This window comes from Leucoraja erinacea, chromosome 1 (genome assembly GCF_028641065.1).
Source record: "Leucoraja erinacea ecotype New England chromosome 1, Leri_hhj_1, whole genome shotgun sequence".
In the NCBI taxonomy this organism is placed as follows: Eukaryota; Metazoa; Chordata; class Chondrichthyes; order Rajiformes; family Rajidae; genus Leucoraja; species Leucoraja erinaceus.
The window spans coordinates 2,256,437-2,327,726 of record NC_073377.1 but is presented as its reverse complement, the minus strand read 5'-3'; the positions used below and the strand labels follow the sequence as shown (position 1 = coordinate 2,327,726).

General features: G+C 44.9%; 2 protein-coding genes across 3 annotated transcripts; both read left to right on the top strand.

Annotated features, from left to right (window-relative positions):
* The first annotated feature begins 21,634 nt into the window (after positions 1-21,634).
* cdc25b (cell division cycle 25B) lies at positions 21,635-58,186 on the top strand. 2 transcript variants are annotated; one of them, XM_055643705.1, is made up of 16 exons: positions 21,635-22,172; positions 24,762-24,838; positions 29,208-29,259; positions 32,295-32,333; positions 33,051-33,081; positions 35,202-35,303; positions 37,260-37,361; positions 40,058-40,183; positions 41,311-41,397; positions 41,496-41,672; positions 43,065-43,166; positions 48,170-48,232; positions 50,206-50,304; positions 52,492-52,622; positions 53,611-53,728; positions 55,885-58,186. In XM_055643705.1, exons 1-16 carry the CDS (start codon positions 21,892-21,894, stop codon positions 56,023-56,025), a joined length of 1,728 nt encoding a protein of 575 aa, XP_055499680.1. In that variant the 5' UTR covers positions 21,635-21,891; the 3' UTR covers positions 56,026-58,186. The 2 variants fall into 2 exon arrangements, with proteins under 2 accessions (XP_055499680.1, XP_055499602.1); XM_055643627.1 differs by having other exon boundaries at positions 21,636-22,172; positions 33,048-33,081.
* Positions 58,187-63,677: 5,491 nt separating this feature from the next.
* On the top strand, positions 63,678-68,026 carry ap5s1 (adaptor related protein complex 5 subunit sigma 1). The gene is made up of 2 exons (XM_055643503.1): positions 63,678-63,958; positions 67,557-68,026. The coding sequence occupies exons 1-2, from the start codon at positions 63,711-63,713 to the stop codon at positions 67,981-67,983; spliced, it is 675 nt and encodes a 224-aa protein (XP_055499478.1). The 5' UTR covers positions 63,678-63,710; the 3' UTR covers positions 67,984-68,026.
* Positions 68,027-71,290: the final 3,264 nt, after the last annotated feature.

Below are 71,290 nucleotides of genomic sequence, written 5' to 3'. Positions count from 1 at the left end.
AATTTACAATTTTTACCGAAGCCAATTAACCTCCAAACCTGTGCATCTTTGGAGGGAAACGGGGCACCTGGAGTAAACCCACGTGGGTCACGGGGAGAAGGTACAAACTCCGTGCGGACATCACCTGCGGTCGGGATTGAACCCGGGTCTCTGGCGTGTAAGGCAGTAACTCTACCGCAACGCCACCCTTGTATAATTGTGGTGTTTAAGAGTGTTTTTAGATAGCGTCTGGGAAAAATACTAACACCAACTAGAGAGCGTTCCTCACCTCCCGTCTACCTCATTGGAGACCATTGGACAATCTTTAATCGTTGGCGGGAATGGGGATCTCTAAATGACAAGGGATTTGGAGCCTCTTGTCAGAAATAATAAAAAGAGGACATGGGCCAGACACAGAGCTGGGATCTAAAGCTGGGATCCCTGGAGCAGTGTATGGGCGGAAACCGCTTTTAGATCATGGAGGACACACAATGAGGCCTGACATCTAGGGCAGGGGTCGGCAACCCATGGCCCGCAGGCCAGATCCGGCCCTTAACCCAAAATCATCTGGCCCGCAGGCATATATTTTTTCAATTCGTTTTCGCGACCTGGAAACTGCAGCCAGACCTGTCAGCTAACCTGCGATCTACAGCCCGTCCTGGGGTTAGCAAGCCGACCTGGGAAGTACAGCCAGCCCTGGGGCACACAGGCGACTGGGAACTCGCTGTGGCCTAGGTCACAAAATATGGGGGGGGGATTGTGCCCCACCTCTCAAAACATGAGTGGTACAGGACCCCCATGTCGTCGTCCCCCCCACTGTGTTGGGGATGTAGGGACATTTTTAATGAAGAAAGAAGGGGGTTTAAGATACCTCTGGTAGATAAAAATCAGAGATTATAATGAGGGAGAAAGGGTAAACATAGAGAAAATAGGGTTCGTCAGACATCAGTGATCATCTATGTTTGGAGCCGCAGAAGGTGGGCAAGGTCCAGAATGAATATTTAGTTAGTTAGTTAGTTACGTTTATTGTCACGGGTTCCGAGGTACAGTGAAAAGCTTTTTGTTGCGTGTTAACCAGTCAGCAGAAAGACAATACAGGATTACAATCGATCCATCCACAGTGTACGGATACATGATAAAAGGAAAGATGTTTAGTACAAGATAAATTCCAGTAGTGCGAAATGCAGGTGTTGGCGTAGAAGATTTAAAGAGTGGAGCGATTGTAATGCGTGATTACAGATCCAATTTTTCAAAGCCAGAGTTGCCTGACTTTGGCGCTATCTTAGATGGATCGCTGTTTTTACCGTGGAGATCATGTATTGTCTTTCCGCTAACTGGTGAGCATGCGACAAAAGCTTTTCACTGTACCTCAGTACACATGACAATAAACTAAACTGAAACTGAGAAAGCGGTGAGGATGAGGTAACTTGGGACAGTTAATGGAGATGCCTTGAGGACAGTCCCTATTATGGTCGAAGGGATGCTGGACATCCTAAGATGCATGAATATAGATAAATCTCATGAACCTGATTCAAGCACCAGCTGTCATCTATGTTTAGACTTCTGGCTTTAGAGTTATAAAGAGGAAACAGGCCCTTCGGCCCACCGAGTCCGCGCCGACCAGCGATCACCCCATACAGAAACACCACCCGACACACTTGGGATAATTTACAGATGCCAATTAATCCACAAACCTGCACGTCTTTGACGTGTGGGAGCAAACCAGAGCACCAGGAGAAAACCCACGTGGTCACGGGGAGAATGTACAAACTCTGTACAGTAAGCGCCCGTAGTTTATGTTCATGGGTTATAGAAGCTGAATTAGGCCATTTGGCCCATCAAGTCTATTCTGCCATTCAATCGTGACTGATCTATCTTTCCCTTTCAATCCCATTCCCCTGCTTTCTTCCCATTACCCCCGACACCCGTACTAATCAAGTAGTCAGGATTGAACCCGGGTCTCTGGCGCGGTAAGGCAGCAACTCTACCGCTGTGCCACCGTGCCGCCCGATGTTCTTGATGTGCTTTGAGTTGAGAATGTTCGGCAAAGTTTCTCCAGAGACTCACCAAGAGGGAGCTTGTTCCAAGAATGCCTGCTAAATAAAGAGCTTGTACTTGTACAACCCCAGCCTCCGCGTGCCTTATCACAGTCATTACACCCGCTGTTAAAATAGCATCGCATTCCACCCTTGAAAATAAGACCTTGTCATTCTGGGACAATGGCATGCCTAAATCGAATGAGCAACTTGCTGAACTGACCAGGGGCTATCCCTGTGACACAAGGACCAAGCTAAAGACTCAGCAAGCCAGTGATACACTCATTCGTAGCATTCACAAGGGCCTGGTTTCAGCTCAGCTTGTGTGCAGGGCTGCCTCCAAAAGCATAAAATCTCTGATCCCAGGAAACACGAAGGACTTAGGTGATTTATTGACCTTAATAAAGTTTGCTTCATGAGGGCGGCATGGTGGCGCAGCGGCAGAGTTGCTGCCTTACAGAGACCCGTGTTCGATCCTGACTTCGGGTCCTTGGCTGTATGGAGTTCGCACATTCTCTGCCGTGACCTGCCTGGCTTTTCTCCGGTTTCCTCTCACACAATGAAGATGTACAGGTTTGTATGTAACGGGAATTGGCTTGGTAATGAATGCAAATTGTCCCCAGTGTGTGTAGGATAGTGTAAGTGTGCGGGGATCTCTTGTCAACGTGGACTCGGTGGGCAGGAGGGTATGTTTCTGCGCCGTATCTCTTAACTAAACTAAAGTTCAAGTTATAGGAACAGAATGAGCCCATTCAGCCCATCAAGTCTACCCCGCCATTCAATCATGACGGACCTATCTCTCCCTCCTCACCCCATTCTCCTGCCTTCTCCCCATAACCCCTGACACCCGTACTAATCAAGAATCTATCACTCTCCGCTTTGACCGAATCTCGATGAGGTGGTTTTGCTGCTTACAACAGCCTCTGTTGCTTTGTTTCATCATTGTTTAGATTAGTTTCTTATTGTCATGTGTACCTCGGTACAGAGGAAAGCTTTTTGTTGCGTGCTATGCAGTCAACGAAAAGACTACACGTGATTATAATCAGGCTGTCCACAGTGTACAAATACAGGATCTATTTGTGATCTATTCCTCTCATGATTTTGTACACCTCTATAAGACCACCACTCATCCTCCTGAGCTCCAGGGAATAGAGTCCTAGCCTACTCAACCTTTCCCTATAGTTCAGGCCCTCGAGTCCTGGCAACATCCTCGTAAATCATCTCTGCAACCTTTCCAGCTTGACAACATCTTTTCTATAACATGGTGTCCAGAACTGAATGCAACATTCTAAATGTCACCTCACCATGACTAATACAACTGCAACATGACCTCACAACTTATATACTCCGAGCAGACGAGGGCCGCAAACGCAGAGTTAACACTGACTGCTGCGTTGTCTTCTGACCTATTCTGGAACTGATGCACTACAATGCGCTGCAATGCTGAGAACTATATTCTGCACTCTGTATTTTTCCCTTTGCTCTATCTAAGTACGGCACAGAGGCACAGCTGTAGATTTGCTGCCTTCCGGCACCAGAGACCAGGGTTCAATCCTAACTACAGGTGCTGTCTGCGCAAAGTTTGCACGTTTCCCCCCGTCACCGAGTGGGTTTTCTCCAGATGCACAAGTTTCTTCCCACTTTCCAAAGATAATCCCAAGCGTGGAGGGTAGAACTAGTGTATGGGTGATAGCTGGTCGGCATGGACTCGTTGGGCAGAAGAGCCTGTTTCCACACTGTATCTCTGAACTAAACTAAACTAAAATAAACTATTAAACAAGTTTATTTATTTATTTATTTGTTTGTTTATTTGTTCCGAACAAGTAAAGACATAAATAGGAATAAATAACAACAACAAAATCGAAGTAGTCAAACAATTGGACATTCCAGGCAATATTTGCAAAGCAATGAAAAGCATAAAGCAAAATTTAAATGTCCAACACTTTTTCTTTACAAGCTCGAAAAGGAGTGAGAAGAAGAATAACTTATTTAATCTCACCCCTTCTCCCGAAACCCTTTTTCCATATTTAATAATTAATTCATTAATAATAATAATACCCTAGACAATTTTTAGAGATGCATACAGACATATATATATATATACATCCAACTGATATACACATACAAGTAACATGTATGAAGTAACCAAAAAACATAAATTAATAATAAATAAAATAATAAATAAACATTAACCCCTGTTTGTCAACCATCCCCTTCATCCCTGTACCTTGTGAAAAAAGTTTTTTAGTATGTCATTTTGAAATGGTTCATATTTGGACATTGCTTTAACTCCACATTCAAACTGTTCCACATTCCTACTCCACAGACCGAAATACAAAAAGTTTTTCTGGTCGTGTGGACTCTTTGTACCTTAAAATTAAATATTCTTCTTAAATTATAACCCCCCACTCGCTCATTGAATAATTTTTGTATATTTCCAGGTAAGTTTTTATTTTTGTCCCTAAACATTATCTGTGCTGTTTTAAATGCAACCAAATCTTCTAATTTTAATAATTTTGACTGTAAGAATAATGGATTAGTGTGACCCAGATACCTGACATTGTGAATAATACGTATTGTTCTTTTTTGTAGAATAGTTAATGAATGTAGTGAACTTTTATAGTTATTGCCCCAGACTTCTGGACAGTAATTTAAATAGTTACAACAACTAAGTTACAGAGATAGGTTGAATAAGTTAGGTCTTTATTCTCTGGAGCGCAGAAGGTTAAGGGGGGACCTGATAGAGGTCTTTAAAATGATGAGAGGGATAGACAGAGTTGATGTGGACAAGCTTTTCCCTTTGAGAATAGGGAAGATTCAAACAAGAGGACATGACTTCAGAATTAAGGGACAGAAGTTTAGGGGTAATATGAGGGGGAACTTCTTTACGCAGAGAGTGGTGGCGGTGTGGAATGAGCTCCCAGTGGAAGTGGTGGAGGCAGGTTCATTGGTATCATTTAAAAATAAATTGGATAGGCATATGGATGAGAAGGGAATGGAGGGTTATGGTACGAGTGCAGGCAGGTGGGACTAAGGGGAAAAAAATTTGTTCGGCATGGACTTGTAGGGCCGAGATGGCCGGTTTCCGTGCTGTAATTGTTATAAGGTTATATGGTTAAATAGGGTAAGATTAGTGAACAGTAGAGAATGTGGAGTGATTTGTGATCCAGAACCTGCTTAACTTTGTGTAATACAGAAATGCTTTTTGACAGTTTGGATTGTACATGTTTAATGTGTGATTTCCAGCTGATTCTATCATCCATTATAACCCCAAGAAATTTATTTTCATGAACTCGTTCAATTTCAACCCCATTTATCTTTATATTTGCTTGTGTAATTGATCTGCAATTACCAAATAACATTATTTTGGTTTTGCTCAAGTTTAAAGATATTTTGTTCCTGTCAAACCATGTTTTCAGTTTGCCCATTTCTTTTGTTATTTTGTCCAGTAGTTGTTTTAAATTCTCCCCAGAACAAAAAAATATTTGTGTCGTCTGCAAACAAGACCAGCCTCAAGGCATTGGACACATTACAAATGTCGTTTATATACATGATGAATAGTTTTGGACCCAACACTGACCCCTGGGGGACACCACAAGCAATGTCCAAACATGTAAAACTGCAGCTACCCAGCTTCACAAACTGTTGCCTTGGTTGTCTTGTATTTGACTTGGTTGTGTCTATGTATGGTATATCTGATCTGTTTGGATAGCAAGCATAATAATGCTTTTCACTGTACCTCGGTAAATGTAACAATAATATGTTATATTATTTATTATGATTACATATTCTGCTGTGCTGCAGCAGGTAAAATGTCATTGTTCTATCTGGGACATATGACAATAAAACACTCTTGATCCTTGAGCAAACCTAAACCTAAACACCATCCCGACATGGAAATGTATCGCTGATTGAAGAAATTCCATCTCATCTCCTTCCTATAGGAACGTCCTTTAATTCTGTGGCTATGACTTCTGGTCCTAGACTCTCCCACTCGTGAAAATATTCTCTCCACATCCACTCCTTTCACTATTCAGTAATTTTGAATGAGGTGTCCCCCCTCATTCTTCTAAACCCCAGTGAGTACAGGCCCAGTGCTGTCAAACACACTTCATATGTTAACCTCTAGGTTTGGGGCAGTTAAACGTGGCTCAGTCCATGAAGTCCACATCCCTTGACTGAATTTAAAAACAGAATAACGCTGAACTTCTGTGTCTTCTTGACAAAGACACTTGGGTATCTCAGTGCAATTCCACATATTTCTAGATAGGGGCGGCACAATGGCGCAGCGGTAGAGTTGCTGCCTTACGGCGCCAGAGACCCGGGTTCGAACCCGACTACGGGTGCTGTCTGTACGGAGTTTGTACGTTCTCCCCATGACCAGCATGGGTTTTCCCTGGGATCTCTGGGTTCCTCCCACACTCCAAAGACATAGAAACATAGAAAATAGGTGCAGGAGTAGGCCATTCGGCCCTTCAAGCCATTCAATATAATCATGGCTGATCTTCCAAAATCAGTACCCCATTCTGGCTTTTTCCCCATATCCCTTGATTCCCTTAGCCCTAATAGCTAAATCTAACTCTCTCTTGAAAGAGTGTGCAGGTAAATTGGCTTGGTATAATTGTAAATTGTCCCTAGTGTTGTAAGATAGTGTAATTATGCATGGATCGCTGGTCGGCGAGGACTCGGTGGGCCGAAGGGCCTGTTTCCCCATTGTATCTCTAAACTAAACAAAACTATGCGTAGGAAGGAACTGCAGATGCTGGTTTAAATCGAAGATAGTGACAAAAAGCTGGAGTAACTCAGCCGGACACGCTGCATCTCTGGAGAGAAGGAATGGGTGACGTTTTGGGCCTGAAGAAGGGTCTCGACCCAAATCGTCACCCTTTCCTTCTCTCCAGAGATGCTGCCTGTCCGGCTGAGTTACTCCAGCTTTTTTGTGTCTATCTAAACTAAACTATATCCCTTCTCCATTTTGAACTGTCATGGGCCTGGGATTTTCACAAGCCTGCAATAGAATTGCCTTTTTTCAAGGAGGCTTTTAGAGTGACCTTGAATTATTTTTTTTCGTGTCCTCTTGAAATTTTTCACAGCGATTGAGTCAAGCACAATGATTTATTTTGCCTGTCTGGTGTCAGACATATGCGCTAAGCAGCCTGCCAGCTGGAACTGGTCACGAGCGAACAGCTGTCTCAGTTATTATATCCCATAAAGTGTCCTTTATCTTCAGTGATTATCGTAAATGAAACAAGTGTGCCCATAGCAATGTCCCTTTAATGAACATCAGGCTAGATTCACTGAGAGACTAAAGGGCCAGTCTACGTGCATGAGTCAGGCTGTAGTTTAGCCTGAGAAAGGGTCTCGACCCGAAACGTCACCCATTCCTTCTCTCCAGAGATGCTGCCTGTCCCGCTGAGATACTACAGCATTTTGTGTCTATCTTTGGTATCTGCAGTTCCTTCCTACATATAAGTTTAGTTTTAGCTGAGCTCAGAGATACAGCCACGGAAACAGGCCCTTAGGCCCACAAAGTCCGCACCGCCCAGCGATCCCCGCACACTAACACTCTCCTACACACACTCGGAACAGTTTTACAAAGGACCCAATACCGATTCCTGAGGCACCCCACTTGTCACCTGCCTCCAACCCGACAAACAGCCATCCACCATTACCCTCTGGCTTCTCCCATTCAGCCACTGTTGAATCCATCTTGCTACTCCTGCATTTATACCCAACAGTTGAACCTTCTTAACCAACCTTCCATGAGGAACCTTGTCAAAGGCCTTACTAAAGTCCATATAGACAACATCCACTGCTTTACCCTCGTCAATTTCCCTAGTAACCTCTTCAAAAAATTCAAGAAGATTAGTCAAACATGACCTTCCAGGCACAAATCCATGCTGACTGTTCCTAATCAGACCCTGTTTATCCAGATGCTTATATATATTATCTCTAAGTATCTTTTCCATTAATTTGCCCACTACTGAAGTCAAACTAACAGGCCTATAATTGCTAGGTTTACTCTTAGAACCCTTTTTAAACAATGGAACAACATGCGCAGTACGCCAACCCTCGGGGATTATTCCCGTTTCTAATGACATTTGAAATATTTCTGTCATAGCCCCTGCTATTTCTACACTAACTTCCCTCAATGTCCTAGGGAATATCCTGTCAGGACCTGGAGACTTATCCACTTTTATATTTTTCAAAAGTGTCAGTACTTCTTTTACTTTGAAACTCATAGTATCCATAGCTACTCTACTAGTTTCCCTTACCTCACATAATTCAATATTCTTCTCCTTGGTGAATACCAAAGAAAATAAATTGTTCAATATCTCCCCCATCTCTTTTGGCTCTGCAGATAGCTGTCCACTCTGTCTCTCCAATGGACCAATTTTATCCCTTGTTATCCTTTTGCTATTAATATAGCTGTAGAAACCCTTTGGATTTACTTTCACCTTACTTGCCAAAGCAACCTCATGTCTTCTTTTAGCTTTTCTAATTTCTTTCTTAAGATTCTTTTTACATTCCTTATACTCCTCAAGCACCTCATTTAATTCATGCTGCCTATAATTATTGTAGATCTCCCTCTTTTTCCGAACAAGATGTCCAATTTCCCTTGAAAACCAGGGCTCTTTCCAATTTTTACTGTTTCCTTTCAACCGAACAGGAACATAAAGATTCTGTACTCTTAAAATTTCCCCTTTAAATGTCCTCCATTTCTCTTCTACATCCTTCCCATAAAACAAAATGTCCCAGTTCACTACTTTTAAATCATTTCGCATCTCATCAAAGTTAGCCTTTCTCCAATCAAAAATCTCAACCCTAGGTCCAGTTCTGACCCTCTCCATAATTATATTGAAACTAATGGTATTGTGATCACTGGACCCGAAGTGCTCCCCAACGCATACCTCCGCCACCTGTCCCGTCTCATTTCCTAACAGGAGGTCCAACACTGCCCCTCCTCTAGTAGGTACCTCTATGTATTGCTGCAAAAAACTATCCTGCACACATTTTACAAACTCCAAACCATCCAGCCCATTTACCGAATGTGTTTCCCAGTCTATGTGTGGAAAGTTGAAATCTCCCACAATCACTACTTTGTGCTTACTACTAATATCTGCAATCTCCTTACATATTTGCTCTTCCAATTCTCGATCCCCATTTGGCGGTCTATAATACACCCCTATAAGTGTTGCTACCCCTTTCCCACTTCTCAGTTCCACCCAAATAGTCTCCCTAGATGAGCCTTCCAATCTATCCTGCCAAAGCACTGCTGTAATATCTTCCCTGACTAGTAATGCAACACCTCCACCTCTTGCCCCTCCAATTCTATCACACCTGAAGCAACGAAATCCTGGAATATTTAGTTTCCAATCACAGCCCTCCTGCAACCATGTTTCACTGATCGCCACAACATCATACTTCCAGGTGTCTATCCAGACTCTAAGCTCATCCACCTTTCTTACAATGCTCCTAGCATTAAAATATGCACATTTAAGAAACCCCCCGCCTCTTATTCTCTGTTTATTTCCTTTTTTTTCTTTCTCCTCTTGTGCCCAAGTGCTTCCCTTTTCTGCTTCCTGCCACCCATTCTGTCTACTAGCTTTCTCTATTTGAGTCCCTCGCCCCAACCATTCTAGTTTAAAGTCTCCCCAGTAGCCTTTGCAAATTTCCCCGCTAGGATATTGGTCCCCCTCGGGTTCAAGTGCAACCCATCCTTTCTGTACAGGTCCCACCTTCCCCAAAAGAAGTCCCAATGGTCCAGAAACTTGAATCCCTGCCCTCTGCACCAGTCTTTCAGCCACGCATTTATCCTCCACCTCGCTCCATTCCTACTCTCACTGTCGCGTCAGTAATCCTGAGATTGTTACCTTTTTGGTCCTTTTTCTTAACTCTCCTCCCAACTCCCTAAATCCTTCCCTTTTTTTACCTATGTCATTGGTACCTATATGTACCACGACCTCAGGCTCCTCTCCCTCTGATTTCAGGATATCTTGAGACACGTCCGAGACCTTGGCACCAGGGAGGCAGACCACCATCCTGGTCTCCCGACTGCGTCCACAGAATCGCCTATCCGATCCCCTAACAATAGAGTCCCCAATTACTATTGCCCTCTTCTTTTTGTTTTTTTCCCTACCTTCAGGAGCAACAGGGCCGGTCTCTGTGCTGGAGGCCCATCCGCTGTCACTACCCCCGGGTAGGCTGTCACCCCCATCCGTACTCAAACAGGAGTACTTATTTCCAAGGTGTACCGACATTGGAGTACTCACTCGTCCCTGCCTCTGCCCCTTGCCCTTCCTTAGCGTGACCCACATGTCTCTCCACTGTGGTTTTGGAGTGACCACCTCCCTATAACTCCCCTCTATGATCTCCTCACTCTCCCTGATCAGACAGAGGTCATCGAGCTGCTGCTCCAGGATCCTAATACGGTCCCTTAGGAGCCCCATCTCGCTGCACCTGGTGCAGATGTGGATGTCTGGAGGGCCATCCGACACCATGACCTCCCACATCTGACATCCCGAACAGTACACTGCTCTGGCTGTCATTCTCCTGCCTTTCCCTGGATCTGATACAAGTATAATACAATAGAAACTGCTGGGAGAAATCAGCAGGTATCTGACTCACAACAGCTGCTCCCTCTTGATCTTTAAACTGCACCTTTATTAAATAAACCAAAAACACTGTACCCTTAGCTCACTGTACCCTTGGCTCACTGTACCTTTACTAAACCACTGTACCTTTAGCCCACTGTACCCTTGGCTCACTGTACCTTTACTAAAGCACTGCACCTTTAACCCACTGTACCTTTACTAAAGCACTGTACCTTTAACCCACTGTACCTTAACCCACTGTACCTTTACTAAAGCACTGTACCTTTAACCAGAAAGCAGAAATGCTAACCTGAGGTTGCACCCAATCAGCTGCTTCCTCTAGTCTGCTTCCACCAATCAGCGGCTTCCACCAGAACCCTCCCTATGGAGTGTGGAACGTTACAGATTTCTGTAAGCCCTGACCCTCCTCCACTGCTCTCCAACGATCCCGAGCCTCTGTGAAAGCAAGCCCCGCGCTCGATTTATATACTCACAGCCCTGACCCTCCTCCACTCGCTCCAACGATCCCGGGTCAGAGATACAGCCACGGAAACAGGCCCTTAGGCCCACAAAGTCCGCACCGCCCAGCGATCCCCGCACACTAACACTCTCCTACACACACTCGGAACAGTTTTACAATTATACCAAGCCAATTAGCCTACAAGCCTGTGCGTTTTTGGAGTGCGGGAAGAAACCCGAGCTCCCGGAGAAAACCCACGCAAGTCATGGGGAGAACGTATAAACTCCGTACAGACAGGTCATGAATTAAGGATGAGTCTCACCCCAATTCAAGGACGAACCTCACTCCCTCTTCTCCCCTCTCCCATCAGGCAAGAGGTAAGTAAGTTTGAAAACGCATACCTGCAGATTCAGGGACAGTTTCTTCCCAGCTGTTAACAGGCAACTGAACCATTCTATCAACAACTAGAGAGCAGTGCTGAGCTACTACCTACCACGTTGGAGATCTTCAGACTATCGTTTAATCGGACTATGCAGGGATTTACCTTGCACTAAACATTATTCCCTTTATCATGTATCTGTACACTGTGGATGGCTTGATGGTGATCATGCATAGTTTTTCCGTTGACTGGATAGCACACGACAAAAAGCGTTTCACTGTACCTCGGTACACATGACAATACTAAACTAAACTAAACTAAACTAAAATAGTTTGAGTGGATGTGGAGAGGATGTTTTCAGTAATGTAGTTTTCAGAGTGAGGACAAGAGGGCACAGCCTCAGAATAAAAGGTTCGACCTTTAGAATGGGGAAGAGGAGGAATTTCTTTAGCCCCAGCAAGGTGGTGTAACACTCTGTGGAATTCATTGCAGACAGCTGGAGAAAAACCCACGCAAGTTATGGAGGTTAAATCAATGGCCTGGAGGATTTCTCACCCCAATTCAAGGACGAACCTAGAATCAGGCCAAGATAAGAGGCATTGCAGATTCAGGGACAGTTTTTTCCCAGAAGGTGGTGTCTGTGGGAATTCATTTAGCCGATGGGAGATAGATCAAGCGTTTTATGACAATTAAAACCGGTGATTGATAGGTTTTGTGTTTTGTTTAGTAAGGCCATCAGAGGTAATGGGGAGAAAACCGGTGATTGATAGGTTTTTGTTTAGTAAGGCCATCAGAGGTAATGGGGAGAAGGCAGGTGAATGGGGTTGAGAGAGGGAAAAATAGATCAGCCTTGATTGGATGGCGAAGTAGACTTGATGGGCCAAATGGCCTAATTCTGCTCCTATGCCTCATGGTATTATGGAAGGAAGTAAGATAACTGGGGTTCTGATGGAGATTTTCTTTATCTTTGTAAGCCACGGGTGAGGTATCAGATGGCTGGAGGAGAGCTAATATCATCCCCTTATTTGAAAGGGCAGTATGGATGAGTGTGGAAACCAAAGGCTAGTGAGTCTATTATTCCTTTTATCCTGTATCTGTACACTGTGGGCAGTTTGATTGTAATCTTGTATAGTCTTTCGGCTGACTGGTTAGCATGCAACAAAAAGTTTTTCATTGTACTTCGGTACACATAGAGTCATAGAATCATAGAGTGATACAGTGTGGAAACAGGCCCTTTTCCTCAACTTACCCACACTGGCCAACTATGTCCCAGCTACACTAGTCCCACTTGCCTGCGCTTGGTCCATAACCCTCCAAACCTGTCCTATCCATGTGCCTGTCCAACTGTTCCTTAAACGATGGGATAGTCCCAGCCTCAACTACCTCCTCTGGCAGATTGTTCCATACACCCACCACCCTTTGTGTAAAAAGGTTACGCCTCGGATTCCTATTGAATCTTTTTCCTTCATCTTGAACCTATGTCCTCTGGTCCTCGATTCCCCTACTCTGGGTAAAAGACTCTGTGCATCTACCCGATCTATTCCTCTCATGATTTTGTACACCTCGATAAAATCTCCCCTCATCCTCCTATGCTCCATGGATTAGCGACCCAGCCTACTCAATCTCTCCCTATATCTCACACCCTCTACTCCTGGCAACATTCTCTGATCCTGGCACCATAATCATGATCATAAACTAAACTAAACTAAACTAAAGCATTTGGAAAGGTATTTAGATAGGAAAAGGCATAGAGGGATACAGGCCCCATACAGGCAAAGGGGATTGGTATACTTTGGCATCACATTTAGCCTGTTGTTTGCTGCCGATTCTATAATTTCTATGTAGACACAAGGAACTGCAGGTGCTAGTTTTCGAAAAAAGACACCAAGTGCTGGAGTAACTCAGCAGAGCAGGCAGCTTCTCTGAGGAAGACCAAAAGTGCCTGACCCACTAACTATCTCCAGCACTTTGTGTCTTTCTATGATTTTTATGTTTTTTTTTACATTAATCATTCTTAACAATTAGAAATAATCCTTAGAAAAACAGTTCAAACGATAAACTTTGAAAAAAGTGTCCTTGGTTTTCTCTTGTCCACTTGAGAAAATAATTGGTGCGATATTTTAACATCTCATCTAGTAGACAGCAGCTCGAACACAGCTCTGCTCCCTAGGTCTGCACTAAAATGTCTGAAGAAGGGTCTCGACCCAAAAAGTCACCCATTCCTTCTCTCCGGAGATGCTGTCTGTCCCGCAGAGTTAATCCAGCATTTTGTGTCTATCTTCGGTGTAAACCAGCATCTGCAGTTCCTTCCTGCACTGAAGTGTCAGCCTGGATTTTTGTACTCCTAACTCTGATTGGAATTTGAACCAAGAACCCTTGGATTCAGAAGTAAGAGACTGCGCAACAGTCGAAAGTGAAAGCTTAAAAAGCTTCAAATGCAATAAAGTAAGTTGAACGTAAAATATTATTACTATATTACCCTGTATTCTCAGCCTCAGAGGGCGGTGGAGGCCGGTTCTCTGGATGCTTTCAAGAGAGAGCTAGATAGGGCTCTTAAAAATTGCGGAGTCAGGGGATATGGGGAGAAGGCAGGAATGGGGTACTGATTAGGGATGATCAGCCATGATCACATTGAATGGCGGTGCTGGCTCGAAGGGCCGAATGGCCTCCTCCTGCACCTATTGGCTATTGTCTATTACACCAGGCATTGTCTTAAATTTAGCAGAAAACATTACTGCAGTTTCAAAATCTTAACAGATTTAAAAGTAATCGCTAATGGTGGCGTAAGAAGGAATTGTAGATGTTGGTTTACACCGAAGATAGACACATAATACTGGAATAACTCAGTGGGACAGGCTGCATTTCTGGGAAAAAGGAATAGGTGACCCTTCACCAGACCCTGAGTTACTCCAACATTTTGTGTCTGTCTATAGCTAATGGTAGATTCCCACTTCAAAGTGGAAGGAAATGCCTATTTTTTTAGATTTGTTAATTATAAAACTGCAACTTAATTAGAGGATTTTTTTTCTCTCTTTGATTCGAGAAAGATGTGGCTTTGTCACATTGCTGTCTGCTTTCAGAACAGTCAGGTACATAAGCTGTCAGGAGCTGGTAGTGGGGGGAGGGGATGGGATTTTGGCTTGTGAATGAGTTGAGGCTCACTGTTCACTAGGCTGTCAAGCCCTATTGTGTCAAGTCCTTCAGTTCTCATTGATGCTGCTAATAGAGGGGGGGGGGGGGGTGTTTGCTGGTTAACATAATTAATTAATATAAGTGTGGGCATTTTATCAACCCCCCCTTGCTCCATCTTGTCCTCGCTCCTCCAAATAATAATACACATGTGAAAATCAAATGTCCTTTTGGTGCGTAGAGAATCTTTAAACGCACGTCTCTTGCTAAAGAATGCAAAAAGTGGTGAACACTGCCCAGTCCATCAAGGGTTCAGACCTCCCCACCATCGAAGGGATTTACAGGAGTCGCTGCCTCAAAAAGGCAGCCGGCATCATCAGAGACCCGCACATTTCACTGCACATCTCGTATGTGTATGTGACGAATAAACTTGACTTGACTTGACTTGACACCCTGGCCACACACTCATTTCACCCCTGCCATCGGGAAGAAGGTACAGGAGCCTAAAAACTTTAACGTCAAGGTTCAGGAACAGATTCTTCCCTTCAGCCATCAGGCTATTAACCACTGCAAATAGGCTCCGGATTACATAGACTTGGGGCAATTGGTTTTGTCTTTTTGCACTATTATTTTTTGTTTGTTTTTATCTGTATGCATGTGTGTGTACGTGTATAGAATCTGAAGAAGGGTCTTGACTCAAAACGTCAACCATTCCTTCCATCCAGAGGTGCTGCCTGTCCTGCTGATATACAGTGCCCTCCATAATTTTTGGGACAAAGACCCATCATTTATTTATTTGCCTCTGTACTCCACAATTTGAGATTTGTAATAGAAAAAAATCACATGTGGTGAAAGTGCACATTGTCAGATTTTATTAAAGGCCATTTTTATACATTTAGGTTTCACAATGTAGTAATTATAGCAGTGTTTATTCATATTCATTTCAGGGCACCATAATGTTTGGGACACATGGTTTCAAAGGCATTTGTAATTGCTGCAGGTGTGTTTAAATGCCTCCTTAATGCAGGTATAAGAGAGCTCTCAGCACCTAGTCCTTCCTCCAGACTTTCCATCACTTTTGGAAACTTTTATTGCTGTTTATCAACACGAGGACCAAAGTTGTGCCAATGAAAGTCGAATAAGCCATTATGAGACTGAGAAGGTAAGTAAGTAAGTTTATTGGCCAAGTATTCACATACCTTGTTGCTCCACCCTCAAGTAACAACATGACATACAGTTACGAATGACTCGGAAAACACTAAACATTAATAATAATAAAACATTAATGATAAAACACTATTGATCAAGCATGTGAACCAACAAACTACCAGATCAAAGGGACGCTACAGATTTTTGGCTGTTGAGTAGAGCAACTACTCGTGGATTAAAACTGTTTTTATGTCTGGCTGTGGCAGCTTTGACAGTCCGGAGTCGCCTTCCAGAGGGAAGTGATTCAAATAGTTTGTGGCCAGGGTGAGAGGGGTCAGAGATGATCTTGCCCACTCGCTTCCTGGCCCTTGCAGTGTACAGTTCATCAATGGAGGGAAGGTTGCAGCCAACAACCTTCTCTGCTGATCGGACGATTCGCTGCAGCCTCCAGGTGTCGTGCTTGGTGGCTGAGCCAAACCAGACCATGATGGAGAAGGTGAGAACAGACTCTACGATGGCCGTGTAGAATTGGACCATCATTGCCTGTGGCAGATTGTGCTTCCTCAGCTGCCGTAGGAAGTACATCCTCTGTTGTGCCTTTTTGACTGTGGAGTCGATGGTAGCCCCCCACTTAAGGTCCTTGGAGATGATGGTTCCCAGGAACTTAAAAGATTCCACACTGTGGTGATGTTGATGGTGAGTGGGGTTGTTGATGGGGGGTGGGAGAGGGAGGGGGAGCTCTCCTAAAGTCTACAATCAATTCCACTGTCTTAAGAGCATTGAGCTCTAGGTTGTTGCTACGGCACCAGGAAGCCAGCTGTGACACTTCCTGTCTGCAGGCAGATTCCTCCCCATCCTGGATCAGTCCAATCAGGGTTGTGTCGTCCGCAAACTTGAGAAGCTTGACAGGTGTCTGTGGAGGTGCAGTCGTTGATGTAGAGAGAGTAGAGGAGAGGAGAGAGTATGGAGCCTTGCGGTGCTCCTATGCTGAGTGTTTGCAGGTCCGAGATGTGCTTTCCGAGCCTCACATGCTGCTACCTGTCTGTCAGAAAGTTGGTGATCCACTGACAGAGGGGTTCAGGCACAGTCAACTCGGAAAGTTTGGAGTGTAGTAGCTCTGGCACAATGGTGTTGAATGCAGAGCTAAAATCAACAAACAGGATCCTCGCATAGGTCCCGTGGCGGTCTAGGTGCTGTAGAATGAAGTGCAGGCCCAGGTTGACTGCATCATCCACAGATCTATTGGCCCGATATGCAAACTGCAGAGGGTCTAGCAGGGAGTTTGTGATATTTTTCAGCTTGGCCAGCACAAGCCTTTCGAGTGTCTTCATGACTACAGAGGTCAGTGCGACAGGCCTGTAGTCATTAAGACAAGTAATCCTTGCCTTTTTGGGTACAGGGACAATAGTGGAGACTTTGAAGCAGGCTGGAACAGTACATGTTTGCAGGGACTGGTTAAAAATGTCTGTATAGACAGGTGCCAGCTGTTTGGCACAGATCTTATGAGTATTGAGGGAAACATTGTCAGGTCCTGGAGATTTCCGGCTCTTTTGTCCTCTGAAAAGCCTCTCCACCTCCTCTATTTTTATTGTTGATATTAGATAAGTTATGTTGTGCAGCACAGAGGGTGTGGGTGGTTGCGTGTGAAGTGGTGATTGGAGGGGGGTGGGTGAAGAAAGGCACAGTCTTTGCAGACTGAGGTCAGGCTGTGAGTGGGTGTTAAGTTTCTCCAGCTTTTTTGTGTACCAGTGGGTGTGAAGTGTTGGTTGGGGTGGGAAATATTCCAGTCTTTTCATACTGGAGTCTTGCCTTAAGTAAGTGTGAAGTGGTGAATGGGAAGGAGAGGGTGCAGTGAAACAAGAATAAAACTATTTGAGACATCACCCTAACCTTAGGCTTACCAAAATCAACTGTTTGGAACATTATTAAGAAGAAAGAGCATTGGTGAGCTTACTAATCGCAAACGGACTGGCAGGTCAAGGAAGACCTCCGCAGCTGATGAAAGAAGAATTATCTTTATAATAAAGAAAAATCCCCAAACACCTGTCCGGCAGATCAGAAACACTCTACAGGAGTCAGGTGTGGGTTTATCAATGACCACTAACCGTAGAAGACTTCATGAACAGAAATACAGAGGCTACACTGCAAGATGCACACCACTGGTTAGCCACAAAAATAGGATGGTCAGGTTACAGGTACACAAAATTGCTGGAGAAACTCAGCGGGTGCAGCAGCATCTATGGAGCGAAGAAAATAGGCGACGTTTCGGGCCAAAACCCTTCTTCAGATAGTTTGCCAAGATGTACTTAAAAAAGCAACCACAGTTCTGGAAAAAAGGTCTTGTGGACAGATAGGACGAAGATTAACATATCAGAGTGATGGCAAGAGCAAAGTCTAGAGGAGAGAAGGAACTGCCCAAGATCCAAAGCATACCACTTCATCTGTGGAACACTGATTGGGTGTTATGGCCTGGGCATGTATGGCTGCTGAAGGAACTGGCTCACTTATCTTCATTGATGATACCACTGCTGATGGTAGTAGCATCATGAATTCTGAAGTGTATCTGTTTAAGTTCAAACAAATACCTCAATACTCATTGGCCGGCAGTTCATTCTACAGCAAGGCAATGACCCCAAACATACTGCTAAAGCAACAAAGGAGTTTTTCAAAGCTCCAAAATTCTCGAGTGGCCAAATTAATCACCTGACCTGAAACCAATTGAGCATGCCATTTACGAAAGAAAACTGAAGGGGACTAGCCCCCAAAACAAGTATAAGCTAAAGATGGCTGCATTACAGGCCTGGCAGAGCAACACCAAAGACACCCAGCAACTGGTGATGTCCATGAATCGCAAACTTCAAGCAGTCATTGCATGCAAAGGATATGCAACAAAATTCTCAATATGACTACTTTCATTTACATGACATTGCTGTGTCCCAAACATTATGGTGCCCTGAAATGGGGGGATCATGAATAAACACTGCTGTAATTTCTACATGGTGAAACCAAAGTGTATAAAAATGGCCTTTATCAAAATCTGACAATGTGCACTTTAACCACTTGTGATTTTTATCTATTACAAATCTCAAATTGCGGAGTACAGAGGCAAATAAATAAATGATGGATCTTTGTCCCAAACATTATGGAGGGCACTGTATGTCTGTGTGGGTGTTTGTATATACAGTATATACACACACATCAGACGATGATCGCCCAATCTACTTTTGATCTCGCCCAGCCTGTTTCCTTTAACATCGTTATTGTTTTGCATATCTTTCATTCATTGTTCTTTATCTCTACATCATTGCCTATATCTCTCGTTTCCCTTATCTCTAACCAGTCTGAAGGTCAGGTCTTGACCGGAAAAGTCATCCATTTCTTCTCTCCAGAGATGCTGCCTGTCCCGCTGTGTTAATCCAGCTTTTTTTGTGTCTAACTTCTACAATATATGTATTTATATATATACACACACACACACTGAACGTTTTTCTTGTTTATTATATTGTTTTGTTGTGGAATTGATTGTAGACTTTAGGAGAGTTTCCCCTCCCCTCAGCCACTCACCATCAACAACAGCACGGTCACATCTGTGGAGTCTTTTAAGTTCCTGGGAACCATCATCTCCAAGGACCTTAAGTGGGGGGCTACCATCGACTCCACAGTCAAAAAGGTACAACAGAGGATGTACTTCCTAAGGCAGCTGAGGAAGCACAATCTACCACAGGCAATGATGGTCCAATTCTACACGGCCATCGTAGAGTCTGTTCTCACCTTCTCCATCATGGTCTGGTTTGGCTCAGCCACCAAGCGCGACACTTGGAGGCTGCAGCAAATGGTCCGATCAGCAGAGAAGATTATTGGCTGTAACCTTCCCTCCATTGATGAACTACACTGCAAGAGCCAGGAAGCGAGCGGGCGAGATCATCTCTGACCCCTCTCACCCTGGCCACAAACTCTTTGAATCACTTCCCTCTGGAAGGCGACTCCGGATTGTTAAAACTGCCACAGCCAGACATAAAAACAGTTTTTATCCACGAGTAGTTGCTCTACTCAACAGCCAAAAATCTGTAGCCTCCCTTTGATCCGGTATTTTGTTGGTTCACATGCTTGATCAATGGTATTTTATCATTAATGTTTTATTATTATTAATGTTTAGTGTTTTCTGAGTCATTCGTAACTGTCACTGTATGTCATGTTGTTACTTGTGGGCGGAGCACCAAGGCAAATTCCTTGTATATGAATACTTGGCCTATAAACTTACTTAATTACTTACTTGTACAGCGTAGTATATTTATACAGCGTCTTTAAGATGGCGGACTGCGGGGATGATGCGCCGTTGTGTATGGCTGCTCCTCCTGCAGTCCGTCCTTTCTCCCTTTTTTATTTTTATTTTTAGTCCTGTCCGTGAAAATTGTTCATTGGAAGTCTTCTTTTATGTGGTGGGTGGGGGGGAGGGAAGGGGGAAACTGTTTTAATCCCAGTCCTACCTGGTCGGAGATGCGGTTTTCTTCCGAACCGCTTCTTCGTCCTCTCTGTGTGGCCTACCATCGAGCTGGAGCAGCGCTGGAGCGACGATTTCCTGCCGGGACTACAGCTTCACCGGTGGTGCAGATGCTGGGACACCAACACCAACACGGAGCGGGCGATGCCTTACCGGGTCGCCTTCCGGTAAGCTCAGGAGCACTGGGAACGCCGACTGCAACATCGCTGAGCTGCGGCTGCAGAGCGTCCTGCCGCGGGCGGGCGGCACTGGATTTCAACACCGCGGGGCCTGGTGTCCGAGTTCGCCAGTGTCAGAGGTCCGGCCAGCGCGGCCTGAGAACTTTGGACATTGCAGTCTTCAGGGAGGAAGCGGCCGCTTCAGTCCAGGCCGCTGAAGAATGTTCACCCGACGCCGATGATCCAGCTTCGCGGCAGAGGGCCTGAGTACATCGAGTTGGCTGAGGAGGCCACATATAGACCCCGACCTCGGGTGGACTATGAGGGGGGAGAACTGGATATTTTTAGTGCCTTCCCTCAGTGAATTCTGCTGTGGGAAGACGTTTCATGTTGATTTCTATAGTGTACTGTTCTGTGTCTTTTTTTCTTTTTCTCTTTTTTGTTTTGTATGGATTTATTGACATTTGATGTGTTCAATTAATTTAATCAATCTCTGTAAAGCACTTTGGTTCAAATACTGGTTTTGTTGAAAAGTGCTATACAAGTAAACATTATTATTTACATATTCTGTTGTGATGCTGCAAATACGAATTTAATCTGGGGCCTTCGACAATAAAACACTCTTGACTCACTCTTCTTGAGTGTGCAGGTTTGCAAGACTAACCCCAATCCCAAGTGACATTTCACTCCTGAGGCTCAGTTTAAAATCCCCGCTCAGCTGTTTCCCGCGGGAAAAAAGGGACACAGAACGGAACGACCGCACTCGTAACGCAGGGAGTCTCCTTAATATCATTTACCCTGAACCAATGAACAATTGAACAGGAAATGTTTCTACGGGATAAAACAATAAAAAATAACATTTTCTAAGAAGATATTTATTTTGGTACTAAAACACCAGGTGGTTTTATTTGGTGCTATAACACTTTTGAAGATCACACTCTCCCCTTTCTGTCCCCCGATGGAATAACCCGGTGGGCTTGCTTTGTAAGAGCCACCGCCATTGGTGGAGAGGTGGGAGCGTGGGGGGGGGCAAGAACGGGATGAAAGGACACATTCTATTGGAGAGTGTGTGACCAGCCGGGTAGCAACCGTAGTCTGATTGGTCGAGTGGAGGAGGGGGGCGGGGGCTGCGGAAAGGACTTATCCTATTGGAGGTTGGGTGACGTAGGCCGGGTAGCAACAGCGTCCTGATTGGTGGATCGGTGGGGAGGGGAGGGAGGGGGAGGGGACAGGGCGCGGTGTTGATTTTCGAAATAAAGGCGGCGTCTGGCGCTGGCGGCCTCGGCTTGTGCTCCCGCTCCCGGCTTGATGAGGCGGCGGAGGCCGTGGGGGCCGCGGACAAGCAGGGTGGTGGTGGTGGTGGTGGTCAGCGAACGCGGGCCCTGCTGAAGCCTGAGCCGCCTTTTATTCCCCATCTCTCCCCGACTCCGCCACCGCCGCCATTTTATTGTTTGGCCGAGTTTTATTCCGGGTTTTGATTGTTTTTCGTCGTCGTCATCGTCGGCCATGGAGGAGGGAGTCGGTGTTGGAGACCCCGCTCACGGCGGCTCGGATCTACACACGGACACGGACACGGTCGCCAGGCCACACGGCGGTGATGGAGGAGGCATCGTCTGCAGCCTCGCCGCTCTGCACAAAGCCAGGCCGTGCAAAGCGCTCTTCCCCGGGGCCGCGCTCGGCATCGGCAACGCCATCGCCATCGGCCTCGCCGCGTCCCGCCAAGCGCCCGTGCTCAGCCCCGTCACCAACCTGGCCATCAACATGGTCAACCTGCGGGGCCTGGGCAGGTGAGGTGATGGGTGTGAGAGAGGGGTGGGACAGGGTGAGGGGGTGAGAGGGAGAAGGGAGGGGAAGGTGGAGGAGTGGGAGATGTGGAGGGTGTGAGGTGTGGGAAGGTGGAGGGGAGAAGGATCCCCTCTTCTGGCAATGTGGATTGATATTGACTATTGGATGGGAAAGGTGGAGAGTTGGATGATCAGCCATGATCACATTGAATGGCGGTGCAGGCTCGAAGGGCCGAATGGCCTCCTCCTGCACCCATTGTCTATGTTTCTATGAAAGGTGAAGGGGAGGGGAGGGGAGGGTTTGAGGTGGGTGAAGGTGGTGAGGAGTGGGGGATGGTGGAGTGTGAGTGGGGAGGAGGGGGTACGATGGAGGGGAAGGTGTGAGGTAGAGGGGAGACGTAGAGGGGGGGGTGAAGGAGGAGAGCAAGGGGCAGGGGGCGGGGGGGGTAAAGGGGTAGGAGGTGAGGGTAAGAGATTGGAGTGGGCAAGGCCATGGATAGGTGGGTGGAGGTCTGTGAGGGAGGGTATGGGATGGGTGGAGGGTGCGAGGAAGGTAACAGGAGGGTGTGGAAGGTGAGAGGAGGGTAAGGGGTGGGCAGACGAGGAGGGGAAGAGGTTGGAGGGAGGGTGAGAGTAAGGAAGGGGTGAAAGGAGGGTGAAGGGTAGGAGGGCCAGCAGCATGAACGGTTAAAGGGAGGGTGAAGGAAAGGTAAGGGGTTGAGAGGGTGAGGAATGAGGACTCTGTGGGATGGGTGAGAGGCGAGGAGAAAGGGGTTGGAGGGTAAGAGATAGGAGAGGGTAATGGGTTGGGGGGAGGGTAGTAGAAGAGGGTAAGGGGTTGGAGGGAGGGTAAGAGATGGGAGAAAGGATAAGGGGAGAGTTGGGGGGTGAGGAGGGTAAAGGGTTGAGAGGGACGGTAAGAAGGGGTGCTTAAAATAGGTTAATTGAGGGAGGAGGCTTGCACTAGGATTGTATTGCATTGGATATGGTTATGACCATACGTGGATGGCATGAAGTATGGGCAAAGGCGTGTTGGGGAATGGAGATCATTGCAGGGAGGGAGGGTGGGTACTGATTAGATGGGGGTTAATTGGGCTAGGAGGGTTGGGGCAGGATTATGACCCAGCATGGAGTATGGACAAAGCTGTGTTGGAGAATCGAGATGATTGTTGAGGTGCAGGAGTGAGTTGAATAAGGGGGTTTATAGCAAGGAAGGTTGCAATACAGTTGTACATTGGGCAGGGTTGCGACCAGTGCAAAGGTGTGTTAGAGAATTGAGATGATTGTTGGGAGACAGGGATGGGTGTTGCTTAAGAGGGGGCAAGGGGGAGGGGGGTTGCATTAGAATCATGGTGCATTGGGAATAAGGGGGAAAGGTTGTGACTGCATGGATTACATGAATTCTGGGCAAAGGTGCGTTGGAGAATGGATGTGATTGTTGGGAGAAAGGAGTGGATCGATTATAATCATGAATTGTCTTTGCAGACTGGTTAGCACGCAACACAAAGCTTTTCACTGTACCTCGGCACATGTGACAATAATAAGCTAAACTATAAACTGGACTGAGTGTGGCAGTGAGGGGGTAGGGTTGCATTAGAATTGGGAGCAAGAGGAAAGGTCTGGCTGAAGGGATGTGGGGGAATAGTGATTGTTTAGGGGAGGGTATGAATGTAGTCAAATTCAATGATAAACTTGGATATAGTGAAATTCTTTGTTTCGTTCGGTACAGCAGACTTTAATTTGGAAAATCATCGAGCAGACCACCTAGGCAGTATACAACAAGTTGCCACTTTTCTTGCAAAAAGGTTTATTGAGAGACAAGTGGCTTGCGTTCAGACTGGTGCTTCAGGAACAAGGGGACGGATTGTGAGCATGCATGGTGGTGTGTTGGAGAATGGAGGTGATTGTTGGGGAGGCTGTTGATTAAGATGGGTCTATTGAGGGAGGAGGGCTGCATTAGGATTGTAGTGCATTGGGAAGAATGACAATACATTGAGGGCATGGGATCTGGGCAAGGGTGTGTTGGAGAATCGTGGTGGGGGGTGAGGAAGGAGACAATGCCTTTCTTTGGTAATAGTATTTTTCTAACTGATCTTCAATGTGTTGAAATTTTGATGCGTACATGCAGAGGCACTTTTGATTCCAGTTGCTGGGAAATGGGTTGGGTCTATTGAGAATTTGAGGTGGTGGTTGGAGTGTAGGTCTGAGGCTTGGGTCATGTTTCCTGCAGTTTGTGCAAAGTCCACATCAACGCACTGTTTGTTGTAGAGGCACTAATGTGTTTGAATGGAAGCTGGTATCTTGAAATGTTTAATATAAACTGCATGGATAGGACTGGTTTAGAGGAATATGGGCGTAATGTAGGCGTGGGACTAGTAGATGGGACATATTGATTGGTGTGGGCAAGTTGGGCCAATGGGCTTGTTTCCATACTGACTATGAATAAAAAAACGTCTTCAGTTGTAATTTTAATTATAAATGAAAGTGGAGTATAATTTGAGGAGCCTGAATAATTTATCTTCCTAATTATTATTCTTTATTAATCCTAAATTAAGCTACTTTAAATGTTTCTGTTTTGTATTTCCTTAATAGCAATAGTGATACCCCAAAACGCAAACCAAGTGGAACCCCGCTACTGATTAAGACACTCTCCTCTGATTCTGATGCAGGTAGGTGTGAGGAGGGAGGTATTGTTCAGAATAATCCTTTGTTTCTAGTTCAATTCCTTGGGTTTACTGTAAATTATTGGAGCAAATGGCTGTAGGTTGCTTGTCTTGTTAAAAAGAGCAAAGAACAGGTGAGGGAAATGCAATCATTCTTTTTTCAGATTCTGTCCTGTTTGTTAGTCTTCTGTTTGGGAGGCTATCTTTCAAGGTCAAATCAATTGTGTTTGGAGCAGGTGCTTAACTGTCAGGGATTTTCATTTGCTAAAGAAACTTAACAATCAGCAATATTTCTGTTAAAAAGAGTTGGGTGGTATTTTGGTTTCCTGTAGAGTGCCAAAAGGGAAACAAGTATGCATGCTACTGCGCAAACCAACCCAGAGCTGTGGTAGGCTCAGTCTGATCATCCTCTTCCTCACTGGATGACACTAACTGCTGTAGGTTTGCATTTCCTGGTGTGGCTGTGACGGTAAAGGAGATGAGGTGAAGAATGTCTTTCATTTAAATGCCCCAACAGCCATGCAGCAAAATGTAACATGCCACTGGGAGATCCATCAGTGATGTTGTTGCACCCTGCTTCTTGCTTCCCCTATTCTGGGTAAAATACGCTGCATTTACTCTTATGTTCTTGTACACCTCTGTAAGATCACCCCTATCTTCCTGTGCACCAAGGAATAATGTTCTGACTTGCCCTACCTCTCCCTGTAGCTTAGGCCCTCAAATCCTGAACATTCTCGTAAATCTTTGCACTCTCCAGCTAAACAACATCCAACCCATAGCAGGGTGATCTTTCTATTTATTTATCATTGCTCTATATATACTATTTACGTTGAGCTTCATGTGAATTAGGAATTTAATTGCTCCCTTGTGTATAAACTAATCAGAATCTGGATCAAATGAATTGAATGAATAGGACAATGGGTCACAGCTTAAGGATAAGGGGGAAATTCTTTAAAACCGAGATGAGAAGAACTTTTTTCACAGAGAGTGGTGAATCTCTGGAACTCTCTGCCGCAGAGGGTAGTTGAGGCCAGTTCATTGGCTATATTTAAGAGGGAGTTAGATGTGGCCCTTGTGGCTAAGGGGATCAGAGGGTATGGAGAGAAGGCAGGTACGGGATACTGAGTTGGATGATCAGCCATGATCATATTGAATGGCGGTGCAGGCTCGAAGGGCCGAATGGCCTGCTCCTGCACCTAATTTCTATGTTTCTATCTTTCAACTGGAATTTTGGGCCCCACATCTAAGGAAGGATGTGCTGGCGCTGAAGAGGGTGCAGAGGAGGTTATGAGAATGATCCCAGGAATGAGTGGGTTAACATGTGATGAGCATTTGATGGCACTAGGCCTGTACTTGGTGGAGTTTAGAAGGATGGGATGGGATGGGATGGGATGGGGGGGGGGGAAACCTCATTGAAACTTATTGAATAGTTACTAATAAAGCTTGGATAGAATGGATGTGGAGAGGATGTTTTCACGAATGAGAGAGTCTAGCACCAGAGGTCATAGCCTCAGAATTAAAGGATGTTCAGGAAGGAAAAGGCTGTGGAGGCATATGGATAATTTTAAGGTAGCGATAAATAGATTCCTGATTAGTATGGGTGTCGGGGGTTAGGGGAGAAGGCAGGAGAATGGGGTTAAGAGGGAAAGATAGATCAGCAATGATTGAATGGCAGAGTAAACGATGGGCTGAATGGCCCAATTCTGCTCCTATCACTTAGGAACATTAATTTGCAGCCTTCTGAATACCCAAATTAGGCATTCATGTAATTGCTCTAATTTAAATATTTGTCATGGTTCCAGTTAGACCGTAACAGAAAATTGTGTGTTGCATCCCCAATCTTACTCAAGAGTGGCATAGCAGTATAGTTGTTCCTCACAGTGCAGGAGACCTGGGTTCGATCCTGACCTCGGGTGCCTTCTTTGCAGAGTTTGCATTGTCTCCCTATGACTGGGTTTCCTCCTTACTTCCCACATTCCGAAGATGTATAGATTTGTAGGTAAATTGGGTTTGTAAATTGCTCCAAGTGTATAGGAGCCATAGAATCCTTGTGTGGGTGATTGATAGTCGGCGTGGGCTGAAGGGCCTGTTTCCACACTATCTCTAAACTCCTAAACTTGATACTACAAGGATCAAAAGAATCAGACTGGCATTAAGAGAAGGATTGAACAAATTTAAGTAGCATGTGGTATCTTGAATGGAGCATAAAGATCCTGCTGACAGTTGTGTTATTGTGCTGTGCACTCAGCATGTGCAAGCAGCTGGATTTTACAATGATGCATTGTAAAATTGCAGTGTGGCCTTGCCTTGTTGCTGTGGGTGTGCTGGAGCAGGTGGGTTCTGTGGTGCAGTTCTCTATTGTAGCTGCTATTGTTCCTCCTTCTTCCCCCCCACTTCCCCAAAGGGTGAGATAGCAGCTGTGGTCACAGGTGAATGTACAGGGAGCTTATGAGTTGCATTTTCAGCTGTTAACTTGTTCCCAGGAGTATGGGGCATGAGCTGCAATCAATGGTGTGCACTATCCTGAATAATTTACTTCCTCTTTTTACTGTAACTTCGCTGTCATTTTATAGTTTTGCCTGATTAATACTTGCACAAAAAGGCAAGATTTTAAAGGGTATTCAGTAAAGATGCAATCTGATTTTGGGTTGAGACAGGTGCCTTGGGGCCAAATCTTTGGCATTGTCGAGGCATTTGATCTTTGCTTGTATTCAAGGCAAGGCTTTTATTAAACTGTAATAACAAGGAACTGCAGGTGCTAGTTTACCAAAGAGCTGGAGTAACTCAGCGGGCCAGGCAGAATCCCTGGAGAACATGGGTCTGATGATTTCCGCCCTGTTCTCCTGAGATGCTACCTGACCCGAGTTACTCTGTCTTTTTGTCTGTCTTTTATTAATTCACCACGGGAATTAATATCCATTAGCAACTCAGCCAAACATGCCAAAGAAGCTGAGAAAATTTATGATAGACACAAAGCTGGAGTAACTCAGCGGGTCAGGCAGCATCTCTGGAGAAAAGGAATAGGTGACGTTTCTGGTCAAGACCCTTCTTCAGAGTTGTAATTTTCCTTGGAGGCTTCTAAAATGTCTGAGCAAGATGACTGATGCGTACCTGACAGAGGGCCAATTGTTCAATGGTGCGTTTATTGTCACATGTACCTACAAACAGTGATATTCCCTTTTGCATCCAAATCTGTAGAAATTGCGCTATGTGCACATTCAAGCTTGAGTGGAAATATAACTGACAGTGGCGCAGTAGAGTTGCTGCCTCACAATGCAGTGAAGAAAGGGAATGGCATGTTGGCCTTTATAACAAGAGGAGTTGAGTATAGGAGCAAAGAGGTCCTTCAGCAGTTGTATAGGGCCCTCGTGAGACCACACCTGGAGTATTGTGTGCAGTTTTGGTCCCCTAATTTGAGGAAGGACATTCTTGCTGTGCAGGGAGTGCAGCGTAGTTTTACAAGGTTAATTCCTGGGTTGGCGGGACTGTCATATGCTGAGAGAATGGAGCGGCTGGGCTTCTATACTCTGGAGTTTAGAAGGCTAAGAGAGGATCTTATTGAAACATAAGATTATTAAGGGTTTGGACATGCTAGAGGCAGGAAACATGTTCCCAATGTTCGGGAGTTTAGGAATAAGGGGTAAGCCATTTAGAATGGATACGAGGAAACACTTTTTCCTCACAGTTGTGAATCTGTGGAATTCTCTGCCTCGGAGGGCGGTCGTGGCGGTTCTCTGGATACTTTCAAGAGAGCTAGAAAGGGCTCTTAAAGATATTGTAGTTAGGGTATATGGGGAGAAGGCAGGAAAGGGGTACTGATTGGGGATGATCAGCCATGATCACATTGAATGGCAGTGCTGGCTCAAAGGGCAGAATGGCCTACTCCTGCACCTATTGTCTATTGTGCCAGTGACCCAGATTTAATCCTGACTACGGGTGCTGTACACTCCAAAGACGTTTGTAGGTTAATTGGCTTTGGTATTGTAAATTGACCCTAGAGTGAGGATGATCATAAGGTCATAAGTAATAGAGCAGAATTAGGCCATTTGGCCCATCAAGTGCTCTGCCATTTAATCAAGGCTGATATATCTCTCCCGCCTAACCCCATTCTCCTGCCTCTCACCATAACCCCTGACACTCAGATGATGCAAGTGAAGGATGATCGCTGGTCGGCTATTTCCGCGCTGTATCTCTAATGTCAAAAGATCATCAAAATGGTACACAACAGTCACCATGTTTCTGGTGCTATCTTGTTTGATTAAAGTTATTAAAAATGTAGGGTCTTACCTTGGCAATAAAGGCCCATTGTCCTTGGGCCAACATCTCACTGTAAATACAAAGGGAATGACTGCTTTTTGATGCTTGTTCTACACAGGGCTTTGTATGGATTCACCGAGCCCGATGGATGAAAAGGAAATCGATGAAACGTAAGACACCTATATAATGTTATTGTAACGTGTACTGATAATGAGGCCCTGAGCAAGCTTGAACAACAGAAGAAAAGATACAAACCCACTGACTCCCACAACCATCTAGACTACAGAAAATAGGTGCAGGATAAGGCCATTCATTGTGATCATGGCTGATCGTCCCCATTCAATAACCCGTGCGTGCCTTCTCCCCATATCCTTTGATTCCACTGGCCCCTAGAGCTCTATCTAACTGTCTCTTAAATCCGTCTAGTGATTTGGCCTCCACTGCCCTCTGTGGCAGGGAATTCCACAAGTTCACAACTCTCTGGGTGAAAAAGTTTTTTCTGGCGTCACTCAGTCTTAAATGACCTCCCCTTTATTCTAAGACTGGCCCCTGGTTCTGGCATTGCCCAACATTGGGAAATGTTTTCCTGCATCTAGCTTGTCCACTCTGGAATTGGAGGAGGCCCAGGTCAGAAAGGTCAGTATGACAATGGGGAGGGGAGTTAAACTAGTTAGCAACCGGGAGATGCACTAGGCCTTGGCAGACCAAGTGCAAATGTGCAAAACAGTCGCCATGTCTACGGAGCAACACTGTCTTCCGTAACTTCGCAAAATCTCCAACTCTGTGTAACTTTGTGTCCAGAGAAACTTGCTATGTCTGTCTGTGTTCACTTTAGCATCTTTGGAGGTAAATGGACTGATGACATTTCAGGTTGGGACCCCCAGCATTTTAGATCCACCAGGACCTGCAGATTCTCTGCTAGTAGTGGGCTTAAGGCAATAAAATGGTGGAGCAGAGACCCGTGTTCTGGAGCCTGGTATGATTTGACCACAGCATAGGTTCTCTATGATTTGGGATATCCTGGTGACCTGATTAGCACTGTCATTTTCGGGGAGGTAAGGGTTGCTATGGACAAAGACCTATCATACTTTGTCATGGAAGCTGCCAATAACAGTTTGGTCTTTTTTAATTGTCTTTTGGATCAGTTGATAACAGCTGCGGTGCAGCAAGGATGTCTTAAAATCTAGTCTGTTCTTGGATAACAGCTGTGCCACATATCTCTGGATTTGAAGCTCTTATTGCGGAGTTTCTTTTTACCAGCCAGATACTTTGGTGTAGTGCATTGTTAGCTAAAGCTCACTTGAAAGAAGCCAATAAATCTTGGCCGAGGCTCATAAACCTGTCCTGTGGGGTTCGGACTGGACTTTGTCCAGTCCAAAGGAGATCATTGATCGCAGCGACCTTTGCTTAGAGAATGTGTTCAGTTATGCATGAAATGCTGGACGTTAACAGAATGACCTGTTGGATGCGCCTTCTGTTCCGACTTAACTGTCCAGCCTTTAATTCCTCGTGCCATGGAATAATGTTGTGGCCCTCTGCAGATGTATGGCACACCGCTGCTTTGTTTCCCACCTGAAGTCGTGCTCAACGCTGACTTGGAAATGCACAATTGTTCCTTCAGATCTGGGTTTAAATTCTGTAATGCTCCCCAGAAGCACTGTGTGTCTTCATTGGCAAGATTGCAGCTGTTCAAAGTGGCAACTCACTACCACCTCCTCAGGGAACATGAACTCTAATACTGGACTATACTGAAAAATAAGGACTCTAAATACTGGCTCAGCTAGCAGCGCTCAATTCCAAAAATGACTTATTTATTAAAAAGAAAAAATCATTGCTTTCTCTTAATTCTTAGTAATCTGCAGTAGCTGCAATTGCTGCTTGTGTGGAACCTAACATTGAGTGGCAACGGCAATCTTATGCTATTTGGGTTTTTGTGACTCCTAACTTAAATTGCCTGAGCAAGTGTTCCATTTTCTGCCGCTCTAATCTCTTCATCCTCCCTTAGCCGTTTGCTTGAACTCGAGGTATAGCTGTTCCTTTTGTTCAGGAACCTCCCATCGCTCCAGCTATTCTGCTGCTTTTTAGGCTTATTCTCCATTTAATTAGATCCCTTTGTTGTGGCCTTTGTGAATTTGGTTTCTTGCTGCAATGGAATCGACATGGATGTGTTGCATTAACACTACTGTGAAATACGTTTATTTGTGAACTTTACATTTCAATTGCTATATAATATAACTTTTAAAAAAAAAAAAAGCATCCTTTAAACCTCAAGCCGTAACACGGGGGCTTTATGTACAGTTCCCTGCCTGAAAACCAGACATAACATGTTTGGAATTTGCACCACTGAACCTTTTGCAAAATGCCAGAATCCTTCAAGACTAGTATCTTCAATGTTAATGGAGTAAAGTTCTAAGACCTCCAGTTAATTGTGGGTGGGCGCTATTCCATCTGCGAATTCACCGGGTAGGGTAAGTAGCATGTGTTGAGGAAAGAGCCTGCCCTTTCTGCTTGACCAGCTCCGTTCTGTGTTTGCTTTGTTATGCCACGCTTGTGTCTTCCTGATTGTGGCAATGATTAAATGGCAACAGCTGTGGGAGTCTCCGGATTGCATACGTTGGCTGGGACTATTCTCGGTGACAAAGAGCTGCATTTGCATACAGATGGTGTGCAGGGAATCGGCAGTCTATCACTATGGAGATGGTAATGGCAATTTTGAACCCTTTCTGAGCTTGGAGTCCTATGTATTACTTTCTGCACAGACTGCCCGTGCTTTTGGCAGCGCTTTAGGGCTCGCATGCTGTTTGTGGGGCAGATGTGATATCGCCAAACAATTGTGCTCAAGGTACAGCATTGAATGTCCATTCTGCACCCAGCCAGCATAGTATTTTACCCAGCAACAGTAGCATGGGCTGTTAAAGATGACCGATCTTTATCTCTGGTCAGTGTGATCCTAAAATGGTATACCTTCCCAATTATCTGCAAGGATATCTGTAATTTGAGTAGTTGAGCCACAGATCTCATTGCCTTTAGCTCTTCCTGGAGTTTTCAAACACTGGCTTCAATTTGGTTATTTGTGCTGGGATTAGTGATGCCTGCCATTCTGTCGTCTGCACTTCTGACTGAAAAATACCTGCTTTTCCAAGTTATTTTTCTTTCAATCTCTTTTGTGTTAGCCGTTAAACTTTGATTTCTTGTCCTATTACAGGTTTGAAAAAGCAGTATTGGAATCTGGAAAAGTACTCAAGTAAGTCTATCCCTGCTGGTTGACGTAGCAGGTTTTAATTTGCATGCACCTGTCCAGTTAATGCATCTTTAAACGCCCTGAAGAAGGGTCCCGACCTGAAATGTCACCCATTGACATTCTCCAGATAAACTGTTTGACCTGCTGAATTACTCCAGCACTGTCTTTTTACTGTAAAGCAGCTTCTGCAGTTTTTTTTCGTGTCCACTTTAAATAACGCCTACTCTCTGGTGACATGATCTTGTTCTGCTCGGTTATTTTAATAACCGTTTTGAATTGTGGCGTTTATCTAGAAAAGCTGATAACTTAGCTGACAGTTGAGCAGGAGTTCTGTGATAAAATTTAATTTATTTTCTCCTTGTCTCCTATTTCACCCTTTTTCCTATTTGGGCATTAAACTTTGAGCAGAAAGTTCAAACCACCTCTATCCATTCACTGCCCTTTTTTAAAAATATAATATAAAAGTTACCCGTTGGATTCCTATTAAATCTTTCCCCCCCTCACCTAAACCTATGTTTCATGTGTTCCCCTACTCTGGGCGAGAGACTCTGTTTGTCCGATCTATTCCTCATATGATTTTGTACTTTGAGTCTTTTGAGCATGTATTCAAGAGTGGAACATCACTAATCTTATGGTGAGACACAGAACCCAAGTGACTCTTGCCCATTCTGACACTGCTTTTTGAGCAATAACAGATCTTCATTTCCTGTTTTTCAGCAGGGGCCCCATAAGACGGATGAACTCCCTTCCGGTGAGTCACCTTTGTGGTTTTAGTACCGTTGTGCAGGCTTAGGTTTCCTGATATATTAAGGGATTGATATCTTTCTGAGCTGCATTATATTAGCATTGAGGAGACTCCCATTATATATGGTGCTTGCACTCCTTCTTGGTGTGAACACAGGTTACACATTCATGTGTTGGTTATGCTGTAGACTAGCGGGTCAATCAACCAATTTTCAGTGGTAGTGCCTGGGACATGCTGCCAGGGGGGTTAGTGTAAGCAGGTAAGATAATGGCATTTATGAGGCTTTTAGATAGGCACATGGGTATGCAGGGAATAGAGAGGTGGTTCACATGCAGGCAGAGGAGCTTAGCTTAACGGTGTCATGTTTGGCACACACCTTGTGGGTCAAAAAGTCTGGTCCTGTACTATACTATGTGCTAGTTAGTTTATCGTCTCGTAATTGTGAGGGAGGTTAATGCCCAGATGAATTTCGAGCAGTAATTCACTGACCCCAATGCCATGTGTTTTATGGCACAATGTTATGGGAAAGATGTTGTCAAGACAGAAACGGTGCAGAGAAGGTTTACGAGGATGTTGCCAGGAATTGAGGGCCTGAGCTGTAGCTGGGTTAAGTGGGTAAACAGGCAAGGATTCTATCCCTTAGAGTGGAGAAGAATGAGGGATGGTCTTATAGAGGTATACAAAATCATGAGGGGAATAGATCTGGTAGATGCACAGTCTCTTGCCCAGAGTCGGGGAATTGAGAACCGGAGTTCATGGGTTTAAGTTGAGGGGGGAAAGATTTAATAGGAACCCGAGTGGGAACCTTTTTTTACCCAAAGGTAAATGCAACGAGTTCCTGGAGGAGGTAGTTCCGATTCAGATTCAGATTCAATTTTAATTGTCATTGTCGGTGTACAGTACAGAGACAACGAAATGCATTAGTTGAGGCAGGTATTATCGCAGCGTATAAGAAAAATTTAGACAGGTACATGATATGACAGGTTTAGAGGGGTCTGGTCCAAATGCAGGTGGGATTAGTGTAGAAGGTTGACGTAGTTGAGCCGAAGGGCCTGTTTCCACACTGTATGACTAATATTTATGATGCTTGGTATATATTTGTGGAGGCGTTAACTTTGCTGCAAGTAATGCCTTTTCTGCATGCAGCTTTATCCAGGGTGTGACAAAGGTTCCTGGGTTTGTTAGATTTTAGACTAATTGTGTTGCATTGGCTGAGAGCAATAAGTCTTGAGCTCCCTGATTCCTCAACACTGCATTGTTGAGTGGAAAAAGAAGTTGCCCTGAGTCAGTCAATCGTCTAGCTGCTAAGAATGCTGCAGATTTGGTGAGTGTCAGTTTTGAAAGGAAGCTGATGTGGTAGGCTGCACACGAGTTTTCTGAACAAGTTGTACTTGATTGCTGGGTCTTGTAGAACTCTTCACTCGGTGTGTTGACCTAGCCATGGGGAATGAGTCAAGAGACCAGAGGGGCAACATTTTCAGAGGGTGGTATGTTTCATTGACGCGAGTTGCCAGAGGAAGTGGTTGAGGCAGCTACTATAATAGTTGAAAGATACTTGGACAGGGCGGCCCAGTGGTAGAGTTGCTGCATTACAGCACCAGAGACCCCAGCTCGATCCCAACTATGAGTGTTGTCGGCATGGAGTTTGTACATTCTTCCTGTGGTCATGTGGGTTTTCTACAGGTGCTCCGGTTTTCTCCCACACTCCAAAGACGTACGGGTTTGGGGGTTAATTGGCTGGTAAAATTACAAATTATCTTTAGTGTGTCGGATAGTGCTAGTATGCAGGGTGATCGTTAGTCGGCGCGGACTCGGTGGGCCTAAGGCCTGTTTCTACACTGTATTTCGTCTAAAGATAAAAGTATGGTAAATGTTGATTAAATGCAAGGAAATGGAACGCGCATAGATGGGGCATGGTGGTCGTCATTGGGCTAATGGGCCTGATTCTGGGCTGCATGACGGTTTTGGATGTAGTGTACTGAGATCAGTGCAAATACTTCACAATTGGTATCACTTTGAGCTGGCTCTTTGAAGCTAGACTTGTGTGGTCTTTGTGCATCAATTCCTCAGCTGTATAGAGTCAGAACAATGACTTGCCACTGAGCCGTCTGGTTTTTATCTTACAGATCAATCTTCTGGGATCAAGTCCCGCACTAAGGCCCAGCCATTGTCGCTCTCCAGATTCTGAAGTGTTTTTCCAAGAAGATGGCAGTATAAACAAAGAAAATGTAAGTGCATCTGTACATCGAAGAAATCTGGGCTCGGTTTGGGGGTCAAATCAATTGAGATGTGTCTTTAGTTTGCTGCTAAATACTGGACCATTTGGGACTTGCAAATTGAGCCATCATATCTTCACCATTCCTGCAAACCATTTTGGTAACTACTTTTCATTTTAACCAACTGGCTAACATATTAGCCTTAATGTTGAGGTAGGTTAATTGACTTTGGTAAAATTGTAAATTGTCTCTAGGGTATAAGATAGTGCTAGTGTATGGGGATTCCTGCTTGGTGGATTGAATGGCCTGTTTCTGCAATATTAAGTTGAAAGCCATTCAATCATGGCTTCCTGTGGTGTTGGTTTCCCTTCTCTCCGGGTTGCTTCCACACCTCCCAAATGTGTGGGTTTGTAGGTTAATTGACTACTGTAAACTGTCCCATTGTGCAGATGTGTGCTACAATCTGGTAATGCTGGAGAATAAAATGGGGCTAATGTAAATGGGCTCTTGATGGTCAGTTCAGAATTGGTGAGTTGAAGGCCCTGATTAATGCTGTGACTCCAAATCCGAATGTTAATTTCCATTGAAATCTGCCCTTTTCTGAGTTTATTTCCACCTTGGAGTGATTAATATATTTTTTGCGGTTCTAAATCCTGATGTTTCCCAGATGTTGCTCTCTTGAAACTTGTTCCTCAGCTCCAGGTCTGGTAAAGCTATCATCACTCGATCAGAAAAGTGCTGATCGAGAATATATTTTGAGCAAACTTCAGAAACTCCTCTGGTGCAAATCTCTGCTAACTTGTTCATTCTTTCCTATACAATGGCACCAGCAATGCAGCCATGTACTTCATATTCCTTAACTCAAAATGGATGTGGCCTGGCCTTGACATCCTCTTTCCAGGTGTAATAGTCTCCTTGATATTATCATTTGCATTTGTTTTGATCACATGACTTCACAGGTTATTAAATGTGTGTATATATACACCCATATAATCCATCTATTGTGGGATGACGTAGAGCTAATGTACAGGTGCTTGATGGTCAGACAGGACTCGGTGGGCCGAATGGGCCAGTTTCCATCTCTAAATCGTATGTACCTTTTTATAGCCATTGGTCTCGGTACACAGTGGGCTGGCGCAGCAGTAGAGTAGCTGCCTTGCAGTGCCAGACACCCAGGTCTGATCTAGACTATGGGTGCTGTCTGTATGGAAGATGACACAAAATGCTGGAGTAACCCGGAGGGTCAGGCGGCATCTCTGGAGAAAACGAATAGGTGACATTTCAGGGAGGAACCCTTCTTCAGGCTGTCTGTACAGAGTTTGTACGTTCCCAACGTGCGTTTTCTTTGAGTGCTCCAGTTTCCTTCCACATGTAAGGCAGCACGGCCTTACAGCAGCGGAGACCTGGGTTCGATGCTGACTATGGGTGCACAGAGTTTGTACGTTCTCCCCGTGACCTGCTTGGGGCTTCTCCGAGATTTTGGGTTTCCTCCCACACTCCCAAGATGTACACGTTAGTAGGTTAATTGGCTTGGTATGAATGTAAAATTGTCCCTAGAGTGTGTTGGGCAGTGTTAATGTGCGAGGATCGCAGGTAGGTGTGGACTCGGTGTGTCGAAGGGCCTGTATCCACGCTGCATCTAAACTAAATCCCAAAGACGTGCAGGTCTGTAGGTTAATTGGTTTCTGTGAATTGTTGCTAGTGTGTAAGAGTGGAACTAATGTACAGGTGACTGTTGGCTGGTGCAGTCTCGATAGGCCTAAGGGCTTTTTTCCATGCTGTATCTCTAAACTAAACGCATAGAGTTGTTGCACTTCATTTGCTGTGGTCATTTACCCATTCTATCATCATTCCATCCTCCCATCCCTTACATTCTACGGAGTGACCATCTCGAGCAGATAAACAGCAATGACCTGTTGCTCAAACTGTAGACTGAGTCTCGTTTGTTTGCTTTTCGCCTCTTTGCAGGAAATATTTGAATTCAAAAAGCCAGGTCGCCCAGTTTCTAGAAACCGGCTCTTTGGTGGAAGCAGACAAGATCAGCGACCCAGTTCGGCACCTGCATTGATGGCAAGTAATTTAGTGCCCTGTGAATTTAAGACTGTTAAAAAAATAAAAGACCCTGGTATGTTTTGCATTGAGCTTCTCCCCAGCCTGCACATGTAAGTATCGCATTTAGTTGCTCCAGTGGCTATCTGTTGTATTTGCTCTAATCTAGAGACTTTGCGCATATGTCCCTCTGAGCTAGCTTTGTCACCTTTCAAAATAGTTGACAGCCCTTGAGCGCATCTCTTATTCCCCAAATATTTCGATAAAAATTGTAAATTGTCCCTAGTGTGTAGGAAAGGTTTAGTGATCATAGGTCCGTGTGAACTTGGTGGGCTGTAGGCACTGCCATTCACTATGATCATGGCTGATCATCCACAATCAGTACCCCATTCCTGCCTTCTCCCCATATCACTTGACTCTGGTATCTTTAAGAACTCTCTTGAGAGCATCCAGTGAATTGGCATTCACTGCCTTCTGAGGCAGAGAATTCCCCAGATTCACAACTCTGGGTGAAAATGTTTTCCTCGTCTCCATTCTAAATGGCCTACCCCTATACTTAAACTGTGGCCGCAGACCTAAAATGCACAGGTGCTACCTGCCGGGTTGAATGCTTCAAACATTTTCCCGGGCACATCTTATCTCTCCTTTCGACATTATGAAACTATTGGTCTGCTCCACTGCTTGTCAACCATTCCACCTTGCAACACTTTCTCAGTCATCTCCTGCAGGTGCAATGCCTCACCTCTTCCCTCCCCACCATCCATCCAGGCAGGCAAAAAAATCCCTCTTTCAGGTGAAGCTGTGTTTCACTTGCACTTCCAATATAGTACACTGCATTTGGTGTTGACACCATGGTCTCTGCATTGTAGGGACCAAACACCTACTAGAGTACATTGCAGAGATGACCCTGGTTTCCTGTTTTCTGCTGCTTTGATTCTCCTGGCCTTTTGCAATTTTGGAAGCCCAACCATGATTTGAGGCATAGCACCTCAATTATGAGAACATTGCAACCTTAGTTTATAACCAAACTAAATAGTTGTACTCTGCTGTTTATGGTGACTTACTCTCTGCTTGCCTTGCAACTGGCTAATATTTGCACATTGCTTCTCTTCCTGTGAGCATAGCCAGATGTGAGCTTTTAACACAATGTCTTCACATCTTCCATTCCTTTGTTCTCCGTTTCCAACTATTCCCAATAACTGCAGATGCTGGAATCTTGAGTAAAATGCACAGTGCTGGAGTAACTCAGCTGGTCAGGCAGCATCTCTGGAGAGCATGGCCTGGCGATGTTTCAGGTTGGGGACCTTTCTTCAGTGTGAGTCTGAAGAAGGGTCCCGACCCGAAACTTCACCAAACCATGTTCTCCAAAAATGCTTCCTGACCTGCAGAGTTACTCTGTCAGCATTTTACCATATGTTTCATTTCTTGGATGCTGCCCGAGTGTTTTTATCGTTTTGTTTTTGTTTCAGATATCATCAATGTATATGCATTTTGTTATTTGTTTCCAGCAAGCAAGGAAGTTCAAGTTTTCTTCCTACTTTCCTATTGACTGACTTAGTGCAAGTTGTGAGTTTATATAGTGCCATCATTGGGAGAGGAATATACGAGTCATGGAGAGGTTTAGATATTTGGGAATCTAGTCACTAGTTTTGATTTTGAAGATGAGTTGATGATTAATTTGGGGGAAGTTTTGTCCTAGTTTCTAACCTGGTGAGTGATTCGTGTAGCCGTTTGTATTAGGCATAATTGATAAAAATGTTCTCACCTTTCCTAGCCAATCAAAATCATTTTTTTCTAAGTGTTACCAATGTCTCATAACTTTTTGTTCATTACTCTAAATTTATAGGAAAAAAGAAGAATTGAGTTCTGTATTTCAAATCTCTTTTCAGAATTGTTTATCTCGTTCTCGTTCCATCTCCTCTGGTTCCAACTTCCTGTTCTACTTGGAGAAGATGGGTTGGTGACGTTTTGGATCGGGGGACTTCCTGATCTGAAATGCCTGCACCTGAAATGTCACCTATCCATGTTCTCCAGGGATGCTGAGTTAAGCTGGCATGTCTGTTTTTTGTAAACCTGCATGTGCAGTTCCTAGTTTCTCCAGCTACTGTAGTGACTCAATTATATTTGATTGACTCTGCGCTGAAGTGACTCAGTAGCTCAGGCAGCATTCCTGGAGACAATGGATAGGTGATGTTTATCAATCAATATCGCCAATCCATGTTCTCCAAGTAGAACAGGAACATACAGAACAACTCCATTCTTTACTTTTCCTTCAAATTTATAGTAGTGGGCAAAGTTTGTAACACTTAGAAAATAATTGATTGATCCATGTATCCATGATGCTGCCTGACCAGCTGAGTTACTCCAGTATTTTGTCTTTCCTTGGTAAACCAGCATCTGCAGTTCCTTGTTTCTATTAGTTGATTGACTATTGTGTTCATCTTCCCTCTTGTGAAGAGGTTGATTAAAAAAAAAACCCCAATGTTTGTCACATTTGATTCAATGATACTTTGCATACAATATACCCAGATGCAATGAAATTCTTTGTTTTTGTATACAATCTGGTAAAATCATATAGCAGACTTCGCCTAGGCAGTGCACAGTCACCTGTTACTGCTGAAAGTATCTTGTTCACCGTAAATGGAACTGTTGTATGTTGCGGATTTTGATCATCAGCTGGAGCTATGTGATTAAGACTGTTCTTTTTTTTCCTGTAGCTCTTGTCTAATGTGGGCAGTGACTCTGATATTGGCAGCCCAATCTCTCTGCGCCGATCCTCGCTGATCTCTTCTGGTGATGAAGAAGATGATGGATTTTTGGAGCTGCTTGATGAAGATGTTGAGGTAAATCGCTCAGTTGTTTTTAAGCCACTGATTTTGCTGAATTGTTCTAAGATGGGACCTCTGGTGATAACAGCCCATTTATCCAAACTAGACTTAATAGGAACCCGTTGGTAATATTTTTTTTACAAAGGGTGGTTGGTGTATGGAACTAGTTGCCAGAGGAGGTAGTTGAGGCAGGGACTATTGCAACATTTAAGAAACATTTAAACAGGCACACGGATAGGACAGGTTCAGAGGGATATGGACCAAATGCAGGCAGGTGGCATTAGTATAGATAAGGTCAGTGTGGGCAAGATGGACTAAAGGGCCCGTTTCCACACTTTGACTATATCTAACTAGTCTTTTCAGTTGAATGAATTTCCATGCAAGGTATGTCCTTGAGCATGCCAGTGAATGCCAATCTAGTGCCATATTGCACAATGGATGCAGTCTTTTACCTCGTATAGGAGAATCAAGAACCGGGGGTTTCTTTTTCCACTCGGAGGATGTGCATGGAATGAGCTGCCAGAGGAGGTAGTGCAGGCAGGTACAATATTTAAGACATTTGTACAGGTGCACGCATAGGGAAGATTTAGAGGGGTATGGGTTGTACATGGACAAATTAGTGTAGCTTAGATGTGGAATGGGTGAGTTGGCTGAAGGGACTGTTTTCATGCTGTATAACTCGGAGGTACCAATCTTCTGGTACCCTTGGTTCCAAAGCTCTTCTGGAGTATCTGGTTTTGCCAGACCAATAGAATTTGCCGTTTATGGCTAGGGTTCCAGAGCCCTGACCGCAGGTGGCAAATTCGACTAGCCGATCGGTGTGGAAATCCTGATAAAGTCAAGATTGGTTGCCTCAACCAGCCTGGGCACCACATTTTGAGGGGGTACTTCCGTGTGGGGATTTTGTCCAAATTAAATGGGGGGGGGGGGGGGGTGGAAGGAGGGGGAGAGAGTATTCTTAATGAGTATTAAATTTTGCAACTGACTGGTTCTGCTGCCTGCCATATTTGCTAATTTGCATCATTGGTGAATTATGAGATTGGTGTTTGTCGTCAGCTCATGACCTTTCAGCCTGTAAATGTACCCAGTTCTACACTTGGTCTGTTTTTTGAAGCATGACCTTGTCCCTTTTCTCTTGGCAGAATGAAACCGATGTACCTTCTGGCATGGCGAGTTTGCTGAACGCTCCAATCGTGACCAGAGAGGAATTTACACAGGTTGCGAGTCGCGTGAGTTTGCAGAGCTTGTAACTCAAATGTTGTGAAGCTTCGAAAGATGTGCCTGTAGTTTTGAAGGAAAAAAATGCCATTTTTGTTTTAAATACAAGGTCACGCCAAATAGACTGTCCCGTGATATCAACTTCAAGTCTCCTGAGTCGACACTTGAAATAAGACCCATCCTGAAGCGACAGGATCGACCCAAAGACGATGAGACGCCCGTGAAGAATAAGCGCAGGAGGAGCCTTGCTGGCACGACTGTGGGGGCTGCAGGTGAAGAGAGAGCGGTAAGGAAATGATAATTGAGGGACTGGTTTACAGCTGTAATGTGAATGGGCAATTTGAGTGCCTCCAGTCCAGTGGAGGTGTGGTATTTAAAGCTTGTATACCTTTGTGATCGGTGCAGTTGTTATGTGAAGAACCAATTTTGAATTGGTCGTTTTGATCTTCATGAGTTTGAGATATAGGACCAGAAGTCTTTGTCATTCAATCTATCTTTCCCTTGACCCCCCCCCCCCCCCGTACTAATTAAGAATCTTGTCAATCTGCACCGTATAAATACCTAATGATATGGCATCCACAACAATCTGTGGCAATGAATTCCACAAATTCACCATCCTCTGACTAAGGAAACGTGGTCAGATTTTGTCAATTTTGCTGTAGGGTGGCATGACTTCTGATTCCAGCGAGCAATTTTGGTGTACGGGTGGCATAGTGGCGCAGCAATGCGCTGGCTTACAGCATCATAGACCCTGGGTTCGATCCTGATTGAGTGCTGTCTGCATGGAGCTTGTACGTTCTCCCTGTGACCACGTGGGTTTTCTCCAGGGGCTCCAGTTTCCTCCCACATTCCAATGTAGCACATGGCTAACCTACCAACCTGCACTACTTTCGGATATGGGTGAAAACCGGAGTGCCCAGAAGAAACCCCTGCATTCATGGCGGAACGTGTACACTCTGCACAGACAGGACTGCAAATTGGGATTGAGCTCGCATTGCTGGAGTGGATGCAGTAGCTCTGCTAGCTGTGCCACACAGCTGCCCCCACCTGAAGGATGTTGTGTGGATCGTGGTATGCCCAGCCTATCTCTAGATCTACACCTGCACCTAGAGTGATGAGAATTCTCTGGGTTTGCATGCAGAATCTGTCCTCTTCCTCCTTCCTGCTTTTACTCGTGAGTTGGTGACCATTTTCTCATTGCAATTACAGGGTTAAACCTCGTTCATTGTTTAAGAGTGAAATGTTAAATGTAAGGGTATATCGGGGAAAAGTACATTTGTCTGTTTCAAGCTCAAATAGGTTTGTGATTTGGTTAGCTTGATAAGGTAAAGGACACAAAGTGCTGGTGTAACTCTGGGTTAGGCAGCATCTCCAAACATCAGGCACTGCCCTGAAATGTCATAAGTTAATGTCATAGGAGCAGAATTATCCTGCAGCATTCTCCTGCCATCTCCCCATGATCTTTGATGCCCTTCCAAATCAAGCATCCGTCAAACTTTGCTTTCAAAATACACAATCTATCCACATTCTTCAGAGATGCTGCCTGACCTACTAGATTACTCCAGCATTTTGTCCTTTTGTACACTTGCATCTGCATTTCCTTATTTCTACATCTTGATGTAATGGTGACCTGGGCATGCTGTCAATTTCCTAAGTTGACACTCTTTATCTTTTCTAGAATCAGCGCATTCTATTGCGATCCAAGTCTTTCTGCGACACCAAAATTGAAAAAGTACTTGCGATTGATGACGGCAGACGCATGATTGGAGACTTCTCAAAGGTATCAAACTAGTAATTTATTTTCCTGTGTCCTGTGTAGGTAATGCCTGTGGTGCCAGTTGAATTGGGTGGCCATCCCTGACCGTTGTTACGACCATGCCCAACGTACTTGCCTTGACTAAGCAGACATAAGGCTTTCCTCCGTTTCAGAGTATACTCTGGACTGATTTGATTTAGTCAATTTAGAGATACAGTGTGGACACTGGCTCTTCGGCCCACCCAGTCCGCACCGACCAGCGTGCACCCTGTACGCTTACGCTATTCTATGTTCTCCCTGTTACCGCGTGGGTTTTCTCCGGGTGCTCAGGTTTCCCCCCTCCCCACACTCCAAGGACGTACAGGTTTGGAGCTAAATTGGCCTCTATAAAATTGTAAATTATCCCTAGTGTGTAGGATAGTATTGGTGTACGAGGTGATCTCTGGCCAGCACAGAGCTGCCAAGCAGTACGGATTTTCCGTATTTTGTACGGAAATGCGATTAGAATACGGATGGATGATTTTGTGGTGTTAAATACGGAGTTCAGTTCAGTCTGAAGAAGGGTCTCGACCAGAAAAGTCACCCATTTTTTCTCTCCAGAGTCGCTACCTGTCCTATATAACCATATAACATATAACAATTACAGCACGGAAACAGGCCATCTTGGCCCTACAAGTCCGTGCCGAACAACTTTTTTCCCTTAGTCCCACCTGCCTGCACTCATACCATAACCCTCCATTCCCTTCTCATCCATATGCCTATCCAATTTAATTTTAAATGATACCAACGAACCTGCCGACACCACTTCCACTGGAAGCTCATTCCACACAGCTACCACTCTCTGAGTAAAGAAGTTCCCCCTCATGTTACCCCTAAACTTCTGTCCCTTAATTCTGAAGTCATGTCCTCTTGTTTGAATCTTCCCTATTCTCAAAGGGAAAAGCTTGTCCACATCAACTCTGTATCCCTCTCATCATTTTAAAGACCTCTATCAAGTCCCCCCTTAACCTTCTGCGCTCCAGAGAATAAAGCCCTAACTTATTCAACCTTTCTCTGTAACTTAGTTGTTGAAACCCAGGCAACATTCTAGTAAATCTCCTCTGTACTCTCTCTATTTTTGTTGACATCCTTCCTATAATTGGGCGACCAAAATTGTACACCATACTCCAGATTTGGTCTCACCAATGCCTTGTGCAATTTTAACATTACATCCCAGCTTCTATACTCAATGGTCTGATTTATAAAGGCTAGCATACCAAAAGCTTTCTTTACCACCCTATCGATATGAGATTCCACCTTCAAGGAACTATGCACGGTTATACCCAGATCCCTCTGTTCAACTGTATTCTTCAATTCCCTACCATTTACCATGTACGTCCTATTTTGATTTGTCCTGCCAAGGTGTAGCACCTCACATTTATCAGCATTAAACTCCATCTGCCATCTTTCAGCCCATTTTTCCAAATGGCCTAAATCACTCTGTAGATAATCACTAGATAATCTAAATCACTCTGTCCTGCACCAGGTTTAAACAGAGCGCTGTCAGTTTAACGTGTGGGAATTTAATCGAAGAGCTGTCGGCTGCAGCGCTATGGGTTCTAAAAATAGCGCTACCAGCTGGAGTGCTATGGGCTTTAAACATTGCGCTATGGGTCACAGACTGTTCATGAAAATTCTCGTATAACAATGAGTCTTTGGAATTCTCTTTCTCAGTGGTGGTTGAGCCTTTGATTATTTTTCAGGAAGTGGTAGAATTCTGGATAAGTCAAGTGGTGAAATGTTACCAGTGGGATTGCAATTACATTGGGATTGGCCTTGATTTTACAGAACGGTGTGGGCTCAAGGGGGAAAGAGAAAGGGGTGGCGAGGGAGGGGATGGAGAGGGCAGGGAGAGAGCCAGAAGGAGGGAGGAAGGGAATGAGAAAAAAAGGAAGGAGAGGGAGGGTGAGAGGGAAAGGGGGGGAGAGAGTGGGAGGCTTCCAAAATGGCTTCTACATGGTCATCTTGTGCTAAAAGCAGGAAGTAGCCATTCAAACAGCAGTATACAAAGAGATGGCAATGAATGCACTGTCAAGTAAGGTGCATAGAAGACATGTCAACTATTAGCAAAGTTATGCATTCTTGTACTGTTACATGGGTATGACTGCACGTTTAAAAAAAACAAACATTTTTTTCGGCAAAATGGCACTGCAAAAAAAAAACAATGAGTCTTTGGAATTGTCAGCAAAATACTGATTTTCAGGTCCTAGTATACTGAAATACTCTGACAAAACTTGGCAGCTCTGCCAGCTTGGTTGCTGAAGGTCCTGTTTCTGCACTGTATCTCTAAAATCTAAAGAGCTCCCTCGTTCTTCCAAGCTGTTGAGAATACCGTTCCTGCTTTACTAGAATGCTCCTCCATCCCAGGAGCCAGCCTGAATCTTAGTGCTTTGCTTCTGGTATGGCAAATACATACTTTTGAGCAAGGAAGCTAGAACTGTAGTCCACACTCTAGGTGTGGTCTCACCAAGGCCAATACAATTGCAGCAAGACATCTTCAGCACACAACTCCTCTTGTAATAAAGGTCAACATTTACCATCCTAATTTGTTTCACCCGCAAAGTTCCTTTGGTGACATATAGATGAATTCAGTTCCTGGAAACATCAATAGTTCTGAATCTTTCCCTTATAGTTTTGTTCACCAGAGTACGACTTCACTAATTAGTCTTATCTATATGTGGCTAGGTCCCCCTTTTAAAGTTAGTCATCTGTGGTTAACAAGTCATTCTGTTGCATTGAACCAATGTGTATGCATGATTAGATTTGCTGTTGCTACGTTAAATGTCAGTGAGCTTGTTGTGCAGCACTTGGCATTTTGGACTGCCCTAAATGGTATGTTTTCTCATGCATTGCAAACCACCAAATTTACCATTGCAAAATCTGCTCAGTACTTCAAGCAGCATATGTGAAGGAGGGAGACAAATGCTCAACATTTTGGATTGAAACACGAAACATTGAACCTGGCTCGGACAAAACTCTGAACTTTAATAGCCCATTATCTGTTTTGTTTTTTTGCACTTTATCAGTTTATTTATTCATGTATGTATATATTTATATAATGGTATATGGACACTGATCTCTTCTGTAGTCATGCCTACTATGTTCTGTTGTGCTGAAGCAAAGCAAGAATTTCATTGTCCTATCAGGGACACATGACAATAAACTCTTGAATCTTGTATCAGGACTATTGCTGTTGCTCAAATTTGCTTAAGCCTGCTGTGAATGAGGCAGTGGCATACAGTGTACATTACTGACTGGTGAAAGAACGTGAACGAAGGAAGTATTTCCTCACGCTTCAATGGTGCTACATAAATGTGCTGTGATATTGCATTAGTTACGGATTGGTAGACGTCCTTGAGTAGTTTGGCCAAGTACACTAGTTGATCTGCCGACTAAAGTGATCAATGGTTCAAAGGTGTTTTATTGTCACGTGTGTTCTGCACAGTGCAATTTTTGCATCAAACACACATGCATGAGTTGCCATATTTTGATGCCATTTACAAAAAGTCCCAAGTCCACACGCTCTCTGTGCTGGAGCGGCTCCTGAACCAGGTGAGCCCCATGCCGCTGCAGGGCCTCCTCCATCTGGCCATCACGTCTCCTGGACGGGTTCCCGACTCTACGAGACCCTTGGGTCCTTTGATTAAAATGTACCAGGATCATTTTGAATGGATGAAATGCACAAGGTGCTATAATAACTTGGTGGGTCTGGCAGTATCTCTGGAGAATGCACAGAGTGTTTAGAGTCAGCACCTTTCCTACTGATTGTGGGCTGGGGGCGGGGAGAAAGCTAGAAGAAAAGTGGGACAGGACAAAGCCTGTCAGGTGATGGCTGCATATTTTGACCTCATCCAGAGTTGTGTGTTATTGTCGTATGGCACTGAAACAAAACTATGGAATTATTTCTTGCAGCAGCACATTCGTTTTGTAAATATAGTATTCAGTGCATACTATAATGAACAAAAATACAATAAAAAATAAACTCAAAATAGTGCAAAACAAATCCATGTCCCTAGAGCAACCCAGGCAGTTTGTATTTTTGAGTTTAGTTGGAGTAATCACAGGCATGTTCAGAATGTTGTATCTGGATTTTAATTTTGGTTTGCTGTCTAGAATCACCAATTGTTCTAATTTCAAAGACCAGTCTAGTTGTGGCATGTGTTCGTTCAGCTTTTGTCGGATTGTGTAAATTGGCCACGCCAGTTTCAAGTAACCACATAACGGAAATCGTTGGTTCTTGAGTACAAGTGGTATTAAATAAATATTCAGCTATAATTCTTAAACTCTGTAGCTGGATACCACTGCGCCCAGTTACCTGACAAATCTCACGCCATTCTGTATTGGAAATCTATTGCTGTTCACGAATGGGTCAGAATCCTGGACCTTGCTACACAAGTTACTGAGAGCACCTTCACAACTGAAATCTCTGAAGGCAGCATCTTGAAGTTGGACAAGTGTCTTGCCTATGATGCTCGTTTCCTATAGATTTTGAGAAAGTTTCCGCAAACATACTATTTAAACAAAAAAACATTCTAGACTTTAGAGATACGACGTGCACCAACCAATGATCCCCCCCCGTACACTAGCATTATCTTACACACTAGTGCCGATTTACAATTTTACAAAAGCCATTTAACCTCCAAACCAGTACGTCTAGATTGTGGGAGGAAACCAGAGCACCCGGTGAAAACCCATGCCTTCACTGGGAGAAGGTACATGCTCCACCCAGACAGCACCAGTTATTGGGATCGAACCTGGACCTCAGGCTCTGTAAGGCAGAAGCCACTGTGCCATCTGATTAATGCTTTTTTTTGGGGTATATCTGAACTTGGATGTGATGGATTATGCTATTTTGGATTCGGATAGATGGACAGGCGACAGTTATTTGGGGGCCCAATGTGTACCCGCAATGGCTGTAATTGTGCATTGTACAGATCTGTTAATATAATGTATCCCTTTACTCTATTTGTGGCTTTTTGTCTTTCTAGCCATACATATTGCCCACAGTTGAAGGACGGCACCAAGAATTGCAATATATAATGCCAGAAATGGTAAGCCCCTTTTAACTCTAAGGAGTTTTCTCTTTCATTGTAACTACCATTTGCTGCTGGTTTAGGAATATGCGTTCCTGAGATTAAACAATGTTTTATTTCAAGTTTAAAGATAAAAGGAATGCAACACTTTCACTGGGAGCCTTCTATTAAAATATTTGGAACTGGTATATGCTGTGATGAAGTGTGCTTCAGAACATCCATATGTCTCCTTTTAAGAAGACCTTTTTCCAAGAGCTCCTAGCTCTTGTTCCATCAATGTCTCAGAACCTAGGCAGCCTATGGTGTGACTGTTCGAGTAAAGACAGCAATGTTGATTTGATCAAAGGCCAGAGTGTTGGCTTGCATTATGCTGAATTTGGTGTGCTTTTTAAATATTTGAATTCATTGCTTCAGTGGTGAATGCTGATGGTGAGCGATGAAGGCAATGTAAACGTGGAACATAAAGCAGTAAAACGGGAACAGGCCCTTCAGTCCACTATGTCTATGCTGAATGTGATACCAAGCCCAACTCTTATCTGCCTGCACCCAAGCCATATCCCTCCATTCCTTGTATATCCATGTGTTGTCCAAAGTACTCAAAGACCGCTATCATATCTGCCTCCACCACATGTATTCCAGGCAGTCACCACCTTGTTTAGAAAAAAAATTACTGCTTTTCATCTGCTTTTAAACTACTCCTCTCACCTTAGATCTTTGCCCTCTCATCTTTGATATTTCCATCCTATGAAAAGGTTTTGACGGTCTATCATATTTATGTCTCCCATAAATATGTATACTCGGCCCTCAACCTACGGCGTTCCAGAGAGAACGATCCAAGACGATCCACCCTCTCGCTGTAGCTAAAAATTCCTAATCCAGGCAAAGTTCTGTTCGATCTCTGCAAGCTTGTCAAATGCTTCACCTCCACCATCGGGGATAGTTTCTTCCCAGCTGATATTGGTCTACAGAACCATTCTACCACTAACGAGAGGTCCTGACCTCTCATCTACCACATTGGAGACCCTTGGGCTATCTTTAATCTCACTTTATTGGACTTTATCAATAGACAATAGATGCAGGAGTAGACCATTTGGCCCTTCGAGCCAGCACTGCCATTCAATGTGATCATGGCTGATCACCATCAATCAGCACCCCGTTCCTGCCTTCTCCCTATATCCCCTGACTCCGCTATCTTTAAGAGCTCTATCTAACTCTTGAAAGTATCCAGAGAAGCGGCCTCCACCGCCGTCTGAGGCAGAGAATTCCACAGACTCACAATCTCTGAGAAAAAGTGTTTCCTCGTCTCCGTTCTAAATGGCTTACCCCATATTCTTAAACTGTGGCCCCTGGTTCTGGACTCCCCAAACATCGGGAACTTGTTTCCTGCCTCTAGCGTGTCCAAACCCATAATGGTATATATTTCAACAAGATCTCCTCTCATCCTTCTAAACTCCAGAGTACACAAGCCCAGCCGCTCCATTCTCACAGCATATGACGGTCCCGCCATCCCGGGAATTAACCGTGTAAACCTACGCTGCACTCCATCAATAGCAAGAATGCCTTTCCTCAAATTATGGGTCCAAAACTGCACACAATACTCCAGGTGTGGTCCCACTAGGGCCCTATACAACTGCAGAAGGACCTCTTTGCTCCTATACTCAACTCCTCTTGTTATAAAGGCCAACATGCCATTCGCTTTCTTCACTGCCTGCTGTACCTGCATGCTTACTTTCATAGACTGATGTACAAGGACCGCCAGATCCCATTGTACTTCCCCTTTTCCCAACTTGACACCATTTAGATAGTAATCTGCCTTCCTGTTTTTGCTACCAAGGTCGATAACCTCACATTTCTCCACATTAAACTATCGTGCATTAAACATTCCCTGTATCAATACACTGTAATCGACTTGATTGTAACCATGCAAAATCAAACAGTACTCCAAATGTGGCCTACCAAAGTCCTGTAATCTTGTTCTTGCTGCCCTTCAGGTGATTGAGTTGGTAACTGGAAAACACGATGGATTTGTGGAGCGTTTCTTGCTCTGTGACTGCCGATACCCTTATGAATATGATGGGGGCCACATTAAGGTAAGTTTAACTATCATAGAAACATAGAAAATAGGTGCAGGAGCAGGCCATTCGGCACTTCGAGCCTGCACCGCCATTCAATATGATCATGGCTGATCATCCAACTCAGTATCCTGTACCTGCCTTCTCTCCATACCCCCTGATCCCTTTAGCCACAAGGGCCACATCTAACTCCCTCTTAAATATAGCCAATGAACTGGCCTCAACTGCATTCTGTGGCGGAGAATTCCAGAGATTCACCACTCTCTGTGTAAAAAGGGATGGTACGGTGGTGCAGCGGTGGAGCTGTTGCCTTGCAACGCCAGAGACAAGGAGTTAATCCTGACTACGGGTGCTGTTTGTACGTTCTCCCTGTGGCCTGCGTGGGTTTTCTCCGGGTGCTCCCATTACCCCCCCCCCCCCCCCCCCCCCCCCCCCCACTCCAAAAACACTTGGGCTTATAGGTTAATTTGCTTCTGTAAATTCTCCCATAGAATAGTGTAGGATAGTGCTAGTGTGCGGGTGTCGCTGGTCGGTGCGGATTCAGTGGGCTGAAGGGCCTGTTTCCGCACTATCTCTAAACAAGCATAGATATTGCAGCAAGCTTCAACCTCCGGACATAGCAATGATTCATGACTGCATATGTTTCTGTCTAACAGGCATTATCTTGCAGTGCCATTTACAACAGATGCCTGCAAACTGATATCCTAATGGAATTCCTATCCTCTTCCCCACTGAACAAAGGACTGGTTCTAACTACCCATCTGATTCTTGGCTTCAAATCTGCCTTGATTTCTGCTCTGAACCAGACATCTCTAGAAACAGAAACATAGAAAAATAGAAAGGCTGTGGAGGGCAAGTTGATGGATGATTTAGGTGGAGATTGATTAGTAAGGGTGTCGAAGGTTATGGGGAAAAGGCAGTAGATTTGGGTTAAGAGGGAAGGATAGATCAGCCATGATTGAATGGCGGAGTAGACTTGATGAGCCGACATATGAACTTATGAAGATGCTCTGTCTAAGCTAATCCCATTTGCCTGTGTTTGGTCCATATCCTTCTAAATTTCCTGCCAATGTACCTGTTTAAATGGCTTTTAATTGTTGCAGCACCTGCCTCAACTATCTCCTGGCAGCTCTTTCTATATACGGACCACTCTGGAAAACATTGCTCCTCGGGTTCCTATTACTTCTTTCCCCTCTCACCTTAAGCCTATGCCTTCTAGTTTTTAATACCCCTACCCTAGGAAAAAGACTGCATTCCCCTCATGATTTTATATGACTAAGATCACACCACAACCTTCTGCACTCCAAGGAATAAAGTCCTAGCCTGCCGACCTCCAGGTTAACCGAGCCCAGGCCACATTTTTCCTCTATCAGGGTGACCATTCTTTGCTTTGCATACCCTAGGCATGGAACTATTGTGTGTGGTTTTCTTGCAAATATTGCTCCATTACTGACATTGTAAATATCATAGATAATTGGGTGTTGGGAATAGTTATGTTATTGTTTGGAGATGCAGCATGGAAACAGACCCTCTGACCCACCTAGTCTGCGCTGGCCAGCGATTCCCCAACACTAACATTATCCTACACACACCCGAGTGACAATGTACAATTTTACCAAGCCAATTATCCAACAAACCCGTTCGTCTTTGGAGTCTGGGAGGAAACTGAAGATCCCGGGGAAAACCCATGCGGTCACGGGGAGAACATACAACTCTGTGCAGGCAGCACCTATAGTTGAGATCAAACCTGGGTCTCTAGCTCTAAGGCAGCAACTCTGCCGCTGCACCACCGTGCCGCCCTTCAAAGTACTGCAGAAGTTCTACACGGTATCCTGCCGCATCTTGAACATTTGGGGTTGAGGAATACAGGATGCCTGCGTGCTGCGGCGGAAAATGGTGGTACAGGGGCAGAGCTCCTGCCTTCCAGCGCTAGAGACCTGGGTTCGATCCTGACTATGGGTGCTGTCCGTAAGGAGTTTGTACATTCTCCCCGTGACCTGCATGGGTTTTCTCTGATCTTCCCACACCAAAGACGTGTATCTTTGTAGATTAATTGGCTTGGTATAATGTAAAAAGATCCCTAGTGTGTTTCGGATTGTGTGCGGGGGATCGCTGGTCGGTGGGTTGAAGGTGCCTGTATCTCTAAAATTGAAAAATCCCTTGGCGGTTGAAACTTAGAAAAAAATGTTCTTGACCTTTCTTAAGGGTGCCCTTAATTTACACATGGAGAATGAAATAGAGGAACTTCTGAAGAAACCCATTGTTCCTGTAGATGAGGCGAAAAGAGTGATTGTTATTTTCCACTGCGAGTTCTCGTCCGAGCGGGGCCCAAGAATGTAAGTGATGGCTTTACCTGAGGAACTTGCTGTGTTAGCGAAATAAATTGTCTAAGATGTATCCTAACTTTGGATGTTAAAAGTTAGACAAACAGCATACATTTCCAAAAACCTTTATGTAATTATGGATTTATTTTTCGCCATTTGTGGTTTTCCTTTGAGCCCTTAAAGTTGTAAGAGGCAGCCCGGGACCTAGGGTCGATCCTGACCTCGGGTCCTGTCTGGACTTTGCACGTTCTCCCTGTGACCGGTTTCCTCCCACGTCCTACAGGTGTGTAATTGAACTCTGTAAATTGCTGCACATGTGCAGGGAGTGAATGAGAAAGTGGAATAACATGGAACATTTGGGGCCCCATATCTGAGGATGGATGTGCTGGCACGAGAGAGGGTCCCAGGGGAGCTTTATGAGAATTATCCCAGGAATGAGTGGGTTAACAGGATGAGCATTTAATGGCACTGGGCCTCTACACACTGGAGTATAGAAGGATGAGGGGGAACCTCACTGAAACTTAGCGAAAAGTGAAAGTCCTGGGTAAAGTGGATGTGGAGAGGATGTTTCCACTAGAGGGAGAGCCCAGGACATGGGGTCATAGCCTCAGAATTAAAGGAAATTCCTTGAGGGAGATGATGAGGAATTTCAATAGTCAGAGGAAGGTGAATCTGGAATTGTTTGCTGCAGAAAGCTGTGGAGGCCTAGTCAACGGATATTTTTAAAGCAAAGATAGATTCTTGGTTAGTACGGGTATCAAGGGTTATGGAGAGAAGAGGGAAAGATAGATCAGCCATGATTGAATGGCAAAGTAGACGATCGTTCAAATGGCCTAATTCTGCTCCTATCACTTCTGAACTTATGAAGAACCCAGTGGGAACAGGTGGTTGGTGGTCGGAGTGGGGCTGAAGAGCCTGTTTCAATCAGTCAATTTCCATCTATATTGAGGGGAAGATGAAACCAATTAGGATGTAATATTAACCAAGTCTGCTTTTATAGGTGTCGTTTTCTACGCGAAAAAGACCGTGAGATAAATGGTACTGACTACCCAAAACTGCACTACCCGGAGCTCTACATCCTGAAAGGGGGCTACAAGGAATTCTTTCCAAGATTTAAAGTAAGTATCATGATTTCTGTTTGTTTCATAAAAATAAAGAGCATTGCTTCAAGAGAAATGAACTTCAGAGACCCTTTCTTCCGAGCAAATTCACGTTTGGGTTTATTGTCACTTAACAAACTAAGGTGCAGTGAAATTTGAGTTACCATACAGCCATACTAAGTGAAAAGAACACAATACACACATAAACCAAAATTGAATGTAAATATCCACCACAGTGGAATCAACATTCCTCGCTGTGATGGAAGGCAATAAAGTGTTTAAGAAGGAACTGTAGATGCTGGAAAATCAAAGGTAGACAAAAATGCTGGAGAAACTCAGCGAGTGAGGCAGCATCTATGGAGCAAAGGAAATGGGCAACGTTTTGGGTCGAGACCCTCTTTCAGACTGAAGAAGGTCTCGACCCGAAACGTTGCCTATTTCCTTCGCTCCATAGATGCTGCCTCACCCGCCGAGTTTCTCCACATTTTTGTCTACCTTGGAAGGCAATAAAGTTCCGTCATCTTCCTTTTTGTTCACCGTGGTTGGGGTCTTGCCAACTGTCCGCTGTTCAAGCCCGCTCGTCGGGATGATCGAAACTCCGACATCTGTGCCCGTGGTCTCAAGTATGGAGGGTTATCAGAGCTGCCTTCCAAAAGCTGAGGCAACTAGCAGTGTTTTGCATTTAAGATAGATGTTTTTTGTTGGTATGCATCTATGGAAAATAATCCTTGATAATCAGCAGCACAATGGCGCAGGTGGTAGAGCTACTCCCTCATAGCGCCAGAGATCCGGGTTCAATCCTGACCATGGGTGCTGTCTGGAGTTTGCGCGTTCTCCGTGTGACCATGTAGGTACTTGGATTTTCTCCCACATCCCAACAGAGTCTGAGTTTGTAGGTTAATTAATCTTTGTTAAATTGTGCCTTGTGGTCATGTGGAGGGATAACAAAACTTGCGTGAATGGGTGATCGATAGTCAGCTTGGCTTTATCCAAGCTTGTCCCGTTTGACTCGTATCCGTCCAAACCTTTCCTATGCATATTCATGTCCAAATGCCCTTTTAAGTCTGGTTATTTGCCTAAACTATCTCCTCTGGCAGCTTGTTCTATATACTCGCCGCTCTCTCAAAGTTGCCCCTCGGGTTCCTGTTAAATCTTTCACAAACCCACCTCCTCACCCTAAACCAATGTCTGCTTCATGATTCCCCTACTCTGGGTAAAAGACTCTTTTACATCTGCCCTCGTGATTTTGTACATCACTATAAGATCACCCCTTATCCTCCTGTGCTCCAAGGATTAAAGCTCTAGGCTGCCTAACCTCTCCCTATAGCTCAGGCCCTCAAGTCCTGGCAACCTCTGTAAATGTTCTCTGCACTCTTTCCATCTTAATGACATCATTCCTCTAGCAGGGTGACCAAAACTCAACCCAACTCCAAATACGGCCTCACCAATGTCTTGTACACTGTAACATCACATCCCAGCGTCTATACTGAATACCCTAACTGATGAGGGCCAATGTACTGAAAGCCGTCTTGACCACCTTATCTATCTGTGATGCCACTATCGGGGAACTATTTTCATGCACTCCTAGATCCCTCTATTCTACATCTCCAGTGCCCGGACATTCTGCCCTGCTTTCACATCTCTGAATGAACCACCTCTCAGTTATCTTCATTAAACTCCATTACCTGTTGTTGTACCTCCTCCTTGCTCCAATTTGGAAGAAGGTACAGAAGCTTGAAAGCGTTCACCACCAAATCCAGGAACAGCTGCTTCCCTTCTGTTATCAGGCTTCTGATGGTCTTTCCGTAAGCTGGAGGTACTGTCCGATTTGCCCCTCTTTATGGACATTGTGCTTTGTCCAAGGAACTGTTGCGCTAAAAAGCTGAGAACGAGTGTCGGAGGTTATGGGGAGGAGGCTGGAGATAGATCAGCCATGATTGAATGGTGTAGACTTGATGGCTTAATTCTACTCCTTTCACTTATGCTCTTATGAACTGTGTTCTGCACTCTATATTCCCCTTTGCTCTATCTATTGTACGTGAGTTTGACTTGATTGTAGATGTGTATAGTAATCTGATCTGTTTGGAAAGCATGCAAAACAAAGCTTTCCACTGTATCCTTGGTACACGTGACAATAATAAACCTAAACACCAATATTTATCTTTGTATTTTAGTTATATTGCGAGCCTCAGGGTTATCGTCCAATGAATCATGAAGACTTCAGAGATGACCTTCGGAAATTCCGCTTAAAGAGCAGGACGTGGGCTGGGGAACGAAGCAAGAGGGACATGTACAGCCGTCTTAAGAAGTTGTGAAGACCGTCTTATGATAGACGATGTTTCTTCGTTTTGAACTTGCAGGCTAGTCAGTATTATACGTTACGCCTGACATTGGTCAGCCCTGGGGACTGCTGTTAATTGGGATGTGCCACCAAGTTTCTTCAGTGGTGTCGCATTACACCTTCTGCACACGGAGTTAGTGACGTGGGCAGGGACCACAGTATTACAAATGAGTCCTGTGTGCGGTATGAAAGTCGGTTATCTTAACAGCATGTTGGCATAAAACTGGCAATTAATGGAAACTAAACTTGCTTGAAGGATCGGTTGCCATAATGGGTTTCCAGTTGTCTGTTTTATAGCCAGCATGCTCCTGTGACTTGGTCCTTTTATTCCTGTCGCCAGATAATTGGTTAATGGTGCTGTTGCAGACTTGTGGGCTAATTACATGAATAATGATGGAAAAAATGGGGGAACAAAGTGGTCTTTTGCACCCATTGTGATCTTTGATCATGTAAATCTGCTCATTGAAGCCGCTGCAACAAATGTGGGCCTGGAAACTTTCTAAATTTTTAAACGATTTCATCATCACTGCGAATTTGCAAATCCATATTCCTTAATTGTGCGTAACAGCGTTTTATTTGTGACTAGGTTGAAGTAATCAGGCTGATCTTCACTTGGAGCTCCTGGTCGATTTGTGGCCATCGCACTGACCCATTGTATATTTTTCCAAGTGACTTGTCTTTAATTTGTGTTCCGCGCGCAAGATGACTTTACTGATCTGCCAAATTGTTTTAAAATTGCTCTTTAATTGTCATTTTTAACAGCACTTAAAATTTAGTTTAATCCTGACATTCCAAACTTAAACGTGAAAATATGTTGATACTCTTAAACTTCCAAACACCTGGTGCAGAAATATCCAATTTAAAAAAAAAAAAAAAATAAGAGTCAAAAAGTGTAATAGAATAATTTCTATCGAGGCCACATTTGATACTTGGCAATTCTTTTACATTTTTATTTTGGTTTAATCGGGTGAATGAGGTTAATGGAAGCTGAGGTTTTGTATACCCAATTCCTGGCTTTAATTAACACAGGTTGTTCTAAACAGGCACACGGCAAGTTTTTGGTTAAACTTTGCTGTTTTAGTGCCATGGAACTATTATAGGATTTTGTTCTTGGACGATTCAAAATCATATTTGCTAAATTTCCATCATTTTCATACTTTTTGATATTTTACATTTTTTCGTATACCATGGTGAAGAAAAATCAGTGATAAATAGAAGATTGACTTGTAGTGGAAAGAAACTGAGAGATTTGGCTTAATTCAATATGTTTTCAACACCAGGAGAATGGTCTGGTTGGACTGCCTGTCTCCAGAGCCATTCTGTTACGGTTTCTGACAACAAGTCTTTCAGGCAATGTGTTTTTTAAAAACATTTCCCTACTAAATGATAAAGGATGTGGAACACTGATTGCTGCACCCTTTATATAGGAACCCATCTCATCCTGAGAGATCCTGTAAAACCCGTGCTGCTGCCAGGACTAATGTGCGGGGATCGCTGGTCGGCGCGGACTCGGTGGGCCAAAGGGCCTGTTTCCGCGCTGTATCTCTAAACTAAACTAGCCGGCCTGTATGTTGCGGTGGAGTAGTTGCTTGACCCGACACAGAGGCCTGGTATTTATCAGCAGTAGCGGTTTAAATTTAGCCATTGCGTACAATCTAACAGTCGAGTTAATTGTTGACCTTCCACTGCTTTTCAGTTCTTTGCAGCACTCGGATTTGACCCTTTGGGGTCATCTTCCAATTTGGACATTTAAGCACATTTAGTTGTTCATCAACAGACCAACTTATTCTACCCATAATGTACATTAAGTCCAGTACTCAACCAGTTACCACAAACCATGCCTCGAAGTATGATTACAATACACCATGTTAAACTGTCGATTATTTTTATACTGCCTAAATGATCTTTGTAATCCAAAAGCTTGTAAAAACATTTTTTGTACATTGGTCATTACTGCCTTTGAAATTGAGAGCAATGCAAATTGTGTAGATCATGGGGTGGGAGTTGGTGTGGTTTGATACTTGTTTTGCATGTGGCTGTAATAAGTGGTTTAATTGTATACTGTGCAAAGATGTACCTACTTTAGCCAAGCTGCCTGAATGCAGAGAAATAAATGGCTACAGATAAGGAAAAAAGTTTATTTGCATCAATGATTGAACAGCAAGGAACTGTAGATGCTGGAATCTTGAGTACTCGTTGGGTCATGCAGAATCTATGGAGGGAATAGATGGGGTTGGGACCCTTGTTCATACTTGAGGGTCCCGACCCGAAAAACTATCTGTCCAATGTTTTACTGCCTCAATTTTTGTACAAATGTTACTTTGGATTAGACCATTTGAACAATGTTACGTTTTTTTCCTCTTTGAAGCAATTCGAAGCATCCTGCTTCAAAGATTGAATGTTGAGATGTTCCTAATTAAACCCTTTCCCTGCTCCCCAAAAGTCACCAGGAAGGAGGTTATGACCCAATATTTCTGCATTTGCGTTGCCTCCAACTAATGAGGAAATGTAAGCAGCGTGTCTAACCTGTTTTCGTCCATTGCTGCTGTGCTTCCAACATTTTGCAAGGATGTCTCCTGGTTCCCGATGTTAGGGGAGCCTAGAACCAGGGGTCACAGTTGAAGAATAAGCGGTAGGTCATTTAGGACTGAGATGAGGAAAAACATTTTCACCCAGAGAGTTGTGAATCTGTGGAATTCTCTGCCATAGAAGGCAGTGGAGGCCAATTCACTTGATGTTAACAAGAAAGAGTTAAATATAGCCTTTGGGGCTAATGGAATCAAAGAATATGGGGAGAAAACTGGAAAGGAGTACTGATTTTGGTTGATCAGCCATGATCGTATTGAATGGAAGTGCTGGTTCGAAGGACCGAATGGCCCACTGCACCTATTTTCTATGTCTGTTTCAGTGAATTGTAGACGCCTACAAAGTGTTTAATATAGTCCTAATGGTCCCTCTTCATTCTCAGCATCCCCCCCCCCCCACACCGGGGGAGGGATGTTTGAGAGCAACCATCTGGTCTCTGCAAGGTTGGCCAGTCTGCCAGACCCCAGCAGCATTGGTCTTGTCTACAGGTTTGATGGTATTGAGATTGCTGTGAAGGGAGCAGAGAACTTGATTAGCAAGGGCATCATTGGTCATGGGGCAAAGGCAGGAGAATGGGGTTGAGAGGGAAAAATAGACCAGCCATGATTGAATGTCGGAGCACACTCGATGTGCCGCAAGACCTAATTCTACTCCTGTGTCTTACGGCATAACTGAATTTCAGGGTGGGGAATGGGTGAAGGGAGTTAAGACATCAATGCAAATTAGATGCAAATGTTCTCTTTTGGGGCATTTGACAAAAAAACACTCTTGACGCTCGAAGATGGTAGATGTCACGTCGGGTTTCATAAATGAAAAGGTTAGTAGGTGGTAAAGGGCCAAAGGGGTTAGTCCAAGCTGAAAAGGACGATGGAGGTGGGAGAGAAGATAATCAGTGGGGGTGGAGAAACGAACAAGGTCTCTTTGCTGAAGAGACCTTGGGCCTTTCTCACACTCCCCTCTCCATGACCATTGATGCCCTTGCTAATCAAGTTCTCTGCTCCATCCACACCAATCTCAACACCATCAAACCTGTAGGCGAGCGATGCTGTTGGTTTTTATAAAATAGTTTTTTCTCAAGTCTTATCTGAGTTCTATTACATAGTGTTATCAACTGATCTGGTGACAGTGGGTTCATACCCAGTAGGGTGGGGCACCTTGTTCTGTAGAAACCAACATGGAGACTCTTTCTGCAACTAGCTTCTCATACGAAAAACAAATTATCAGAGAGCAATCAAATGAAAACAAACCACACGCTGTGGTGAAGCATGGTGGAAAAATCAATGTATTGGTACTTTCATTGAAAAGGGCAGCAAGTGTAAGTTGGTTAAATTGGCTTGATGGTCAGTAACAGAGGGCGATTGTGGGAAGCAGATGGTGATGGCGAGAGGTTAATTTTGGACTGGAGGCCCATGACTAGTGGTCTGGCTCGGGGATCAGTTCTGGGCCCCATTGTAGTTCATTTATCGCAATCATCCAAAATGTAGATGGCATGATTTGTAAGTTTGCAGATGACACTGAAATAAGCGCTTTGTGGACAGTGAAGGAGGTCGTCAACAATTACAGCAGCATCTTGGTCAACAGGCTGAGGAATGGCAAGTTCTTTCAATTCAGATATGTGCAGGGTGCTGCATTTTGGGAAGTAGTTCAAGTTCAAGTGAGTTTATTGTCATGTGTCCCTGATAGGACAATGAAATTCTTGCTTTGCTTCAGCACAACAGAACATAGTAGGCATTGACTACAAAACAAATCAGTGTGTCCATATACCATTGTATAAATATATACACACATGAATAAATAAACTGATCAAGTGCAGATAATGGGGTATTAATGTTCAGAGTTTTGTCCGAGCCAAGTTTAATAGCCTGATGGCTGTGGGGAAGTAGCTATTCCTGAACCTGGTTGTTGCAGTCTTCAGGCTCCTGTACCTTCTACCTGAAGGTAGCAGGGAGATGAGTGTGTGTGGCCAGGATGGTGTGGGTCCTTGATGATACTGCCAGTCTTTTTGAGGCAGCAACTGCGATAAATCCCCTCGATGGAAGGAAGGTCAGAGCCGTTGATGGACTGGGCAGTGTTTACTACTTTTTGTAGTCTTTTCCTCTCCTGGGCGCTCAAGTTGCCGAACCAAGCCACGATGCAACCGGTCAGCATGCTCTCTACTGTGCACCTGTAGAAGTTAGAGAGTGTCCTCCTTGACAAACCGACTCTCCGCAATCTTCTCAGGAAGTAGAGGCGCTGATGTGCTTTCTTAATAATTGTATCAGTGTTCTCGGACCAGGAAAGATCTTCAGAGATGTGCACGCCCAGGAATTTGAAGCTCTTGACCCTTTCAACCATTGATATAAACGGGACTGTGGGTCCCCATCCTACTCCTTCCAAAGTCCACAATCAGTTCCTTGGTTTTGCTGGTGTTGAGGGCCAGGTTATTGTGCTGGCACCATATGGACAGTTGCTCGATCTCTCTTCTATACCAAGTAATACCAAGGCTGAACTTTGAAAGAACAGACAGGCAATGTAGAGTGTGATAGAACAGTGACCTAGGAGTAGATAACTCAAACAGGCATCACAAGGTGACAAAGACGGCATTTGGTACATGGGTAGATTGGGTGGTCAAAAAGGATTTTGACATATTAGCCTTCATTAGAGTATTGAGTATAGAAGTTGGGGTGCCATGTTGCAGTTGTATAAGATGTTAGTGAGGCCGCATTTAGAGTATTGTGTTCAGTTCTGGGCACCATGTTATAGGAAAGATGCTGTCAAGCTGGAAAGAATGCAGCGAAAATTTACATGGATGTTGCCAGGACTCATGGGGCCTGAGATATAGGGAGGGGTTAAGCAGGCTAGGACACTATTCCTTGCAGTACAGGAGGATGAGGGGTGGTTTTATAGGTGTACAAAATTATGAGGAATGGATTTGGATGGTGGAACCCTTGCCCAGAGTAGGGAAATCAAGAACCAGTGGGCGTAACTTTAAAGTGACTGGGAAAGACTTGGAAACATAGAAAATATGTGCAGGATTAGGCCATTTGATTCTTCGAACCAGCACTTCTTTTGAAAGTAGCTCCTCTTGAAAACATCCAGTGAATTGACCTCCACTGCCCTCTAACAGAGAATTCCACAGATTCACAACTATCTGGGTGAAAAAGTTTTTCCTCATTTGTCCTAAATGGCCTACGCCTTATTCTTACACTGTGACCTCTGGTTCTGGACTCCCCCAACACTGGGAACAATTTTCTTGCATCTTGCCTGTAATGCCATAAGAATTGTATGTTTCTATAAGATCGCCTCTCATCCTTCTAAATTCCAATGAATATAAGACCAGTCTAACCAATTACCCTCTGCTAACCTTTCTCCTTCACCTGGGGAAGAACTTGTTTTCATTAACAATCATTCTTTTCATTTCTCCCACTTCTTCCAAATTAATTCACTAGCCATTCATGCATGCACGTGCGCGCACACACACACCTCTACTTCCACAGGCTCTGGAGTTTAGAAGGTTGAGGGGGAGGGGGAGAATGGGTGGGGGGGAGGAGGACCTAATTGAAACAGAATAATGAAAGGCATATTTCATAGATGTGGAAAGGATGTTTTCAATGGTGGGAGATTAGGACTAGAGGTCAGAGGCCTCAGAATTATAGGGTGTTCTTTTAGAAAGGAGGGAAGGAGGAACTTTAGTCAGAGGGTAGTTAATCTGTGGAGCTCATTGCTACAGAGGTCAAGTCAGTGGATATTTTTATGACAGATAACAAATTCTTAATTAGAAACGGTCAAGGGTTATGGGGAGAAGGCAGGAAAATGGGATTAAGAGGCAGAGATCAGCCATGATTGAATGGCAGAGTAGACTTGATGGGCTGAATGGCCTAATTCTACTTTTTGTTATGATCCTGCTAAGCCCCAGGGTGCAACAGGACCTCCTCTGTCATCCTCGACCGGTTTGGCCCGCCAACCCACGTTCCTCTTCTCCCTCGATCGCCTTTGCATCCCGGCGGAATAACATGAATGTAAGGCTGTACTGTCTGTCCATGAATAAGGTGGACAAATAAGAGACAACCAGGTTGGTGGGAATCTGCAGTATATAATTGAACTTCCAAATATATCATCCATTCCTTCTCTCCAGAAATAATGCCTGTCCTGCTGAGTTACTCCAACATGTTTGTGTCTCCTATCCGATTTAAACCAGCATCTGCAGTTCCTTCTTACATAGAAACATAGAAATTAGGTGCAGGAGTCGGCCCTTCGAGCCTGCACCGCCATTCAATATGATCATGGCTGATCATCCAACTCGGTATCCCGTACCTGCCTTCTCTCCATACCCTCTGATCCCCTTAGCCACAAGGGCCACATTTAACTCCCTCTTAAATATAGCCAATGAACTGGCCTCGACTACCCTCTGTGGCAGAGAGTTCCAAAGATTCACCACTCTCTGTGTGAAAAAAGTTCTTCTCATCTCGGTTTTAAAGGATTTCCCCCTTATCCTTGAGCTGTGACCCCTTGTCCTGGACTTCCCCAACATCGGGAGCAATCTTCCTGCATCTAGCCTGTCCAACCCCTTAAGAATGTTGTAAGTTTCTATAAGATCTCTCTGTCTCCTAAATTCTAGAGAGTATAAACCAGGTCTATCCAGTCTTTCTTCATAAGACAGTCCTGACATCCCAGGAATTACAGATTTCAAATAGGCCCTACATCAGTCTGAAGAAGGGTTTCTGCGAGAAACGTCGCCTATTTTCTTCGCTCCATAGATGCTGCTGCACCCGTTGAGTTTCTCCATCACTTTTGTCTACAAAATAGATCTGACATTTGTGACAGCTATGTGGCATTTGATCAATAAGGCAGCGCCTGAAAACTGCGCATAAGTGGTTTGGGGAAGGTGGGGATCGAACCCTCATCACACAGGAGGTGCGACACTCCCTGGCACCTGCGTCATCAGCCCTAAACAAGCGCCCGCGCGGCACCCCCTGGGTAATGTAGTCCGTTGGCTGGGATTGCCCGCGCACGCGCGAGCCAAGGTCATAGGGCGGAGCTCCGCGTGAAAGGCCGGCCACTTCCGGCCGCTGTCGTTGGCAGTTTGCAGTTGCCATGGTGCGGGGCTTCGTGCTGCTGGCGCTGGGGCGCGCGCGGAGCCGAGTCCTGTACTCGCGGCTGTTCGCGCCCGAGGGGCAGCGCGAGCCCGAACCCCAACCCCAGCGCGAGCCCCAACCGCCGGCCGAACCCGAACCCCAGCCCGAGGAGCGGCCGCCCTCAGCCGAGCCCGACCAGGCCGGCCCTGCCCTCGGCCCTCAGCGCTGCCGGCTGTGGGGAAAGGAGCAGCTGACGGCCGTGGCCAGGTGATGGAGGGGGAGGGAGGGTTTGTGTGGGGTGGCTGAAGGTTATGGGGTGGGAGAAGAGTGAGAGTATGAAGGGAGAGCGACAATAGACAATAGGTGCAGGAGTAGAGGCCATTCGGCCCTTCAAGCCAGCACCGCCATTCACTGTGATCACGGCTGATCGTCCACAATCAGTAGCAATGTTACAAAATTTTGAGATTAAAAAAATCAAGTCTGCAATTTATCCCATCAGATAAAGCATAACAACAAGTTTAATTTGACACCAAATTCACTTTCATATCTCAAGTATTAAAAAGTTATGGCCATTTTCATACTCGGAAATTAGCATCTTGTTCCCTATTGATTTTCAATGGACATTACAAAAAAGCTGTGATCTTGGATAGTCAAAAGCCCATTTCTTAAGGAAAGATTAACATTTTTAAATAGCCTAAGTGTCCAAAGATTATTCACAAATAATTCACAATATAACATGATTTTTATATCTAATTTACATTAATTTATAGGCCAAATGGAAGGAATTTAGTGTTCAATTGCTGTAAATAAATGCCCCATTTAAATCGGCTTTCTAGTGGGTTCATGTGGAACGCGCTGGTTTAGAACGTTGACATCGCGCTGGATTAGTGCCTCAAATGCCGAGAAAAATACTGTGGGCTATAAAAAGCCCAGAATGAACTACTCGCTATAGATAACTTGATATATAGGGTTATATATATGCCCCATTTAATGTAAAAATAAGGTACATACCTTTAATTGTTTGCTTTATAAAACCCTGGGGCTGCGAGAGGTTGCGGAATGAGACAGTAATTTAAAAACTATTATAACTATATTATCGAGGCCTATAAAACTAATAATACCTTTTGCGACCGGGTCTTGCAGCGATTTTTCGTTAATGATCTACTAGGCTGAACATCTGCGATTAGTACAGCCTAGTAAAAATCGCGTTTTAAACCCGCCCCCTCCAAACAGTGCCGAAATCACACACAAGGGGTGGGGCAGATGCTCAGCCACGATTCAGGTAGGTTTTGTAACATACCTACAATCAGTGTTCAAGAAGGAACTGCAGATGCTGGAAAATCGAAGGTACACAAAAATGCTGGAGAAACTCAGCAGGTGCAGCAGCATCTATGGAGCGAAGGAAATTGTCTGAAGAAGGGTTTCGGCCCGAAACGTCGCCTATTTCCTTCGCTCCATAGTTGCACCCGCTGAGTTTCTACAGCACTTTTGTGTACCATCCCCAATCAGTACCCCGTTCCTGCCTTCTCCCCATATCCCCTGACTACACTATCTTTAAGAGCCCTATCTAGCTCTCTCTTGAAAGTATCCAGAAAATCGCCACGACTGCCCTCTGAGGCAGAGAATTCCACAGACTCACCACTCACTGTGAGGAAAAGTGTTTCCTCGTCTCCGTCCTAAACAGCTTAATCCTTATTCTTAAACTGTGGCCCCTGGTTCTGGACTCCCCCAACATCGGGAACATGTTTCCTGCCTACAGCGTGTCCAAGTCCTCAACAATCTTATATGTTTCAATGAGATATCCTCTCATCCTTCTAAACTACAGAGTGTACAGAATGGGGTGAGGGTTGTGTGAGGTGGGGGGAAGAAAGGGCATGGTAGGGCAGTGGATGGCTGAGGAATGTGGGGAGAGGAGGAGAGGGTGGAAGGTGAAGGGTGTCAAGTCAAGTTTATTTGTCACACATACGAGATGTGCAGTGAAATGAAAGTGGCAATGCTCGCGGACTTTTGTGCAAAAGACAAACAACAAAACAACCAAACAAATTATAAACACAATCAAAACACATATTATTTTACATAATAAATAATGGAAGGAAAAAACGTTCAGTAGAGTTAGTCCCTGGTGAGATAGGTGTTTACAGTCCGAATTGCCTCTGGGAAGAAACTCCTTCTCAACCTCTCCGTTCTCACCGCATGGCAACGGAGGCGTTTGCCTGACCGTAGCAGCTGGAACAGTCCATTGCAGGGGTGGAAGGGGTCTCCCATGATTTTATTGGCTCTGGAGTTGCACCTCCTGTTGTATAGTTCCTGCAGGGGGGCGAGTGAAGTTCCCATAGTGCGTTCAGCTGAACGCACTACTCTCTGCAGAGCCTTCTTGTCCTGGGCAGAGCAATTCCCAAACCAGATGGTAATGTTCCCGGACAAGATGCTTTCCACCGCCGCTGCGTAGAAGCACTGGAGGATCCTCGGAGACACTCTGAATTTCCTCAATTGCCTGAGGTGGTAAAGGCGCTGCCTTGCCTTACTCACGAGTGCTGAGGCGTGTGATGCCCATGTCATATCCTCGGAGATGTGGACTCCCAGATATTTAAAACAGTTCACCCTATCCACAGGATCCCCATTTATCCTCAATGGAGTGTACGTCCTCAGATGATGTGCCCTCCTAAAGTCCAGGTGTGGAGGTGGTTGGGAGAAGGGGGGGGGTGAAGGATGAGGGAGTTGGTGTAGGTTGAGGGAGGGGGGGGGGGGGGGGGGGGGGGGGGGGAGCTGAGGATTGCATGTGCGTTGGTGGGGGGAGGTGAAGCAGGGAGTGAGGGTATGAGGGAAAGGGAGGGTGGCTGAGGGTTGCATGAGCGGAGGGGGGGTGAGGGTATGAGGGAAAGGGAGGGTGGCTGAGTGTGTGGGAAGGGTGGGCTGGGAGACGGGGCGGTAAGGTGAGTGAAGTGAGGTTTGGTGTGAGGGGAGAGGTGGTGTGGGAGAGATAGAGGGGGAAGGGTGGTGGAATCCTTTATCTGTGTAGTGTAGACGGCTTGATTGCATTCAGTCTTTGACTGAATAGCATGCAAACACAAGCTGCTCACGGTACCTCGATACATGACAATAATTAACTAAACTGGCAGGATAGGAAGGGGTGGCGAGTGGGCTACATTATGAAGTCGGGGAAAAGGAGTAAATGTGCATACATTAGAGATAGCACAGTGCAGGAAGGCCTGATGAAGGGAGAGGTTGAGAGAGTTCCTGTTGAAATGTGCAGCTTGATCTCCTTACTCTTTCATTTCAGTGCACATCTCGTATGTGTATGTGACAAATAAACTTGACTTGACTTGACTTACTCCATGGCCGTAGGAGGGTCATAGTCATACAGGGTGGAAACAGGCCCTTCAGCCCAACTTGCCCACACCGACCCACTTCGTAACATGTCCCATCTACACTAGTCCCACCTGCCTGCGTTTGACCAATATCCCTCGAAACCTGTCCTGGTCCTGTCCTGGCTCAGGTATCTTTTCTGGCAGCTTGTTCTGTACACCTACCACACTTTGCTTGAAAAAGTTACCTCTCGGGTTTCTATTAAATCTTTCTCCGCTCACTTTAAACCAATGTCTTCTGGTTCCCGATTCCCCGGCTCTGGCCAGTAGCCTGTGCATCTGCCCAATCTAATTCTCATAATTTCCCACACCTTTATAAGATCACCCCTCATCCTCCTGCTCAACCTCTCCCTATAGCTCAGGCCCTCGAGTCCTGGCAACATCCTGGTAAATCTTCTGCACCTTACAGCGGGAGTAAATGGCAGTGAAATGTAGACTGTGTGTAGTCATATAAAGTCGGTGCACTCTGGTTGAGAGCTCACTGTGCCTTTTGATTGCAGGCAAGTGTCTTCCTCCTGTATTTTGGCTCGACAAGCAGCAGATAAGCCACTCTTTGACTCTGGGGCAGCGGTAGGCGAGGAATCCGTTCGGTCTCAGGAGCCGGATTTGGGCGTGTTCCGGCTCTCTGCCGGCGAGATTTTCGGCGAAGAAACGGTAGTTGTATGGCTGGGTGTCCTTTCTGTGGGCTTTGCCCTGGTCTGTGACCCTCACGAGAACCTGGCGCTGGCAGAAAACACCCTCCGACTGCTGGTGAAGTACCTCAAGGAGCATCTGAAGCTGCTCGTCCAAAGCAATGACATTGTGCTCAAGACCGATAGAATTGAGGCCATCCTGAACACGTTCTTGCCACATGGCCAGCTGATGTTTGTTAACTGCTGTTTCATTCAGAGTCTGGAGAAAGAACTCAACGCTTCCATGTGCAAGTAAGACCAAAGCAGTAACTGCTGAAGATGCTCATCGGTTTCAGAGAGCCCAGAGTGTTTTAGGCTTATTCATACCTGAAATGTTTAAGAAGGAACTGCAGATGCTGGTTTACACTGAGGATAGACACAAAATGGTGGAGTAACTCAGCAGGTCAGACAGCATCTCTGGAGAGGATGGGAAGGTATGATGAGTGGGATAATTTGCGGTCAGGAAAAGGGAGTATTGTGGTAGATATCTATGTTGGAGGGATGTGGGGAGAGGTCGAGAGAGCTCCTGTTGAAATATGTAGGAAGGAACTGCAGATACTGGTTTAAACCGAAGACAGACACAAATAGCTGGAGTAAGTCAGCGGGACAGGCAGCATCTTTCGAGAGAAGAATGGGTTATGTTTCAGGTTGAGATTTAGGGGAGAGGGAGACCCTAGTCTAAAGAAAGGTCTCGACCCGAAATGTCACCTTTTCCTTCTCTCCAGAGACGCTGCCTGTCCTGTTGAAATGTGCTGCTTGATGTCCCATCATAATAGGAGGGTGAGCATTATTACAGAGTCATTCAGTGTGGAAACAGGCCCTTCGGCTCAACCAGCCCACATTGGCCAACATGTCCCATCTACACTAGTACCACCTGCCTGCGTTTAACCCACATCCCCCTAAACTTGTCCTACCATGTAATGTAACTAAACGTTGCGATAGTACCTGCCTCAACTACCTCCTCTGGCTGCTCGTTCCATACACTTACCACACTTTGCTTGAAAAAGTTACCCCTCAGGTTCCTATTAAATCTTTTCCCCTCACCTTAAACCCATGTCTTCTGGTTCTCGATTCCCCAACTCTGTGCAAGAGTCTGTGCATCAACCCAATCTAATCCTCTCATGATTTTGTACACTTCTAAGATCACCCCTCATCCTCCAAGGAATAGAGTCCTAGCCTGCTGAACCTCTCTTGCTCAGGCCCTTGAGTCCTGAGAAGGAATTAATAACATTTCGGGTCAAGGCCCTTTTTCTGAAAGCACTGAAATGTTAACTGTTTCTCTGATCATAGATACAACCTGACCTGCTGAACATAGTCAGTGTTATTTTTGATATGTATTAGCAGATGCCAGGTGTTATCTTTACAAAGCTCCAGCTTTCCTGCCAGCTTTACTGTTGCTGTCCCACCCTGTTGAATGTACGGGCCTTTCCTGGCAGGTAGATCACCTCATCAGTTGCTCGTTCATCCTGAACATGGACAAGATGTATGATGTGGAATAACACATCTCATAAGTTCATGTGATAGTAACAGAATTAGGCCATTCGGCCCATCAAGTCTCCTCCACCATTCAAACATGGCTGATCTATCTCTCTCTCCTAACCCCATTCTCCTGCCTTCTCCCCATAACCCCTGACACCTGTACCAATCAAAAATCTGTCTATCTCGGCCTTAAAAATATCGACCTCCACAGTCTTCTGTAGCAATGAATTCAACACAGATTCACCACCCTCTGACGAAAGAAAGTTCTCCACATCTCCTTCCTGAAGGAACATCCTTAAAATTCAAAGGCTATGACCTCTACAGCCTTCCCTGGCTATGAATTCCACAGATTCACCACCCCCTGACTAAAGAAATTCCTCCTCATCTCCTTCCTAAAGGAATGTACTTTTATTCTGAGGCTATGACCTCCGGTCCTAGACTCTCCCACTAGTGGAAACTTCCTCTACGCATCCACTTTATCCAAGCCAATCCAATCCAAGATAGACACAGGGTGCTGGAATAACTCGGATGCTCAGGCAGCATCTCTGTAGAAAATGCTTTTTACCAACAGCATGGAGGCTCTTGGCATGGAGCTGAGCCTGGATCTCAAGTGAGCCGATGGCTCCGGCCTGCTGGTGTGCTCCTTAAGAAAGGTCCTGACCCGAAATGTCACCAATCCAGAGAGGTGGAGGAACTCAGCGGGACAGGCAGCATCTCTGGAGAGAAGGAATGGGCAACGTTTCAGGTCGAGACCCTTCTTCAAACTGAGGGGAGAGAGAAACTAGAGATATGGGCCATTCGGCCCCTCGAGCCTGCACCGCCATTCAATATGATCATGGCTGATCAAGGGTATACCCCCTGAAAGTCCATGTAAGGTGTGAGTTCTTCTCATCTCGGTTTTAAGGATTTCCCCTTACAGCTGTGACCCCTTGTCCTGGACTTCACACATCGGGAGCAATCTTCCTGCATCTAGCATTTTGTAACGATCCCCTCTCAATCTCCTAAAGAGAAATGTCCTGACTGTCTGGTGAACCTTCTCTGGAATGTCCTTCCTCAGATTGTGGAGACCAAAACTGTACGCGAGGTGTGGCAGTAGAACCTCCCTGCTCCTATAAACTATGAAACTAGAGAATTACAACCATGTAAGGTGTGAAAAGGACAGATCAAAATAGACGATGATCAAGGAAATGCACTGAGGAGAAGGTGTTAACGGGGCATGCAAACAGTAAAATTAACTTGGACGACAGTGAAACTAGTCGGAGAACTAGGGTGAGGGAGGGATGGAGAGAGAGGGAAAGCAGAGATGCTACCTGACCTGCTGAGTTACTTCAGCACTTTGTGCCTATCTTTATCGCCTTGCTGTTTGTCAGAACCTACTGTGCACATTGGCTGCTGCCTTTCGTAGAACAATGGCCGTACTTCAGGAGTGCTTTATTGGGTGTGAAACGGCTCTGGGATCCTGAGGCTGGTGCTACAGAAATGTACGTCTTCTCACTTTTGTCACCAGCAAACACCAGCACATGCAATTGTTCAGATTTTATCTGTGCAGCCAGATGACAGAAAAAGCAACAAGTATGTAAAATCAATTTTCTGCAAGGTGGCGACTAAATAAGTGCAAAGTCAAATAAAATTCTGCAAGAGTCATGAATTATTTAACACGGGTGCTTTTTCCAAAAAGGAATCACGAGATAGAAAACGGAGATGACATGGAACAGGAAGGTAGATAAAAATGCTGGAGAAACTCAGCGGGAGAGGCAGCATCTATGGAGAGAAGGAATAGGTGGCGTTTCGTGTCGAGACCCTTCTTCAGACTGATGTGGGGGTGGTGGGGGCGGGAAGATGAACGGAAGAAGCAGAGACAGCGGGTTGCGGGAGAGCTGGGAAGGGGAGGGGAAGGAGGGAGAAAGCAAGGACTACCTGAAATTGGAGAAGTCAATGTTCATACCACTGGGGTGTAGACTACCCAAGCGCAATATGAGATGCTGCTCCTCCAATTTATGGTGGAACTCACTCTGGCCATGGAGGAGGCCCAGGATAGAAGGGTCGGATTCGGAATGGGAGGGGGAATTGAAGTGCTGAGCCAC

What these genes read in the sequence shown, in the direction of transcription:
- cdc25b (XM_055643627.1), top strand. Translation starts at nt 21,892, where the DNA reads ATGGAGGAGGGAGTCGGTGTTGGAGACCCCGCTCACGGCGGCTCGGAT. An exon ending in CTCCTCTGATTCTGATGCAG is followed by an intron (nt 24,839 to 29,207) that starts GTAGGTGTGAGG and finishes TGTTCTACACAG; the next exon opens with GGCTTTGTATGGATTCACCG. An exon ending in ATGATGGGGGCCACATTAAG is followed by an intron (nt 50,305 to 52,491) that starts GTAAGTTTAACT and finishes ACCTTTCTTAAG; the next exon opens with GGTGCCCTTAATTTACACAT.
- ap5s1 (XM_055643503.1), top strand. Translation starts at nt 63,711, where the DNA reads ATGGTGCGGGGCTTCGTGCTGCTGGCGCTGGGGCGCGCGCGGAGCCGA. An exon ending in CAGCTGACGGCCGTGGCCAG is followed by an intron (nt 63,959 to 67,556) that starts GTGATGGAGGGG and finishes TTTTGATTGCAG; the next exon opens with GCAAGTGTCTTCCTCCTGTA.